Source organism: Lactuca sativa, chromosome 5 (genome assembly GCF_002870075.4).
Source record: "Lactuca sativa cultivar Salinas chromosome 5, Lsat_Salinas_v11, whole genome shotgun sequence".
In the NCBI taxonomy this organism is placed as follows: Eukaryota; Viridiplantae; Streptophyta; class Magnoliopsida; order Asterales; family Asteraceae; genus Lactuca; species Lactuca sativa.
In genome coordinates this window covers 130,674,661-130,746,749 of record NC_056627.2, presented here as the reverse complement: position 1 = coordinate 130,746,749, position 72,089 = coordinate 130,674,661, and the positions used below count along the sequence as shown (strand labels likewise).

The 72,089-nt window shown below is 40.8% G+C and overlaps 2 protein-coding genes across 2 annotated transcripts; one reads left to right on the top strand and one right to left on the bottom strand.

The window, feature by feature from the left end:
* Positions 1 to 36,072: 36,072 nt before the first annotated feature.
* On the top strand, positions 36,073 to 39,405 carry LOC111906145 (E3 ubiquitin-protein ligase MIEL1). Its single transcript, XM_023901906.3, has 12 exons — positions 36,073 to 36,231; positions 36,320 to 36,407; positions 36,614 to 36,670; positions 36,753 to 36,785; positions 36,865 to 36,942; positions 37,026 to 37,069; positions 37,161 to 37,201; positions 38,072 to 38,154; positions 38,236 to 38,327; positions 38,397 to 38,466; positions 38,811 to 38,852; positions 38,992 to 39,405. The coding sequence occupies exons 1-12, from the start codon at positions 36,182 to 36,184 to the stop codon at positions 39,118 to 39,120; spliced, it is 807 nt and encodes a 268-aa protein (XP_023757674.1). The 5' UTR covers positions 36,073 to 36,181; the 3' UTR covers positions 39,121 to 39,405.
* Positions 39,406 to 39,708: 303 nt separating this feature from the next.
* Positions 39,709 to 41,368, bottom strand: LOC111906049 (uncharacterized). The gene is made up of 4 exons (XM_023901820.3): positions 41,108 to 41,368; positions 40,783 to 40,971; positions 40,293 to 40,541; positions 39,709 to 40,177 (listed from the first exon to the last, which is right to left on the bottom strand). Exons 1-4 carry the CDS (start codon positions 41,174 to 41,176, stop codon positions 39,908 to 39,910), a joined length of 777 nt encoding a protein of 258 aa, XP_023757588.1. The 5' UTR covers positions 41,177 to 41,368; the 3' UTR covers positions 39,709 to 39,907.
* Between the last annotated feature and the right edge of the window lie 30,721 nt (positions 41,369 to 72,089).

Sequence of the window (72,089 nt, the reverse complement as noted above, 5' to 3'; positions counted from 1 at the left end):
GTATTTTTTAGTCTTAATTTTGGGATGAAATTCCGTTTAACGGGGGGATGATCTGACAACCCGTAATTTCTTTCTTGTAAAAGTCAAACTTGGTCAACTAAAGTCAAACATATCAATCAACGGTCAAACATATTTCCATTATTATCTTAATATAGTTAGGGTAATAAATTTATAAGTGTGAATAAACCTAGAATTCTTAGATGTTGTGTGTTTCGTAGGGAATGCATTTAGCACCGAGAACCTTTGCATGGGCCGCAAACGAGCCTTTGACCGTAAACCACCCTCGGACTGCAAACCCTTCGCGGTCGTGAACCGAAGCCGTGAACACTTCGGGCTATGAACTCACACCTATATATATATATATATATATATATATATATATATATATATATATATATATATATATATATATATATATGTGTGTGTGTGTGTGTGTGTGTGTGTGTGTGTGAGTTTGACTGATTTCTATCATCACTTCTACTCTTCTGACCGTAAACACTCCAATTCTCTCCCAAGAGCTTCAACTGTAAACCCTCTTTTCTCTCATCTATCTTCTAAGTATCCTTAATTCACCTTTAGATCTTGTTGTGGATCATCGGAAGTTCATCCTTTCAGTAATCAAGTGTTTTTCATTTCTTATTTTTCGGCCGTGAACACTTCAAATCTTCAAGTGCCGTGAACCGTGTATGGCTGTGAACCCTTCAAAGCTTGGCCATGAGCTCCAAGCCATTGCTTGATTTCAGTTCTAACACTTCTTTTGTAAGTGTTCCTTACATCATAGGTTGTTTCTTTTGCACCTTAGAGGTTATATTCACTAATTGTGTACATATATGTTGTGTGAATTGCATTTTAGGACTTGTTTTGTCTCGGGATGTAACTCGGGGAAACTTTTCATCCTATATCAAACATTCAATTGAGTCACCCATGAAAGGTGAGTTCATGCCCCTACAAATTATAGTTTTAAATGCTTTTAGGGGGAGAATACAAGTAGAAAACAATATAATTGTGCTATTCGTTTACATGTGGAAACAAACAAACCAAAAGGATTTCTTATAAATATTGTTAAAACCATTTTAAAAACTCTTTTAAACTATTTTATATTTCTGTTTTTATCAAAATCATCTTCGGGTACATATTTATGTATATGTATTCCTTAACAGACTTAGGACTATTGCTAAATACCTTAACTTTTCCTTGTTTGGTTGTGGGCTTAGGGTAGGATCACTAGTCCGACTGTCGGTTAAATCATAGTTATACTTGATAAATATATGCCTGAATATTAAATCTCATTATTTTCAAGGATTATGCTTAACTTAGTTGTACACATTAGACAAATTGAGTCTTTTCAGTAAGATTTCAAGTAAACATACTAGTAAACTATAATAGGTATAGTTTAGAGGATCAGTACATACTATTACTAGAACAGAGAAACAATATATGCATCAGTACATCCATACTATTACTATTCATTGTACTATTCATTTACAAGAACAAGAAGGAAACTTACATACTATAACAAGAACAAGATAACTAAAATGTGAGCCACTAATTCATTATATAGCTATACACTTGCTATGTCACGTTTTGTAACCAGAGTAGCCTGGAGGGAGAGCGTGAGTTTATGTATAGATCTATACGGGATTGACAATCCCGCACCTCACTGCTAGCTACAGTGGGACCTGCAGGTCTTCGGGTGACAAATGTCATATCAATTTCGACGTCTGAAGAACGTCGTGTTATATACCAATCTATCGAGCATGGTTACAACCAAATCACATTTAACCTTAGTTATCCAATTGGTTTTCTAGGTAGTTAATACATCAGTAGTGTCTTTTATACAACTACTACTGTGAGTCTTCATTTTTCCGTTACATTCATAGAGTGATATTCTCACATGAGAAATGCATACTATTTTCGAGTAAAGATAGTTTTACAAATATGAAAAGCATACATTTATACTATTTCTAGTACAAACATACATTTTACTCTACTTTCAAAGAAAACAGGGCATACAAACAGTTGGGTCTTGGTAGAAAACTACTTTTCATTTAAAGGCAGGAAATATAGGATTTTCAGGGAAACATACAAACATTTTTACTAAGCAAACACAAACATTTCATGAAACAAGAACAAACTTTTGATACTAAAATACTTATGCACTCATCAACTTAAATGTTGATACTCTCATTCAAAATAACTTGTATTCTCCGGAAACCAGTAGACAGGTACGCGAACAGGTTTTTAGAGAAGACGGAGCATGTTCAGACTCGTCTTTTGATTTTTTATACGTTTTTGGTGTCATACTGCCTTATAAAGAACACACGTGTATTAACTATTCTATTAATGCAATGGATTTTGTTGCTTGTTTTACTATTTTACATTGTTATGATATTGTACATGACGTCCTCCACCCCCGAATATTTCCGACATCTTGGTTTGGGGCTGTGACACATTAATCCACTAATCTATCTTTTCTAGGAGGCTTCCTAACACTCCTTGGATCATAAAAATTGATGCTTTAAGGTCTTGTATGTCCAATACAAGACATGAGCTCAAGCTAGGACATTCATTAAGAAAAAGGAGATAAATTCTCATGCATGAACTTAAACGTCCTCCAAAATTTAGATCCATAACATACATGCACCAAGGGAACCTAAGGACTCATAAAATTGCCAACTATATGGAGTCTTAGCACTCTAATTCTTAAAGCATGGATACATATGAATGAAACCTTAGATCTAGCAACAAGGGAACATAAATCTTAGATCTTGGTTACTCATAATCGTCCAGATGTGTAGCTACAGGCTGCAAATGGAACTTCCAAGCTGAAAGTATGCTTCAATGGTGATCTCTTCTTCTTTAAACCACCAAAACTCCACCAAAAGCTCAAGAATCACAATGAGAGGCTATGGTTAGGGTGTTACTGAGCTTAGGGATGAAGGAGGCTATTTTGGAACCCTAAAATGAGGTTTAAATACGAAGTAAACCCTAAAAGATCATGGGCTTGGGCTGCAATGCATCTCATGTCGTGAGCTCTTATTACTCATGTCGTGAGCTCAAAAAAATTTAGCATCTTCATTTAATCACTCCTCATGTCGTAACCCTTCTATGGTTACATATTGAGTCTTGGTTTTACCCCAAAACCATGCCTTTGACTCCTTGAAGCCCTAAATCGATTAGATCTAGAAACTAGGTGTTATAATTCTCCTTCACTTAGATTCTATTTTGTCCTCGAAATCACTTCTCACTCCCATTCTAGAAGTAACCCTTTAAGGTTCTTTAAACCCAAATCCTCTAACACAGTCTGATATCGCGTGAAAGCCAAGACCCACACCGATAACATTCAAGATCCAAAGCCAGGCTCATAAGCAAATTTTAGCATAACTCTAGTGGTCTGAGGAAAAAATACTGTAATACTTCATCAAGATCGATTACCTCCTGACACCTCTATAGACCTTAAAATAAATAAGCAATCTGACGATAAACAATTCCCATAACCTCAATAATCCACAAGAGAAGAATTCACTTTTCAATCCAGGACTTTTAGGCCCGAAATCAGGGATAACCTTCATGTAATTAAACCATCCCATTGATACTTATCCTACCTAAGACTTCCAACCTAACCCGATCAAGGTCCCCCGACCTTGCATTGCTCGTCAATATTCGAATTATGAACTTCATCCCACATCATAGCTGCCAACCCCACACACTGATGTATTAGTGAGAAATCCTTACAAAACCCTACAGATAAGGCTAAACTATCATTTCCATCAATTATGGTGACTGAAATTCACATATTTGATCGGTTCTAAATCTACTCAACCAACTGCCGCTATACTAAGTCGGCATGAAAATGCACCAACATGAGGAAACCCAACGATCACATACAAAACTAGACCATGCTCCTACTTGGCTCCGGCAGCCCCGCTTAGCTATCTATTGACAATACTCAGGGTCATACCTAATCTAATAATCGACAACAACACTTGGGTTTAACAAAACTTAACCAATCCAACCAGGTTTTTAGGCCATGACTCAGACCTCCAAGCCCCAATCAAACAAGAACAGACAATGAACATCTCATTACATCCCTCAATCTAGGCTCCTAACACCTTTGAGTCTAAATCAAAAGCACGTCCTACATATGGTGTCACAACTAAAACTAATATGACTTGAAGGAAAATCCAACAGTTGACGATGATCTTGACGCAAAACCAGAAGATTCAGTACTTGCATGGAAGTCTTAAACTTGGAGAAGTTCGGCTGAGAATCGAACCTTGGCACACAGTCTTCATGCTACGAGGCTCCACTCTTCCCCACTTGAGATCTGCTAGAGTCTGACCACTTAACAATCCTTTAGTACCCAGACTAACTTGAACTCCACCACTTGATCCCAACCACTAATACCCTGACACATAGGAGTATCTGAATCCTCACAACATTCATTAAATTCAATGCGCACACAACCGAGGACAAATATGATTAATCCATTCATAACAAGAATCCCAACACAGAAATAATATGATACTTGTTACTAATTACCAATTTTTTAGAAAAATTACAGATTCATTAACTGATTAACTAGATTTATTTTATCTTAGATTAGGTGATCAAGCTAAAAAGAACTAAAATCAAATATTCAATTAAGCACAAAACTAAAAAATCTAGATAGAAGCACAAACCAAAAGCCAAGTGTAATGATTGATTACATGAAAAGTACTGGTCTTTGCAAAACTGAAATCTAGGGTTTAGTTGTACATGGCTAAAATCCGATCTAGAACAATAAATACAAACGTTAAAAAGCTAAATCTTACTAAACTAAATGTATGAGATGATCCCAACCTTCAGATCATCATAAATTGATGAAAACAGAGAGAAGTTGCCTAAAAAATTGTATGAAAAAGGTTTTTCATCGTCTGGGAATGTCTAGGGTTTAAACTGACTAGCAACAAAAAAACGCGAAAAAGTGAATAACACGATCATGTTTTTGGGAAAAATACGATCGATTTGATAGCGTTTTTTCTCCGAAATCCTGAATTCTCCGTTTAATGAAGTACGATGTTGTATTGGACATATTTGACGAAAACCAATCGTGTTCTATGGAGAAACATGATCGTGTAAACTATACGAAATCCTGAAACTTTATTTTTGTTCTAGAAAAGTTGCAAAGATGAAGCACAATTGTAACAACCATAAATTTTACGCCAAATTTAAACTTTTTCAATCATAAATAAAAAACCACATAGCATTGTTTACAAAATCTTTTCAAATCATTTTCCATCAGAGTGTTCCAAAAATCATAACATAAGGATGAGGAGCGATACGGTCACGCCTTTGCCTTTCCATGATCTCCTGAAGTACCTGAAACAAAAAACTAAAAACTATAAGCCCGAGGGCTTAGTGAGCTACCCCCAAAATACTAATACCACACTGACAATACCATAACAGTTATAATCAATCAATCAACATGCATACTAGGCCATCGGCCTGACTGGACCGCCCTACCGGGCCTACAGTCTATCTGAATCTATCCCGAGCCTTCGGTATGACTGGTCCGCCACGTGGGCCTACAGTCTCCCCGAACCGCTCATAGGGTATATTGGCCTTCAGCACAAAGCAGGACCGCCTCAACCCAGCCACAAGCAAATAATCATGTGCGCATACTATCATATACAGACATATACAAACATCAAACATATTTGTCTCATTGATCATCAATCACAGAATTCTCCTGTAACTAGAGTACTAACCTAGCAGGTCACTAACACACTAATCCCTACGGATCATAAGAGCATAACATACTGTCTACCTCGATTCCGATCTAACAGATCATAACCACATGCAACGTACCATAACAATAACAACTAAAGGGGCCGGCCTTAGTGCCGTAGACCCTATCAATATAGTGAGGATAACTCACCTTGCAGATGTCGACTCGAAAGACAAACTCCAACTCTCGGTTCACTTGACACAGGCCCCACCACCTATCGTTATAGCACAACATACTCATAAGTCCTTAACATTATAAGGTACTCCATAACCCACTAGTCAACCCCTAGTCAAAGTCAAAGTACTCAGTCAAGGTCAACAGTTCATGGTGACCTTAACTCGCCGAGTACCCTTGGTTACTCGCCGAGTTCTCTGAAGTACATTCCAACTCGCCGAGTCATCGGAGTGACTCGTCGAGTTCCTTTGATTCTCGATCAAAATTCAGGTCACCCGTCGAGTTCCCTCCTTGCAACTCGACGGATACACACTCATACATATCCTAGAGAAAACTCATCTGAATGGTCGAGTTGTTCTTCAACTCGTCGAGTCTTATGGCGATCTTCATTGGACTCGCCGAGTTGTTCATCAACTCTTCGAGTTCACGGCCATCTTCATGTGACTCGCAAAGTTAACCTTGCGACTTGCCGAGTCCATTCAGTCCTTTTTCCATACATACTTGATTTGAGCCATGTAACGGCTCTAACTCATAGATCCAAGCTTCTAGCGCATGCTTATCACGTAAAGTTGCAAACTTTACATGCATGCATGACCATAAAGGCTCTAAATGTCTATTCTAAGTTCTTAATGGAACTTCATGCTCAAGAAGGACCTTAATCACAACCAAGACTGTGACTTTATGCTTCTAGAATCCAAGGAGGGTCCAGATCTGAAGTTACAACTTCAGATCTAGCCCATAGCTCATCATACCAACTTGAAAATCCATAAAAAGCCCTAGAAACTCAACAAAAGGGAAGAAAGGAAGTAAAAATGGCACTTTGATACCTCCAAAGGATGTTAGATGAGGTAAATCCTGCTTCCCACTCCTTCCTTGCTTCAATTTCCTTTGCACTCTTAGCTTTCTTCCTCCAAGATCCTCTTTTCCAAGCTTCAACACCACACCAAGGCACACACACACGAATTAGGGTTTTAAGGGGGCTCTCAAAGACTGTAAAGAGGCCAAAGGAGGCTAAGGCTCCTTTAAATAGAGGTGAAAACCCCGGGATTTAGGGTTTCCATTGCCAGCTCCTACTCGCCGAGTCCCAACATGGACTCGTCGAGTAGGTCACTTAACACACGATCCCACCCCGCTGCTACTCGACGAGTAGGTCAACCAACTCGTCGGGTAGAGTTGGACCCAATAAATCCTATTTAAGGAATACCTGAGAATCTGGGCGTTACAACTCTCCCCCACTTGAACTAGACTTCGTCCTTGAAGTCTGCTGGAATAAACAATGTTGGGTAATGCTCGCGTATCTCCGCCTCCGGCTCCCATGTCCACTCGGATCCCTTCCGATGTTCCCACTGTACCTTTACTAAAGGTATTCCCTTGTTCTGCAGAATCTTCTTCTTCCTTTCCAAAATAGCGATAGGCCTCGCTACATAGTTCAGGCGCTCATCGACCTGAATATCATCCAACGATACCACTGCCTCCTGGTCCATAATGCATTGTCGCAATTGCGAAACATGAAATGTGTTGTGGATCCGACTAAGCTCCTCCGGAAGCTCTAGCCTATAAGCCACCCTGCCAACCCTGGAAACAATCCTGAACGGCCCAATGTAACGGGGGACCCAATTTCCCCCTCTTCCTGAAGCGGATCACACCCTTCCAGGGTGAGACCTTCAGGAGGACCATGTCACCCACTTGAAATTCCAGCTCAGATCGGCGTCGGTCGGCATAACTTTTCTGCCGACTCTGAGTGGTCTGCAGTCGCTGCCTAATTTGATGTATCATCTCGGTAGTTTGCAGAACTACCTCTGTCCGACCCATCACTCTGTGCCCAACCTCGCCCCAGCAGACTGGGGTCCTACACTTCCGCACATACAATAACTCGAAAGTCGGGGCGCCAATACTGGAATGATAGTTGTTGTTGTAGGCGAACTCTGCAAGCGGTAGGTGAGAATCCCAACTCCCACCGAAATCAATAATGCATGCCCTCAACATATCCTCGAGGGTGTGAATGGTCCGCTCACTTTGCCCATCAGTCTGCGGATGGAACGCTGTACTAAAATACAGTCGTGTACCCAGTTCCTCATGGAACTTCTGCCAAAAACGGGAAGTGAACCTGACATCTCGATTGGAAACGATAGAAACCGGAACCCCATGACGAGAGACAACCTCTCTGACGTACAGGTCAACCAACTTCTCTGCCGACGAACTCTCTCTTATGGCTAGGGAATGGGCACTCTTGGTCAATCGATCCATGATGACCCATATAGCATCGAACCCCCTTGCCGTCTTTGGAAACTTCGTGATGAAATCCATCGCGATCTGTTCCCATTTCCACATGGGAATCTCCAGAGGCTGCAACTTACCATGCGACCTCTGATGCTCGGCCTTGACCATACTATAGGTCAAGCACCTCTCAAAAAACCAAGCGATATCTCGCTTCATGCCAGGCCACCAATAACTCGAACTCAAATCACGGTACATCTTGGTGGATCTCGAGTGAATCAAAAAACAAGACTTATGAGGCTCCTCCATCACTGTCTGTCGGACCCCTCCGGACATCGGAACCCAAACCCGGCCGTAACAGGTCAACAACCCACGACTATCCTGAACAAACCGGGCGCTTTCACCCTTAATCCTCTCCAACTTCCAGTTCTCTGGCCTCATGCCCTGAATCTGAGCATCCCTGATGAAACCCACCAGTGGGGAATCCACCGCTATCCTCATACACCTGGCTGGGGTCGAGGACCCAGCTGACTTGCGGCACAGAGCATCCGCAACCACATTCGCTTTACCAGGATGGTAAAGGATCTCGCAATCATAGTCCTCGACCACATCCATCCACCTGCGCTGCCTCATGTTCAGGTTCGGCTGATCCATGATGTGTCTCAAACTCTTGTGATCTGTGTATATAGTGCAACGGACCCCGTACAGATAGTGCCTCCAAATCTTGAGAGCGAAAACCACTACTCCCAACTCAAGATCATGTGTGGGGTACCTCATCTCATGCGACTTCAGCTGCCACGATGCGTAGGCTACCACCCGTCCTCTCTGCATGAGGACTACCCCCAAGCCGGTGATGGATGCATCACAAAATACCACAAAATCCTCCACTCCCTCGGGGAGTGTCAACACCGGCGCCTCGCATAAGCGTTGCCGTAGGGTCTCAAACCCCCTCTGCTGCTCAAGGCCCCACCGGAAATCCACCCCCTTCCTCGTTAGACGAGTGAGTGGTACGACAATCTTGGAGAAATCACGAATGAATCTCCGATAATACCCTGCTAAACCCAAGAAACTCCTGATGTATGAGGGAGATTTCAAAGTCTCCCACTGCATTACCGCCTCCACCTTGGCCGGATCGACCAAAATCCCCTCCCGGTTAACGAGATGTCTGAGGAACTGGACCTCTCGTAACCAAAACTCGCATTTCGAGAACTTGGCATACAACCGTTCTCGCCTTAGAACCCCCAAAAGCTCCCTAAGATGCTCCTCATGCTGCTCTCGAGTCTTGGAATACACCAAAATATCATCTATGAACATGATGACCGAGCGATCGAGCATCGGTCTGCAGACTCAATTCATCAGATCCATGAACACCGTTGGCGCATTGGTGAGCCCAAACGGCATCACCACGAACTCGTAATGACCATAACGAGTCCGAAATGCGGTCTTCTCCACGTCCTTCTCCCTCACCCTAACCTGGAGATATCCTGATCTCAAATAAATCTTGGAAAACCAAGACGCACCCTGTAGCTGATCAAAAAGATCATCTATCCTCGGGAGTGGATAACAGTTCTTCACCCTTAACTTGTTCAGCTCCCTATAGTCAATGCACATCCTGTACGAACCGTCCTTCTTCCTAACGAATAGGATCGGTGTTCCCTAGGGTGAACTACTCGGACAAATAAACTGCTTGCCCAGCAGCTCCTGTAACTGAGATGACAGCTCATGCATCTCAAGTTGTGCCAGTCGGTACGACGCCTTGGCGATAGGAGCCACACTTGGCACTAAGTCGATCCTGAACTCAACCTGCCTCTCCGGAGGCACTCCGGGTAACTCCTCCGGAAAAACATTAGCAAATTCCCTCACCACCGGGACCTCAGAAACTGAGATCTGCTCTCTAACCCGCGTATTTACCACATACGCCAAATAACCGGCACACCCGTGCTGAATATACTGTCGAGCCTTGGCTACCGAACAAAACCCTGATCCCAACCTGGTGCCCTTACCATATACTACAAGTTCTCCCCCACTTAGGGTTCGAACCACCACCCGCTGTCCCTCACAGTCGATCATGGCGCCAAAACGGCTAAGCCAATCCATCCCTATAATCATGCATACATCCCCCATGGGGATAGGAATCAAATCTATCGGGAAGGACACCCTGAAAATCTCTAACTCGCATCCCCGGTAGACCGAATAAGAAGAAACCTTATGCTCGTTGGCGATCGAAACTCGCAACGGACACTTAAGATCATTTATCGGCACACTAAACCCTCTAGAGAAGATCTGAGATACAAACGACCGACTCAGCCCCGAGTTAAATAATACCAAAGCGGGCAAAGAATTCAATAAAAACGTATCTAATCACAGGTACAATCAATAAACATAACACAAATACAATAAGTGAGACAGAGAATAGAAACGTACCAGCAACCACATCTGGTGCTGACTTGGCCTCCTCGGTTGTGAGCTGGAAGGCGCGACCCTGAGCCTTCGAAGGCTCCACCTTGACTGGCCTCCCATCTCCAATCCTCGCAGCAGCTGGCGCGGAACCCTGCGCCGGCTTGGCGGCGAGCTGCGGACAGTTGGACTTCACATGACCAACCTGATGAAAATGGTAACAAATCCTTATATCTGTGGGAGGGGCGGACTGACGACAGTCCCTGGCATAGTGCCCCTCCTTGCCACATTTGTGGCACCCACCTCATGCTCTACAAACTCCCGAATGAACCCTGCCACACTTTCCACAAGTGCGGCTCTGCTGACCCCCAGACTGTGTATCAGCGGTCTTAGACCACTTAGGCGTCGGCTGAGACTATGTCAGTTCCTGACGCTGTTCCTTCAGCTGTAGCTCTATCTCCAACTCACGCCGCCTCACAGCTTCCTGAAGGTCCAGGAGGGTATCACATCGCTGTGTAGACATGAACTGTCAAATATCAGTCTTGAGCATACTCAAATAACAAGTCATCTGAGACGGATCTGAAGCAAACTCCGGGCAAAACATAGCCCTCTCCGTGAACATACTGGTAATCTCCATCACAGACTCCTCATCTTGTCTCAAGGTCAGAAACTCCTGCGCAAGCCGCTCCCGCTCAACACGTGGAACGTAGCGGGTGCGGAACATATCTCTGAACTACTCCCAAGTAACAGCAGCCCGCTGATCATCAGTATACGACCCAATCGTCAGCCTCCACCAGTCCTTTGCCCCAAGCCTCAGCAGGTTCAGGGCACATCTGTCTTTTTGGTCAGCAGGACATGAGCACGTGAAGAAACAGCCCTCCATGTCAGATAACCACCTCATAGCCCTAATCGCATCCTGTGTACCATCAAACGTCGGGGGATTCATATTATCGAAGTCCCGATACGGGAAAGCCCTACCGACTCCTCCTCCAACACCTGCCGCAGTTACATCCGAAGTGGCAGCAGCGGCAGCTGTCTCTGCTAGAGCTGCATATCGCTCATCAAAATACTCAACCATCACGGTCTTAATCGATCGAAACATCTCTGGCAGCTGTGCTCAGAATGCAGCAACAATCTAGTCGTGCATGATCTCCCGAATCCTGGTATCCAACTCCTCTGTCCCTATCTGAACCACGGGGTCAGGTGCTACCGGCACCTCCAACCCTCCGTCTCTCGACCCTGATCCTGATTCGGATCCCGAAGCAACACGTCTCGTCACCACCATACCGAAATATATACAATTCATCAGATAAATAACATAATGTCGGGAGACCAAAACCCAAAAACCCTTGGGGTTGTGATTTCCTTGCTACACATATAGGTCCTATGCTTTCACTAGTACGGGCCCATATTACCTTCCACACCTACCCATATTTGTCTCAAGTATCACCACAATGCCCTAACAATATCATTTACATAGGAAATGTGTTTAACCCTCATTTCTAGGGGAATACCAAATACCTCGCATCTAGACTCACCACTTATCACGACTCACACATCCATGAAACTTCCATCATCCCCTACAGTGCTAATGCATGCTAGCTGAACATAACGATGGACCCAATAGACTTTCGAATATCCGATCCTACCCGAAGGCCGAATCAACATTCTCAGGCTATACGGTCTTTATTATGCACAACCGTGATGCATACATTAAACATCTACAGTTATGATGTCAATTCCACATACAAGAAACCCTAGGCTAATAGGCATCATGCAATCAGACAAATCTATCATGTGATTCCTGAAGATCCCTAGCCTAGCACTAGCATGTTGTTCTAACATATCAGAATATCTAATAACTACATGGTATTTTGGGGTTTACTTACAGGCTCTGGCTGATCGTACCCTCTGCATCCTCCATCCTTTATTTTGAAAACCATTTTAAAACTTATTTCCCGAAAATCTCCTTGATTTGAGACTGGATTCACACGAGTGTTCCTCAAATTCACTCAAACCAAGGCTCTGATACCAACTTGTAACAACCATAAATTTTACGCCAAATTTAAACTTTTTCAATCATAAATAAAAAACTACATAGCATTGTTTACAAAATGTTTTCAAATCATTTTCCATCAGAGTGTCCCAAAAATTATAACATAAGGATGAGGAGCAATACGGTCACACCTTCGCCTTTCCATGATCTCCAGAAGTACCTGAAACAATAAAATGAAAACTGTAAGCCCGAGGGCTTAGTGAGCTACCCCCAAAATACCAATACCACACTAACAATACCATAACAGTAATAATCAATCAATCAACATGCATACTGGGTCATCTGCCTGACTGGACCACCCTACCGGGCCTATAGTTTGTCTGAATCTATCCCGAGCCTTCGGTATGACTGATCCGCTACGTGGGCCTACAGTCTCCCCGGACCGCTCATAGGGTATATTGGCCTTCAGCACAAAGCAGGACCGCCTCAACCCAGCCACAAGCAAATAACCATGTGCGCATACTATCATATACAGGTGTATACAAACATCAAACATATCTGTCACACTGATCATCAATCATAGAATTCTCCTGTAACTAGAGTACCCACCTAGTAGGTCACTAACACACCAATCCCTACGGATCATGTAATGCCCGTAGATCAGGGCTAGTCAATTTAGAGACGATAAGCGTCAAAAATCACTTTTTGGGAAAGATTATTTAGAAGGAGTAATCTTAACTAAGATGTAGTTTATGTTACGAGGTTTCCGAATATACAAAGAACGTCCAAAATCCGAGTAATAACGAAGACGTTATGACCTGTCCAAGTTTCGCGACAGAACTGATACGACACAGCGCAGCGTAAATAGTGAACTTACATTAGAGCGATATTTATCCAAAACAATCTAAATGAGAATTGAATATCTCATCGATAGTAGTGCAACGACGGAAAGACGGACGAAAACGGACGTCAAACGAAGGAGTTATGAGTTTATAACGGAGTTTTCCTGTCCCGGCCTACTGAAAATAATATATAAGTAATATAATTATAATATATTAAAAATAAAGTCAAAATTAGCCAATGGAATCTAAACGAGAGTTGTAGAGCATAATCTCACCTTCGCGTCGAAATAAAAAACGTCGAAAACGGAGTTCGTATGCAAAAGTTATGAGTTTCTGAAGTTCGGGGCGCGAAACCCCAAAACTTTCAGATACCACGACATGGCAAGCAGTGCCATGATGTGGCCAGTCTTCTGACACCTCCGGGAGTCCCCTAGATGCAACTTGCATTGACGCATGCAGTGACGACCAAGCCCACGACATGGAAAAAGGTGCCACGATGTGGCAAGGGCCAATTTTGCCCTATAAATAGATTTGAAGGGCCAGCCGAGTTTGGTTGCTCATTCTCTCATCTCTCACCCATATTACCTTGATTTACGTGTAAAGAAGTACCCCCGAAGCCCCGATATCATCCCGAGACCCGAAGCGAGTCCCGAAGCCCGAAGATCCCAAGAAGTGAAATTCCCGAGCCGAAGCTCTGCCCGCGAGGAGCCCGGTTTTTGTGAAGATCTTCCAGATCTACCGAAGAATACTACTTCTGCAAGTCGTAGTGCTATCTGATCATCTTCAGATCGAGTGAGTGTATACTCCCTTTCACAAATACGTTTTTAATACAAGTATATTTTGAATGTATTAAGTATATGTTTTGTGTGAGTGTGTAGTTACTTTCTTCTAACTCATAGATAGGAGTTATTCTCTATGAGATATGTGTTATGTGTATGTGTCTCATATATTATTTGGAATGTGTATTGGATGAACATGCTATACAGGTTTTAAACTATGTATAAAAGTGTATATTTATATCTACGAAAATGTTGGGTAGAACATGGGTAGATGGGATAGTTGGTGACTATGGAGTTAGCACATATTGTATAAACCTTGGTGACTATGGAGTTAGCGCCTACTGTTAAGTAAACCTTGGTGACTATGGAGTTAGCGCCTATTGTATAAACCTTGGTGACTATGGAGTTAGCGCCTATTGGATAAACCTTGGTGACTATGGAGTTAGCGCCTATTGTTTAAGCCTTAGTGACTATGGAGTTAGCGCCTATTCTATAAACCTTGGTGATATGGAGTTAGCGCCTATTGAGTAAACCCTGGCAACGATGTGACTTCGTGCCTATACCTCAGGTCAATCCTTAAGAATGAAGGATAGATGATTCTTAAGGTAGATCCTTAAGATAAATGGAGATAATGGGGATGGGTAATTGGGTTGATTGTTTGATGATTAAATATAATAAATATATTATTGTGGGTTGAAAACCCTATATGCTCACCAGGCTCCCAAGCCTGACCCACTCAGTTTTCTTTGCATTACAGGTAATGGCACAAGAGTATAAGTTGGTGGAATTGACGAGAGATTTTGGATTATAGATCAGTAGTTATAAATAACTATTGTAAGGTCTATTTTATACTTTTTATTCTTTTGGTCTGTATCGGAACATGACATCCTGAGATTTTGTTATTTAATGAAAATACATTTCTTTAAAGAAATGCTTTGATAAATTCTTATCACATTTTGTTTTGGGAACAAATTCCGCAACCGTTTTCTTTAAACGATTACTCTGATTTATAAAACAAAGCATAAACAAATTGGTCTTTTCTGGCCGTGAAATTGGGGATGTCACAGATCATAAGAGCATAACATACTGTCTACCTCGATTCCGATCTAACAGATCATAACCACATGCAACATACCATAACAATAACAACTAAAGGGGCCGGCCTTGGTGCCGTAGACCCTATCAATATATTGAGGATAACTCACCTTGCAGATGTCGACTCGAAAGGCAAACTCCAACTCTCGGTTCACTTGACACGAGCCCCACCTCCTATCGTCATATCACAACATACTCATAAGTCCATAACATTATAAGGTACTCCATAACCCACTGGTCAACCCCTAGTCAAAGTCAAAGTCCTCAGTCAAGGTCAACAGTCCATGTTGACCTTAACTCGTCGAGTACCCTTGGCTACTCGCCGAGTTCTATGAAGTACATTCCGACTCGCCGAGTCATCGGAGTGACTCGTCGATTTCCTTTGATTCTCGATCAAACTTAAGGTCACCCGTCAAGTTCCCTCCTTGCAACTCGACGGATACACACTCATATATATCCTAGAGAAAACTCATCCGACTGGCGGAGTTGTTCTTCAACTCGTCGAGTCTTATGGCGATCTTCATCAGACTCGCTGATAAAACTCTCCCCCACTTAAACTAAACTTCATCCTTGAAGTTTGCTATGGCCAACCGCCTGCGATCTGCTTCCAATACCCACCAATTATCCCAACACCAGCTGCCTACCTTCACTGGTCTTCCACCCGGTCATTCTGACTAACATAATCCTTGAGGATAAAAACCTCGGGTCAACCCTGACCCTGAACAATTTAGAAACACAACTTACTCAACCGACAATCCTTCTGGTACTCTCTGAGTACTACACTTGAACTCATAGGGGTTCACCCCCTTCTTTCCTTACGCGATTCCCTTGCCTTCCCAAGGGGATGCTCCATAACCAACTATTTCCTCTGTCACTGTGAAGATCCTATCTTCACCAATCCATTATTCCCGCTACTTCCAGTACAGGTCATTATCGCCAGTATCCACTGGACATTTCTTTCTACTATAATTTGGTGTCGAGCACTCCACAATCAATTAACTGAATCCCACCATGGTTTGCTTACCTGCACTGCTATTGGCTGAAAACTCTGCTATTCCATATTTACCTTCCGGATGCACTGAGACCACCCTGGTCCTTACCAATCTACCAATATCTGGATTACCGGCTCCCACCGGTCGCTAGACCCAACACAACTCCTAGTCGCTCCCAGCAACTTCGAAGAAACTTCGACCACCTATAATTGCTCAATCTATTCTGCCATTCAGGCACTACAATCTTGGGATCCCTGATCCCCTATCTTGACGCTAAGGTCCCTACCAGGTCCCACCTATGCTGATAAAACTCACGAGCCTCGCCCACGGGTCCCACCCGCCTCTAACCTTCTAGTCCTACTTGTCTAACCACTCTCGCTCGGTCCTCGCCCATGGGTCTCACCTAACCATATTACTGAGCAACCCTGCTCTCAGGTCTCACCTATAATGATAATCTCAGACGGGCCTCGCCCACGGGTCTCACCCAACTATATCCCAGAGCGGCCTCTCCCAAGGTCTCACCTCTGTAAGGCTACACAGACAAACTCCCTATCATTCTCATCCACTGCCCATTCCTGATCCCTAACTGATCACTAGGAGATAAGGTCCTCGCCCCAACTCCGCCAACGAAGCTACTATGGAATGCTACGGCTTACCTGCAGTCTTACATCACCTTCCATCCCTAACTGCTAGTGAATGCTACAGTTACCCCGTAGTCTTACAACACTTTCGACCACTGACTGCTAATACGAAGGCAACCCATGCTATCAATTCTCAAGATCTTCATTCCGACTCTCTCGAGTCCTACAGGTGATCCACCAACCTGAATTCCCAACCACGCTTTAACCATCACCAATACACGCACTAGCTGAGGGGGGGGGGGGGGGGTTCTTAAACTCCCAACCCTAAACTCCTCGATCCATCAAACGCTGAACTACTTATTTTCCTTCTCGGAGGTCGCGCACTCATTCTGGGTCTGTGTGCTCCTACCTTTGCACACTCGGAGGATTCTCCCCCACTTCGATCCTGCTTACCCCTTGCTGCTCAATACTCAAAAGAAATCGCAATCCTTGCTACCATTCCATAATCAAGCTGCTGAGGATCCCAAGCTTACCATAGCTAGGGATCTAACCAATCCATCTCTAAAACTATACCACTCCGAACTAGCGAGACATACCAAGTCCCTCCCAAGCATGCTACAGTTACTGCATCCTATGCAACCTTCTCCAATAGGACACATCCCCTAACTACCATACAAATATCCGAGGTATGCAGATGGCATATAACATAATCACAAGCAAGCCACACCATAATACTATACTCATACCAAAATGGATGCAGAACCATAACAATATAATCATGCACAAATAAAGGAACTGAAAACGGAGTTCACATACATGCAACGTCCGGCGTTGCTCGCGACTCCAAGGTAGCCATCTGAAAAGCGCTGCCTCCTACCGCAGGAGCCTCTGCATGGCCCTGACGACCGTCTGTGATCCTCAAAGTTGCAGGGGCAGGTGCCATCACCCGTCCTGTTGAAAACAAAATGGGGCACTGGGCCTTCTTGTGGCTCCACTAATTGCAATGAAAACATATCAAGTCTGATCCCTGTGTGGCGGTAACAGTACAATCCCCGCTGAAATGACCAGTCTGACCGCACTTGAAGCAACCAGACTCACCACCGCTACCACTCCTGCACGCGCCCCCGTGTGCCCTGCCACACTTCCTGCACCGGCTGTAGTCCTGATAATCCCTCGATCTCAAATCCTATCCCTTGGGCCTTTTGCCCGAACCCGCGGCTACCTGAACCTCATCCGACTTCCTTTTCCGGATCTGCTCCAAATCAATTTCCCTCTCTCTAGCCCGAGAAATCATATCTTCCAGCGTCTTACAGCTAGATCTGCTCACGAACTCCCTGATGTCGTCCCTCAACATCTCATGGTATCGGGCCTTCTTCATCTCCTCATCCGTGACATACTGCGGTACAAGAAGAGCCCTCTCCCTGAACTTGGCGGTGATCTCCGCCACAGTCTCAGTGGTCTGCGTCAAATCCTGAAACTCCCGTGCCAACTGCTACACCTCAATAATTGGCGAAAACTCCGCCCTGAACCTGGCCGAGAAATCACTCCAAGTCATCGCGTACAACGCGACATCATCCCCCAAAGCATGACCAACCTCTTCCCACCAATCCCTCGCTCTGTCCTTCAGAAGACATGAAGCGAGTCTGACCTTGTCCCCCTCGGGACACCGGTCGTACGGAATGCGTTGGCAACATCAGCCAACCATCTGCTGCTAGCGATGGGGTCCCTAGCCCCATGATAATATGGTGCCCCACAAGCCCTGAACTCTCGAAATGTCAAGGTACGTGCTCCCATCAAATCCATCATCTCGGTACGGAAGGCTCCCAGCCTCTCATCCAAGATCTCCAGTATACCCTCCTTGACCGTGCCAAAGATCACAGGAGTCTGGTCTAGAATACTACGCGTAACCTCAGCTGATATCAACTCCCTCATTCGCTCCTCAAGCTGCTCGGCTCCTGAACCCGAGCCTGATCCCTCTCCAGCGCCTGATCCGCCCGCTGGTCTCTCTCTCAACGTCACCATGCTGAAAACATCATACATCCACTATCAGAATACTCATCATTGCTGCGAGACCAAACACACACCCTACCAGGTTCCCGGTCTTGTCTCGGCCTTTCCCAAATCGAGTACGGATCCTCTGCTTTCAGTAGTACGGGCCCATACTACCTTCCACATCTATCCGTACTTTCCTCGGGAATTGCTTCGACTCCACCAGGTCCCTTATCCACTACTACTGCTCCCAGCACTATCTCATCCTAGGCTTGCCCTAGGGAAACCTCTGACTCAGCTCAAACCAGTCTTCAGCTGCTGAAGGTCTCCTTGTGATGCCAATTAGCCATTACCTGAATACCATCACATGTGACGAGGCTCAGATAATCCTTCGAGTAAAAGACTCGCCCCTACAACAGTTGGACTCAGATAAGAGCTGCGCAATAGGGCCAAATCCAGTACTTTGAGATTATTCAACCCTAATCACATGCGACGTGACGTATTCACCTAATGGCTAACTCCCATCACTCAGGATCCCACAATGCACAAAGCAAGCAGCATTCAGACAAGGGGAAATCTAACCATAACATACACAAGCAATCATATCCACATAGCAAGAATCTAAACTAGCATGCAACACACACTCATAGACTCACACAAACTCATAAACTCAGACATAACCTAAACAGGCTATCCTACTGCTGTCTAATCAGCACTATAATGCAACTCAAAAGCACATATAACAGGCACAAAAGGCATCATCCCTAGATCCTTAGTCCTAATCTAGCATGCTGTTCTATTAACTGATAATCATAACATAAACTTGTATGGGTATTTTGGGGTACTTACTTGAGCTCGGCTAATTGCATGCACCACACCCTTTTTCTCTTTTCAAAGTTCTTTTCTTTCTGAATTATTTTTGCTTTTCTAAAACTGTTTTCTTTCCCAAAACTCTCTTTTTTTACAAAACTGTATTTTCATTTTGAAAACTTTTATCCGACCACTTAGTTTGAGTTCATGCACACCCGAGAGTACGCCTGAATCCCTCAAACCAAGGCTCTGACACCAACTTGTAACGTCCCAAATTTCAAGACAAAAAATTTCTTTTAATAAACCATTACTTAAAGTGAAATCATCGATTCAAAACACAATCAGAGTATTAGTTTCCAAAACACATGTTCGTTATCAGCATAAAACATTCCCAGGCTATCTAGTCTATGGTGTGTGCCATGCGATCACCCCGAGCTCTTCCCTCCGCTACCGGAAGTACCTGAAACCAAAACTGAAAATCGTAAGCACGAAGCTTAGTGAGTTCCCCACCCTACCACATACCATGCATAACCACATACTATACATAATGGGCCACACACGCTATCCTAGGCCTTGCCCCTACCTCGGGCCTCGCCCGCTACAATGACCCCGCCGTTCCAGGCCCCACCTGGCTTCGAGCCCCGCTCGGAAATAGATCTGTTTCACTCAGGCCTTGCCTATCACAGGGCCTCTCTCGCTAACATATAATAGCACATAAACATATCACAACACATAAGCTAAACACATACTAACGGATCCTGTCCAAAGGCCTCGCCTATCCTGGGCCTCGCCCTTATCCTGCTACTGATGAGTCATGGAACCCCGTCCATGCTCCTACTGATAGTGAGATACGGGCCCAGCCCACACTCACTCTTTACCTAACTTGGGCCTCGCCCCTGATCTGCTGCTAATGAAATGTGGAACACCATCCACACTCTGCTATAGGTGAGATACGGGACCTCGCCCACACTCACCTCCCTACCAGGCACATACAAGTATCACACAGACAACAAGTATAAACTATCACATAAACCATTCCTTGGGCACCCGCCCGCTATCATTGGACCTCGTCCTGAATATCATACTATCATACTGTGCCTAGGGCTAACCCCCGGGTCTTCTACTCATACTACATGGGCCGACATTATGGCCGTAGACCCATTCACACAAAAAGGGAAACTCACCTGTACTGGCTGAACGCACTGATGATCCCACTAGTTGCTGCCCGACAACTCTCTGAACTCCTGCTCCACTAGCTCCCCGAGCTATCACTATCAATGCAACACTTAGTCTGACTGAGCCCCGAAAGACAACCAAGTCAACTCTGGTCAAAGTCAAAGTCCTGGTCAAAGTCAACCTCCCAGGTCAACCCTACTCGCCGATTTCATAAGTTCAGAGTCCTTCTAATCGCGACTCGACTCGCCGAGTCAGTCCATGACTCGCCGAGTCTACCGATTTCCGAGTCCTGATTTGTCTGACTCACCGAGTCTCCACTCGACTCACTGATTCGAATCTCAACTCGAAGGGTTTTGGGGTTTCGCGACCTGACTCGCCGAGTCCAAGAACAGACTCGCCGAGTCCAAGACAACCTTCATCAGACTCGCCGAGTTGTTCTTCAAACTCGCCGAGTTCCTGCCCAACTTCATCCGACTCGACGAGTTGTTCATACCACTCGTCGAGTTCCTCCTCATCTTCATGCTACTCGCCGAGTCCACTCAAAGGACTCGTCGAGTCCATTTAGATCTTCATACATGTAGAGGACTTTTGAGTCATGCATGGACCCCAAACTGTAGATCTACCCTTCCCAAGCCTATTATTCACGTAAAGTTGCAAACTTTACGTGTAGAGAAGGAGATCTAGGCAAAACACACCATAAACTAGGGTTTAAGACAAAGTGGCTCCATAATCAACTCATGGGCAGATACTTTATGCTTCTCAGGACCAAAATATGCTTAGATCTGAAGTAGCAACTCCAGATCCGGCTTCTAACTCGAATGGATGACTAACTATGGCTTAAAAAGCCCCAAATCTCACAACCATAGAAGATCTAAAGGAAGGAAACGACTTAATACCTTCAATACCTCAGAAAGGCTCCCCAAACTTCAGATCTAAGGTGAATCCTTGAAGCTTCAACGATTCCCCTCTTTCTTCTTCCTTCAAATCACCCAAAAAATGGCTTGGAAGCTTGAATGCACAACAATGGAGACTTAGGGTTCGATGTTCTGGGTGAGGCAGTAAAGGAACCCCAGGGGAGAGAATGAGACGTTTAAATAGGCTCCAAGTACCGAATTTAGGGTTTTCGTCGTACAGACTATGTCACACCCCCAAACCAAGGATGGCGGAAACGTCCGGGGGTGGAGGACTTCATGTAGAGTATCACAACAACGAGTATAATAGTGCTCAAAGTAAATACAACCATCATAAATATAATTGAAAAAGTTACACCAAAGTATATGTTTACATGATTCAAATCAATTACATTATAATACAAAATGAACTGTTCGACGATTTATCATCCCATCCTCAAAACGTGGTTGATTTCCTGTTTCACTGAATTCCTGAGAATACAAGTAGTTTTTGAAAAGTGTCAACACAAAGGTTGGTGAGTTCATAAGCTTTTGACAGTAAGAGTTTGAAAATCGATCTTTGTAAAGAGATGTATGTTACCAAGAAAAATCCAATATTTTCTTTATAAAAGTTATGTAATGTAGTCTTATAACCGAAGACCAAATGTATAAGTAACCTCTCTTACTAATAGAAAATGATATGTGTTTAAATTGACATAAACGCGCTTTAATTAAATGAAATTCCCGTAAATTCTTATGTTTGTTAATACTTTATGTATATGTAGTCCTAAATCTCAGGACCGAGAAAATAACAAGTATTGTCCATACTTAAAGTTATAAATGTGGTTTCAAATGATGTGTAGTCATAAATACCAAAACCGAAAGTATACAGTAATATCTGTACTTATTGAGATAAAAAGTGATTTTAAAATCGACATAAAACCCATTTAAGTTTTATAAAAATCCTGTACACTTTATGTATTGTTATATCCCTATGTGAGTCGCTAGAATCATACTATGACTAAATGAACCTGCCACGACGTTTCTCAGGCATCGTAAAACTGAAATGACATTTGTCACCCGTAGACCTGCAGGTCCCACTGTAGCTAGCAGCAAGGTGTGGGGTGTCAAACCCAATATAGATCTATACACAACTATCACGTTCTCCCTCCAGGAGACTCTGATTATAACTAACAGGAATTTATATCCCACACTCGGACGTACGGAAAGAGATTGTCTCACAATTTAGGTTAACAAGTTTACGAGTTGTGTGCGTGAGTGTAAAACCTTTCTGTATGAAATGTACCCTTTTTGTACGTGTGTGTTATGTGATGTATCATAAACTATACCTATTATAGTTTTATCCAAAATGTTTGTAATTTATAAGAACTCTTTTATGAAAAAGCGTTAGTGTTATGAAATCTATTAAACTATGCTTATTATAGCTTATATACGTGTTCTAAATGAATGAATAATCTTATCATGAATGACTTATTTTCAGTTTATGATGATAAAATTTACAAAGAAACACATTCAATACTTAGAATTTATTATTATACACTTTGCTCAACATAATACAAAGTGTTATGAAAATTATATGATGTTAACTAAATTAGACCTTCCTGCACTGTTTTAGAAAAGCCATAGAAAAATCATACGAAGTCAAAAACTAAATCCGTAACTTCTGAGAGTTCCCAAAATGTGTCTAGTTTACTCATAATTTTTATCATGATTTTTAATGATCTTTAAATTGGGTGAAAAGGTCCATAATCACAGACTGGTCCGGATTGGTGTCTGAAATGATAGGCAGTTTTGTAAAATTCACCATAAATTGTAGAAAAATCGTGTGGAGATGTGCAAGTAGTCATTTTAAAGCTAAGAACTTGAACTACTTGCACCTAAAACAGTTTTGAAAACAAAAATGTTTAAGTCGTCCAAAACAGTCCGTGAATGGAGTGTACGTTTCTGATGAAGGCTGTTAGAAAAGTTTAGTTATGTTCCTGGTATTTTAACTTGTATTCCCCCCCTAAAAACTTGAGAAAACATGAAAATGTAGGGGTATGAACTCACCTTGAGTGATTTAAGTAGATAAGTGTTGAAGAAGAGAAGTGTTCAACCCAAGAACACTTGAAGAATCCCTTGAAGATTCGAAGCTCTAACACAAATTTAATGGAGTTTGTGTAAGATATCCATGATTTGAGTGGAAATAATTGAGATAATCATAAAGAGAATGGATTATGCTTACCAAATGTGGAGGAAAAACTCAAAATCAGCCCTTGAATCTCGAATTTCTAGAGAGAGAAAGTAAGAGAGGAAAGAGTTTGATCTTCTTGTGAAATGAGAGCAAATGAGAGAAGTGAGGAGAGAGGATGAATATTCAGCTCTCAAAAACATGGGAAAGAGTGATGATTGAGTGGAAAGGACATTGATGTGACCTAGGTAAGGTGGGGAGGTGTGGCTGGTCATAGAGTGGGTGTGGGAGTGGTTGCTTGTGTCATAAGGTAAAGCAAAGTCAACATTCCACCTCTTTGTACTTTACCCACTTGCTTTTATTATTTAAATAAAGATTTTTATGAAAATATGATTAAATTGTGAATATTTAGGATTTATTATGTTAAAATATGATTTTGGGTGAAAATCTCGCGTTAAAATAATTAAAAACGGGCCTTAAACGTAAAACTACGCGAAAACCGGGAGAAAATGAGTTCCCAGCGAGACCTCTCGGTCCTAGGCCGAGGTTCGGTCCCTAGGCCGAGACTCGGTCCATGCTGAGGATTGTAGCCGGAAACGAACAGAGGGAAACGAAGGGGCGAGGAGGCGAGAGGAGGCGAGGAAGCGAGAGGCGAAGGCGAGGGTTCGGTCCGGAGATAAAAGGCGAGAAGTCAGACCCGAAATGAACCGAATGAACAGTAGTGAACAGTACCTTCGGGTTCGGTTCTTCCTTTTAAGCGAGGTTCGGTTCCTTGCTCTCGGGTTCGGTTCCTCCTGGGCGAGGTTCGGCCCTGAGAGGACCTTCGGCTCAGGAGGGTTCGGTTCCTAAGAGGGGTTTCGGTTCCTAAGAGGGGTTTCGGTTCCTTAAGTCCGTTTTTCGCGTAGACTTCCGTTTTTGGGTTGTTTCCGCCAAATTCGAGGGTCGGGATGCCCCGAGTGATTATAGAGAGTTGGGAGAGATTTCGAGAGATTCCACATACTCAGAGAGATTTGGGAGAGATTTGACATACTTGGAGAGATTTCACATACAAAGAGATATTTGGGAGAGATTCCACATTCTTAGAGAGATTTGGGAGAGATTTGACATTCTTGGAGAGATTTCTCATTCAGAGAGAGATTTGGGAGAGATTTCACATTCTTAGAGAGATTTGGGAGAGATTTGACATTCTTGGAGAGATTTCTCATTCAGAGAGAGATTTGGGAGAGATTTCACATACTTAGAGAGATTTGGGAGAGATTTGACATTCTTGGAGAGATTTCTCATTCAGAGAGAGATTTGGGAGAGATTTCACATACTTAGAGAGATTTGGGAGAGATTTGAGATACTTGGAGAGATTTCACATACAAAGAGATATTTGGGAGAGATTTCACATTCTTAGAGAGATTTGGGAGAGATTTGACATACTTGGAGAGATTTCACATACAAAAAGAGATTTGGGAGAGATTCCACATTCTTAGAGAGATTTGGGAGAGATTTCACATACTTGGAGAGATTTCTCATACAAAGAGAGTTTTGGGAGAGGTTTCACATACTCAGAGAGATTTCAAATAGAGATAGATAGATTGAAAACGATTGAGAGAGGTTTCGAGTGTGGCATTTGTGAGTGTCCGGCTTCGCAATGCAAGGTCCGTAAACATTGTTAAGCCTTGTTTAAAGATCTTACACACTCCCGATGAGTATGCAACATTGTTTTATCGGTTTGGCTAGCCACGTACCACAAATTTTTTTTTTTTTTGGTTAAGGAGATCTAGATGTTCGCACTTTTTGATTTATGATCTCTCATTAGAATAGAGAGTTGTGTAGAAATTTCATAATGTAAATTCTAGTACCCAAGGGAAAATTGAGTCAAACGGTTTGACTTGTTGACTTTAGTTGACTTTGACTTGATCGAAATTTGACAGTTGTCACATCATTCCCCCGTTAGAGGTAATTTCGTCCCGAAATTTGAATTTAGACAAGGAGTAGGCATGAACAATCGAGCCCAGAAGTGAGGATACTTCCTAATCGACTGACTCACACGCTCCCGTGTGACTCTAGGTCCTTGGTTAGTATTCCAGCGAACTTTCACTAATGGGAAGTGGTGTTGTTTCGTCCGCTTGACCTCTCGGTCCATGGTCACTATGGTTCTTCCACGAAGGTAAGGCTCTTGTGGAACTCAATCTCGTCGAGGGGAATTGCAAGAGTCTCGTCGGATAGATACTTCCGTAAGTTCGGGAACGTGTCGTGTAGAATGTACTTTACCAAGCTCGTGGGAGTAGATTTAAGTAGCGAGTTATAGGGCAGATTCTGATAGAATCTCGAAAGGCATAATTATCTGGGGCATTGGCTTTCCATGTTTTCCGAAGCGTACTAAGCCTACCCAGAGTGAGGTTTCCAGAGGAATTTGGTCTCTTATTCTGGAGTTCTAAAGGTTTCTTCCTTTTGCTTCTCTTCCCAATCAAGGGTTGCTCCCTTCATGGTCAAAGTCGTAAGGGGGTTCTGTAATTTACGAGAAGTTCCAAAGGAACTAAGACGGTAGGTCAGCGAGACCCGGAATTTTGGCGTATTCCTGCTGACGCCTTTTGTGTTGACTGTTTCTCAACGGTTTTGATCAATTGAAAGAGTCCTTAAGGATTTCCACCTTGATAATGATGTTAGGAATTTGAGTCCTTAATTCTAAAACTCGTATCTAGACAACTTCGGGTAAAGCTTCTCTGATCGTATTGCTTTCGCGGTTTGTTGCAGCTGCTCTCCTTGGTTTCCTTCTTACTACGAGGGTAGATAAGCAAGTCATTTACAATGACAATGACTAACGGATCCTAGTATGAATGGCATAACCTATGAATACTGCGAGCGGGTTGGTCCCATCCGAGGGGTATCGCTACGAACTTGTAGCGTCCACATTGAATTTGGAGGGTTGTCCTCAGTCATCCTTCTCCAATGCTCGCGACTGGTGATATTTAGATCTCAGGTCCAATTTCGTGAAGGGTACTTCGTTCCTCACGGTTGGTCAGCCTATTCGTCTATGTGAGGTAGATAGTAAAGGTTTCTATTGGAGATATTTTCGGGCCTCTGAAGTTGATGGAACCACGAGCAATTTTCCTCTCTATTTAAAGAATAAGACCGGAGTTTTTTTTTTTTCAGGGTGAGAAGCTTGGTTCTGCAATTTCATTGTTGAGTAGTTCGACAGGTTTGACCTGACAGTTTTTGTAGCTCGGTAGGAAGCATGTGGGTTTGGTTTGCGCGACTAGGCCTTTTCGGATGGTAGGACATTTACTCGCCCCTCTGGGCAATATTGGCTTGAAGCTCATGGCTGGACTCGTACCACATTCGTCCCAAGCTTCCGTGCTTGAACCTTGTCTGCTACATGCGTGACATTCCCAAAGGTCTCCTGTAAATACTTGTGATAAGGTTTCGGGAAGTATAACACTCCTCTGATGCGTGTTTTGGGGTTCCATAGCAAAAGATGATCCGTAGGTTCATGCGGGACGTTTATGAGAGACGAAGGTTTCGATGTTTGGGGGGGGGGGGGGGGTTAGGTGAAAGGTCCTTTTGTAGACGTTAAATCGGGAAGTTGAGGGCTATATCAATGAAAATTGGATGATGACAGCAATATCTTTTCAGATAACATGTGTTAAGCTGTATTCGCAAGAAGAGATCACTAGAGTTATAGAGTATCTTGTGTTTCTTTTTAGGGTGATCCATTTTGTTTGATGTTATTATTACTGTAGTTGATTTATACCACAACGTCTAGCACTGGTAATGGGTGTGTTTCGATAATCAGTAATGATACTTGGCACTGTGATCCCTGACAGGTATCCCTATGATCGAACGGTATATGAACCTCGTATGTGATCTGATGTTGGTGAAATCGTCGAGTGGGTGGCCCCACTCAATTCTTACTACTAGACACGTAATAGGAGTCAGGATGAAATTATTTGTTTCAAGACTCCAGTATTTTGATTATAATTAACCCCGATGTATGCACAAAGTCATCACATCTTACATGTAATGATCCTAAGATCATATATGAATGACTTTGGTTTGAATTGAACGAGAGAGTATTTTAACTACTTTTAGGAAGACGGTGACTTTATCAAGCATACCAAATTCATTACAAATATATGGTACTTAAACGTTTTTGCCGTTGGGAAACATTACAAAAGTCCTAATATGGTTCCTTATTACCCTTGCTGGTTCGTTTGTTATGCTCCTCCGCTTTCCCTGTCATTCCTCTCAGTTGGACAGTTTCTCTTGAAGTGTCCCACTTCGCCACATAGGAAGCACACTGGAATTACTTTGGTAATGGGTGTTGAAGTGATGTACTGAGTCAGGGTCCTATAGAAACGGGTGGTGTGCCCTTTCCTGTTGCAGTTTTTACAGTGCATTTCTCGACAAGCCCCATGGTGATGGAAACCACACTTGACACACTTTGGGAGTGATCCCTCATATGGTCTGGCCGGCGTATGGGTGGCAGACCCTGTGGCCAGTGTCGAGGCATGTGTCGTGACTGCTGTTGTAATGGTGGGGGTGGCCATAGGTTGTTGTCTTTTAGTGGATCTTTGAGATTGGTGGCACTCTTTCATGTTCCAAAACTTTCTCTTCTTGCTCGTAGGTTTGTGGCCCGAGGTATTTTCGCTGGCAGGCACCTGTTGGTGCTCCTGATTGTTACCACAATCTGTATTGTCAGTACCGCTTCCACTCCTGCTGGCGTTGTTAGCGTCAAATTGCGCCATGACGGCTGTCACGGCTGCGTGACTGCAGCCTGAAAAGTAGCAGCGTCTATCTGCAGAGTTGGTGCCTTACTAGTTGGTTGGTTGCCTCTTGGTGAAGACATAACTCTGTTTCACGATGAAAAACGTCTTTGTTAGTGGAAATGATTATCTTAAGTGCATCCTAACGATTTATATTTACGCATATAAATTTTTGCACATTACTGTACTATTCCTAGTGTTTCCGCTAACATTCTTGAAATGGAGTTACAGCAGTGGGTAGGGGTAGGTTTCATATGGGCGTTAAGCTTTACTCATCTTAGATTCATGTGTGTCCAAACACGCTTGGCTGAGGAGTTTTGATGGGACCCGGTGTATTAGTGTTGGTATGATCGCACCCATAAGTCTATGAAGAAGGAACTTCTCAACAAAATGTTTAAGGGTGAGATGATAATGAGTTTTTAGAATGGCTATACGTCGCGAGTTTCTAACTAAGTTTTATCTTATATCGGTTTGTAACGTCATTCGGTCGTTAAGGGCGTTCTGAAAACAATTCATAACGGGAGTCTTTATATGGTAAACCCATGATTTTTTTTTAGTAGTTTTGTATCCAAGTGAACCCTTATACTTGACCCAAGCTAGGTCCTTATTATGACCAATTGATGTATGCTTAGTTATATAATTAAGGCTAAGTAGACCTTCGAGTCTGTTAGGTATGTCCTAAGCCCATCTTGTTAATATGACTGTAGTAATTTGGGTTTTGGTGAAATTTTTTGACCTAGATGTAGGTTTACCTCACATCTGTGCATGGAAAAGTTTTGATATCAACTAGATCCCTCGTTTAGTATGACCGCTTAAATCCCAGTGTCGTGCTTACGCCTAGAATAGAGTAGCACCAACGCATACTCACGAATCTAATTTACAAGGTCTTGTGAGAGGTATGAACTCTACTTACGACGATTTGTCCCTTGCGATGCATGAGGCAAAGTCGATGCACCTTGCAAATCGATGCTTGGCTGCAATCCTCCTCTCCTTGAATGTTATGTGTCCACCCCGTTACTCTCTTACCTCTGCCTGAGTGGTGATAAGGTCCTAAATAGAGAGTTGGTCTCCGAAATAGTAGTCTCTTTCCGAGTCTCGGGTACGTGAGACAGTAGGGCCTGTAGTAGCGTGCAGTTTCCGAACTCGGGTTATAGTCTACCTGCTTTAATCCCCGATGTTCGCGATCTGCCAGGTCTTCGCCGGGAGGGCTCTGTCAGTCGGTCCCCCGTGGTTGAGGTCATAGCACCCTCGTTGATCTCCACATGGTGGTTGTTGTCATTGTTGTCGACATTCAACCCTCGATCACGATTGCCCAACGGGGCACAGGTTCGATGTAGTCGAAACCGTTCGCGGAAACCCTTGCTATGCATGGAGGATTGATTACCTCTGGTTCCGCTTTTGATTCTCCTCATAACCATTCACCCCTTCTCAGGTTCGGATTGGGAAAGTAGGGGTCTTCCAGTAAGTAGGATCTTGCTATGTTGTACTTGCGAGAATAAGAGTGGAAGAGATAATTACTAGGCGTCTAACTCTATAATTAATTACTTATAGGGGTGATCCTTATTAGTTACTTCCATAATGACATAGTCCACATCCAAACAAGGAAAAGGAAGTAAGGCAATGACCACAAATTCTAAGTCTATGATTTCTAAGTTATATAATATCTTAGGGTATCCACTTAGGGACTATAGATCTATTATTAAGGATCTATTTAGTTTTAATATAAGTAATTATAATAACGCAAAATACCCCTATGGTATTTCATTGTGGTAGTGTTGGTAAGTTTTTAGACTTGTTGCCATATCACAACCATTCTTGGGCATGTGCTAATCACTCCTCGGACTAGCATAGTTGATCAGGCTATGCCACTCCCAAGACTGACCATACATCCCCGAGCTTACCTGTGATATCCAACAATCATTACTTTTGTTTTGTTCTAGAATGATGCTGACCTTAGTATGTATGCATGCCTGTATACTTTTAATAAGAAACTACTTATTTCTAAAACTGTAGTTGTTTTGAAAACTTTAAATCAGAGACTCTAGTCCCAATGCATTTATAGTTTGTATATCTTATGTGGTTCGATATACTGAGTTCACTATAAACAATGCTCTGATACCAATCTGTCACACCCCCAAACCAAGGATGGCGGAAACGTCCGGGGGTGGAGGACTTCATGTAGAGTATCACAACAACGAGTATAATAGTGCTCAAAGTAAATACAACCATCATAAATATAATTGAAAAAGTTACACCAAAGTATATGTTTACATGATTCAAATCAATTACATTATGATACAAAATGAACTGTTCGACGATTTATCATCCCATCCTCAAAACGTGGTTGATTTCCTGTTTCACTGAATTCCTGAGAATACAAGTAGTTTTTGAAAAGTGTCAACACAAAGGTTGGTGAGTTCATAAGCTTTTGACAGTAAGAGTTTGAAAATCGATCTTTGTAAAGAGATGTATGTTACCAAGAAAAATCCAATATTTTCTTTATAAAAGTTATGTAATGTAGTCTTATAACCGAAGACCAAATGTATAAGTAACCTCTCTTACTAATAGAAAATGACATGTGTTTAAATTGACATAAACGCGCTTTAATTAAATGAAATTCCCGTAAATTCTTATGTTTGTTAATACTTTATGTATATGTAGTCCTAAATCTCAGGACCGAGAAAATAACAAGTATTGTCCATACTTAAAGTTATAAATGTGGTTTCAAATGATGTGTAGTCATAAATACCAAAACCGAAAGTATACAGTAATATCTGTACTTATTGAGATAAAAAGTGATTTTAAAATCGACATAAAACCCATTTAAGTTTTATAAAAATCCTGTACACTTCATGTATTGTTATATCCCTATGTGAGTCGCTAGAATCATACTATGACTAAATGAACCTGCCACGACGTTTCTCAGGCATCGTAAAACTGAAATGGCATTTGTCACCCGTAGACCTGCAGGTCCCACTGTAGCTAGCAGCAAGGTGTGGGGTGTCAAACCCAATATAGATCTATACACAACTATCACGTTCTCCCTCCAGGAGACTCTGATTATAACTAACAGGAATTTATATCCCACACTCGGACGTACGGAAAGAGATTGTCTCACAATTTAGGTTAACAAGTTTACGAGTTGTGTGCGTGAGTGTAAAACCTTTCTGTATGAAATGTACCCTTTTTGTACGTGTGTGTTATGTGATGTATCATAAACTATACCTATTATGGTTTTATCCAAAATGTTTGTAATTTATAAGAACTCTTTTATGAAAAAGCGTTAGTGTTATGAAATCTATTAAACTATGTTTATTATAGCTTATATACGTGTTCTAAATGAATGAATAATCTTATCATGAATGACTTATTTTCAGTTTATGATGATAAAATTTACAAAGAAACACATTCAATACTTAGAATTTATTATTATACACTTTGCTCAACATAATACAAAGTGTTATGAAAATTATATGATGTTAACTAAATTAGACCTTCCTGCACTGTTTTAGAAAAGCCATAGAAAAATCATACGAAGTCAAAAACTAAATCCGTAACTTCTGAGAGTTCCCAAAATGTGTCTAGTTTACTCATAATTTTTATCATGATTTTTAATGATCTTTAAATTGGGTGAAAAGGTCCATAATCACAGACTGGTCCGGATTGGTGTCTGAAATGATAGGCAGTTTCGTAAAATTCACCATAAATTGTAGAAAAATCGTATGGAGATGTGCAAGTAGTCATTTTAAAGCTAAGAACTTGAACTACTTGCACCTAAAACAGTTTTGAAAACAAAAATGTTTAAGTCGTCCAAAACAGTCCGTGAATGGAGTTGAACGTTTCTGATGAAGGCTGTTAGAAAAGTTTAGTTATGTTCCTGGTATTTTAACTTGTATTCCCCCCTAAAAACTTGAGAAAACATGAAAATGTAGGGGTATGAACTCACCTTGAGTGATTTCAGTAGATAAGTGTTGAAGAAGAGAAGTGTTCAACCCAAGAACACTTAAAGAATCCCTTGAAGATTCGAAGCTCTAACACAAATTTAATGGAGTTTGTGTAAGATATCCATGATTTGAGTGGAAATAATTGAGATAATCATAAAGAGAATGGATTATGCTTACCAAATGTGGAGGAAAAACTCAAGATCAGCCCTTGAATCTCGAATTTCTAGAGAGAGAAAGTGAGAGAGGAAAGAGTTTGATCTTCTTGTGAAATGAGAGCAAATGAGAGAAGTGAGGAGAGAGGATGAATATTCAGCTCTCAAAAACGTGGGAAAGAGTGATGATTGAGTGGAAAGGACATTGATGTGACCTAGGTAAGGTGGGGAGGTGTGGCTGGTCATAGAGTGGGTGTGGGAGTGGTTGCTTGTGTCATAAGGTAAAACAAAGTCAACACTCTACCTCTTTGTACTTTACTCACTTGCTTTTATTATTTAAATAAAGATTTTTATGAAAATATGATTAAATTGTGAATATTTAGGGTTTATTATGTTAAAATATGATTTTTGGTGAAAATCCCGTGTTAAAATAATTAAAAACGGGCCTTAAACGTAAAACTACGCGAAAACCGAGAGAAAATGAGTTCCCAGCGAGACCTCTCGGTCCTAGGCCGAGGTTCGGTCCCTAGGCCGAGACTCGGTCCATGCTAAGGATTGTAGCCGGAAACGAACAGAGGGAAACGAAGGGGCGAGGAGGCGAGAGGAGGCGAGGAAGCGAGAGGCGAAGGCGAGGGTTCGGTCCGGAGATAAAAGGCGAGAAGTCAGACCCGAAATGAACCGAATGAACAGTAGTGAACAGTACCTTCGGGTTCGGTTCTTCCTTTTAAGCGAGGTTCGGTTCCTTGCTCTCGGGTTCGGTTCCTTGCTCTCGGGTTCGGTTCCTCCTGGGCGAGGTTCGGCCCTGAGAGGACCTTCGGCTCAGGAGGGTTCGGTTCCTAAGAGGGGTTTCGGTTCCTGAGAAGGGTTTCGGTTCCTTAAGTCCGTTTTTCGCGTAGACTTCCGTTTTCGGGCTGTTTTCGCCAAATTCGAGGGTCGGGATGCCCCGAGTGATTATAGAGAGTGGGGAGAGATTTCGAGAGAGATTTGAGAGAGATTCCACATACTCAGAGAGATTTGGGAGAGATTGGACATACTTGGAGAGATTTCACATACAAAGAGATATTTGGGAGAGATTCCACATTCTTAGAGAGATTTGGGAGAGATTTGACATTCTTGGAGAGATTTCTCATTCAGAGAGAGATTCTGGAGAGATTTCACATTCTTAGAGAGATTTGGGAGAGATTTGACATTCTTGGAGAGATTTCTCATTCAGAGAGAGATTTGGGAGAGATTTCACATACTTAGAGAGATTTGGGAGAGATTTGACATTCTTGGAGAGATTTCTCATTCAGAGAGAGATTTAGGAGAGATTTCACATACTTAGAGAGATTTGGGAGAGATTTGACATACTTGGAGAGATTTCACATACAAAGAGATATTTGGGAGAGATTTTACATTCTTAGAGAGATTTGGGAGAGATTTGACATACTTGGAGAGATTTCACATACAAAGAGAGATTTGGGAGAGATTCCACATTCTTAGAGAGATTTGGGAGAGATTTCACATACTTGGAGAGATTTCTCATATAAAGAGAGTTTTGGGAGAGGTTTCACATACTCAGAGAGATTTCAAATAGAGATAGATAGATTGAAAACGATTGAGAGAGGTTTCGAGTGTGGCATTTGTGAGTGTCCGGCTTCGTAATGCAAGGTCCGTAAACATTGTTAAGCCTTGTTTAAAGATCTTACACACTCCCGATGAGTATGCAACATTGTTTTATCGGTTTGGCTAGCCACGTACCACAATTTTTTTTTGGTTAAGGAGATCTAGATGTTCGCACTTTTTGATTTATGATCTCTCATTAGAATAGAGAGTTGTGTAGAAATTTCATAATGTAAATTCTAGTACCCAAGGGAAAATTAAGTCAAACGGTTTGACTTGTTGACTTTAGTTGACTTTAACTTGATCGAAATTTGACAGTTGTCACAGACTAGACTCGCCGAGTCCCCTTGGCCGACTCGCCGAGTCGGTTACTTACTCCTCGACCCGGATCCCACTCGGACTCGCCGAGTTCCTCCTTGGACTCGCCGAGTCGTCCCTTAAAAATAGGGTTTTCTTTCCTTTCTTGGCCTTCCAGACTTTGGGTGTTACAGTAACTGATGCCAAATTGGGGCATTCCTATTTCACAAATTGAGCACTTTAAGGCCATTGGTAGCTTGATGTTAAAGTCCATATAAATTTGTAATCATGATATATCCAAATCCTTTCTAATATGACATTGAGAGTTCAATTCGATATGGAAGATTCATACTTATAATGTGAAACTTATGCGACTGTGAAGTGTAGTCATACTTTAAGAGGTTGCAGACTTATTGTTATAATAATGAGAGGATTAGGATATAAAAATTTTATAACTGTCTCATGTTGTATTTTGTAAGACGAGTTTATAAATTTGTATGTATTTTATCTTTAGGTATTCAAACGGATCTTAAAACACCCTGATTCTTGAATATTTGAAATGTGTAAGACACTAAAATGAAAATTCAATCGATTCGAGGTTTATTCAGATTATTTACACTAACATAGGAGATGATTGTTCAGGTTGTTAAGTGTAATTGGAATTAATACAAATGTAAAATGAAATTATTAATTATATTATAATACAAGTTAGAAGGTGTGAAGTGCACATTTTATATAAGATTAATTGGATTCCATAACAACAAATGACGAGGATCAATATTGGCTCCTTACTAGGTCCTAGGTAGCAAGGTCCGTACCCTGATGGTGGTCCTGCTGACCTGTCAACGTACAAGGTACAAGGGGCGGCACCCCAAACCTTTTGTTATTTTGAATTTAATTGTACCGGGAAAAACAAGATTTAATGACCATTTTATGGTAAATTTATGGTTAGTCACTTTTAAAAACCATGAATACCCATTTCATATCTACAATTAACCACCTTTTTTTTTTTTTTTTTAATGTACGGCCTTTCCAAAGAAAGGCAAAGAACGATTTCTGGTGAATCAGGTTTTGGCTTTTATTTATGTCTATTTGTATATACCGGCTCCCCAAACATTTTTGCAGCTCTATTTTTTGCAGATAAACAGACGCTATGTAATAAAACTTTCGATCAACCAAATAAACTTGGAACTTAAATATGGTTGGATAGGTGAATTATGAGGTCAAATGTTTGGGGTTTGGCTGACATGAATCTGACCACTCAACCGTCGATCTCGTGATGACATCCGATTGGCCCATTATTCGGCGGCCGTGGGATCACTGACCTTATCCACTCTTCCCTACGCTTCCACCTTTAATCTATTTTCTTTAAAATAATATATAATACTAGTTGCCACCATTATGGGCAATGCATGCATCAAAATATAATATATATTCTCCTCGATGCTTGTGTCCAAAGATCATATAACACCCCCATTCTTTCCGAATTAGGAAACTTTTACTGCATCTCCATCTCCATCTCCCTCAACCTCCATGGCAGGCCCCAACGACGAACGCTTGGATTTTGGGAAGATGGGTTACGGGTATTTAATCATACTTTATTCATGTATTTTTGTAATCTGCTGTGTAAGTATAGTCTGTAAGTTCTCATGAATTTGCCATTTGTGTTAGATGCAAGCATTATCGAAGAAGATGTATGATTCGAGCTCCTTGTTGTAACGAGATATTCGACTGTCGTCATTGTCACAACGAGGCTACGGTACGATTACTCGATTACTTCGTTTTTCATGCGATTTCTGTTGTATTCTTCGATTTAAGTGTTTAGATCTCACGAATGTTTGTTAGGGTTTCGAAGAAGAGGAACTTTAGGGTTTATAGTAGCTTGTTGCAGATCTAATCGTATGGATTTGAATCGATTCAATCTCCGTTCTGATTGTATTCTGATTTTCTCTGTTTATCCCTCAGAATATGTTGAAAAATCCCTACGATCGCCATGAACTTATTCGATCCGATGTGAAACAAGTACGCTCCTTTCTCCTTCATCATCAGAGTTGCGAATATAATAAACCCTACAATCGACTGAAAAATTTCATGTTTGTTGCAGGTGATTTGTTCAGTTTGCGACACAGAGCAGCCTGTATGTTCCATTGATTCGATCTACAAAACTACAACAATTCCTTTCTTCAATCACTAAATCGTTTCTTTCATTTCCACAGGTTGCTCGTTCCTGCACAAATTGTGGCGTCAATATGGGGGAATACTTTTGTGAATTGTGCAAATTCTACGATGATGATGTATGAAATTCCAAACGATTTGTATATCTAAATCTTGCAAGTATGTTTTCGTTTTACTGTTGATAATCATCATCATATTGCAGATTGACAAGGGTTTGTTCCACTGTGACGATTGTGGCATTTGCAGGTTAGTTATGATTGTATTTCAACGTTTTTGTTCATCAGATTGTTCATTGCTCCATGAGTCATTTGATTTATATAGTTCTTTTCGTGTTCAGAGTTGGTGGACGTGAGAACTTCTTCCATTGCAAAAAATGTGGTATGCCATAGAGGGGTGATTTTGTAATTTGAATCTTGCTCAATGTTAACGGACCGGACTCACGGCGTTTTTGAGTCGAACCGGATTTTGTCAACCAGTTTGGACCGGATTTGGACTGGTTTGAATGGACCCCTTTTTTGGACTTACTTCGAGTCTTTCAGCTTCAACTACACTTGTTTTTTTTATCAAATCAACAACCGGAAAATATAACACAGTTATAACAATTAACAAAAAGTCAAAAACATTTTGTGGACTTTAAATATTTGTAGGTATCACCAATTTTCATTTATGTTATTTTTATTATTCTTTTGTATAAACCTTTGAGATTAAATTAATATAACTACACATTGTATATTTATAGTACAAAATAAATATATGTTTGGTCACGTAACAACTAATTTATTTTTTAAGACTTTTAGTTTGTTATGTCTGACAAACAAAAAAAATAATTTCTAAACAGACTTTGAAAAAAGTTATCCCCACTATCGTTTTGACAAGCTTAATTTTTTGAAAAAAAAATCTTTTAAATATATTCTTTATTAAAAAAAAAAAGAAAAAAAACTCAATCTTAAACAGCTCATTTTATATATCATTTTATATTTTTCGGTTAGTTTATCCGTCAGTTTTATCAAACTTTATTTTTCATCAGCTTATAGTTTTTCAAGTATTGGTCAGCTTTTAGTCAGTAAATAATAGCTTTTATAATTTAAGTAAAATAGATATCTATATATTTATTAATATTTGATCTTATATTTGGAAAACTTAATACAACAATGATAAATATAAACAAATTCATATAATCACATTTATATGTATTCTCTAGTTGCAAAGTTATTTGTTTTTGATATTTCATGACCATTGCTTTCCTAGGAACTTGCTATTCTATTGGTTTACGTGATAACCATTTATGTGTCGAAAATTCTATGCGACATCATTGTCCCATATGTTATGAGGTTTGTTTCTTTTTCTCCTTCTTTACCTTTAGTTAAAAGTTTGCATAATTTAATATTTAATTGCTATGACTACATTTACAGTATTTATTCGACTCGATGAAAGACACTGCAGTTATGAAATGTGGACACACAATGCATCGTGATTGTTACAACGAGATGATAAAACGAGATAAGTAAGTATTTTTGTTACTATTAATTATAAAATAAACTTTTTGTTGTAACTTTTTTAAATTTTAAAACAGATTCTGCTGTCCAATATGCGCCAAATCCATTATGGACATGTCTGCAACATGGAAGATGATTGATGAAGAGGTTGGTCTATCAAATTGACTCTCATGAGGTTTCATTATTTGGGAGTAAATTACAAGTTTGGTCCCTGTATTATACAAACTTTTGCGGTTTTGATCCAAAAAAATTTTGTTGCAAATTTCTCTTGTTGTTTCATTTTGTTACCGATTTGGTCTATAACCAATGCAAATTGATCATTTTTCCCATTAATGTAATAATAAAATGTAAGTAATAAATGGTTAAAGTTAATAAAAAAACTAGATAAGGGGCCAAATAGACATATTGTTTCAAATATAATCAATTCTTCAAAATCTTCTTATTCTTTTTCTTATTTGATCATATTTGACATTTATACATTCATTTCGCAGATCGAAGCTACTCTAATGCCTGATGATTACAGACACAAGAAGGTACTATCACATCCTTTGTGACTTTGCACTACTTTTGTTACAACAAATGAGCCAACTTTTTTGGATGATAATGATTATGAGGGCATTCACGTCTTTTGCATACGATGTGAAATTATCTAATAAAGACCGAATTTTTCAGGTTTGGATACTATGTAACGACTGCAATGACACTACGGAAGTTTTCTTTCACATAATTGGACAGAAATGCCGCCATTGCAGATCGTATAATACACGGACGATTGCGCCCCCTGTTTTACCACAAGAATGACCGAAACGCCCCTTGTTTGTCTCGTATTATAAAATAGGTTGATTTATATACCTCTATATATTCTATATTCGCTATACTTGCGGAAAAAAAAATTATAATTTAAAATTGCTGGATAGATGGTTTTGGAGTGCAAGAGAAGCACTGTTTTCAGCCAATTCTTCCTCCACCTGTGTGGATTGAAGTAGCCCTTGCTAAGCAACTTGGGTTGTATAATAGATTAATAGTAAACATGTTCGCTTTTGTTTGTTTTTTCTTTATAATGTCAACTTTTTTAAGTCGGATCTATATTATGAATATGAAAATCTCAAAGGAACTTAAAAAAAAACTATTGATTTTGGTGTTCTGTTTTAATTTTCACTAGCATTGTTATGTCAAAATGACTGGTTTTGTATGCTTGTTAATGTTTATATTGACTAGCTTATAAACTATAAAGACTGTAAAACTAAATTCTTAATTTAAGTGTAAACCAGATTTAATGTTTTCATGACCAAACCCATTTATCCAATTCTAGTATTTTTATATTTTTCTCATTGAAAAAAAGAAGGCGAAATTACACATTCATTACAAATAGAACCCGTTACACCAAAGTTGGTTAAACATTTTGTGCTTTTAAAGCTTGAAGATCAAATTACATATCATTAACCTGAATATATAGATTAAATTCAGGAGAATCAATGCACACGTTGCCATTTATTTACACTATTCGACATATATATCAACAACTATACACACAATGCATTATATATTTTTATATATATACACACACAAGACACATAGCAACCTTCCTCTAGCTTGATGTTTGGCATGACCAAGGCGAGGAAACCGGTTTAGCAGCCGAAATCTGAACACGTATGACCTCATGAATAGCACCCCGATAAAGCACATCAAGAACTTGTTGTTCTTTCATCATTGCAAGATCTCTTAAAGAAGCCCTTCGTGAAATCGACTCATCACGAAGCCTAAATCCATACAACCACCTCCCAAGCTTCCACCATTGAACACATATTTGTCGATCACAAATCTTTGAGCTATTTAAAGCTTCCATCACATCATCCGCCTACAAATCGTATCATCAACCTCATTTATTCAACATATTCCCATAATTTCGTTAAAAATATAATAACATAAATTTGGTGATGTTTCTGTAAAGGGATTGGATATTGTAAGCTTACCGGAACTCCAAGCCATGCAATAGAGTAGTGCAAACCAGCCAAATTAAGCAAAACATGAAGATTTTCTTTGAAAAAGAACAACACCACATCTCTGAACCCAAATTGCATTGAATTCATGTTTTGCATTGCAACCAAATAATGATTAACCTCAACGGATTCTGATGAAATGCATTGGTCCAAAAAGGCAATAACAGCATCGGCTTTACTAGCCATTTCATGATGTTTATTAACATAAAACCCCCTCCATCCCTACACTCGCACATAAAAACTCTTCACGTTAACAAATAAAATTTGCTTAATGTAGCATCATACATTTCTTTCATTTGCAAATACGAGTTTGCATTTTAAGAACTGATTAAGCCACCAATTTCTTAAAAGACTTTTCGTTTAATTGTTACTGTATTAGAGCATAATCAACCCTCAATAAACCATTCAAGTATATTTCAAGTCAGACAAGCGACTATCTATGGAAATGAAAATAAGGATAGACCTTCAAATTGGAGTCCAAATGCTGTTGTTGAAGTTGATGGGGATTGAATTCAGGAACAGAAGAAGATTGTTCTTTATCGAAACCGAGGGCTGGCCATCGGTCTCTGCATAGACCCGCCCATATATGATCGGACCCGCAAAGCTCCCGCCAAAACCGAGAGCAACTACCCAACGAACACAAATCCAATTCCTTCAGACCCCAAATTGAATTCATAGAAATTTCCCAAAATCAGAACGCAATTCTTAATTCGTAATTTCTCAAAGATTAAAAAATCGGACAAATAGGGCTATGAAAGGAAGGAGATTAGCGAAAGAAATCAACAGACCTGAAGCAAGGAAGCGATTTTGAAGGCGATATCGCTTGGAACCCAGTTCTGTATGGATCGATTGTTCATATCTTTTGTTAGTGATTTTGGTTTCTTTAGGGTAGATTGTTGAGAGGAAGAATCAAAAGAAATAACATTTGGGAGTGGGGATGATCATGTGCGATGCCGTCATCACATAAATTTCTGCTGCGATTGCGTGGAGGTGTGTAAAGCAAGAGAAATGCACGTAGCAAGTTAATCTATCCCCCTTTTATTTTGGTATGAAAAATGTGCAAATGTCAACCATTTAACGTATTTAGTAATCAAATTTGATTCTATAAGCCTTTCGGGCAAAATCCATAAAAGATATAAGTTAAAATAAAATTTTGATTTTGACTCTATGGTAATTTTTTACAATTAAATTATTAAAATCAAGAATTTATCAAGGAAAATCTAAGAGATGCAGATTAGAACGCAAATTAATAGCAACGAGATTTTATGACACTATATGTATAGATGCTAATTCTGTTATGTTGTTTTACACCAAAAGTTTGCCCACAAATGGTATCCAACCCTCCAACAAGTCCTAATTACTATGTTATAATAAAAACAAATTGCATAAAAGATACTAAGTTTTTTGAAAAATTTGATTTTGACACTGTGTTTTTTTTTCTTTCAATAAATCACTATATTTTATTTTCTTTTTCAATTTTGACATCCAGAAAATGATGTCAGTGCCACATCATCAAAGACTGACACATCACTATGCAACATCAGTTGGAAAATATAGTGTTAAAATAACTTTTTTTTAAACTTAGTGACTTAATTGTAAAAAAATAATGTTGACCTAATAAAGACAATCTTCCGAGTACACAACTAAAGAATACATCAAAGCAATGAAGAAGGAAACACATACTTGTGTATTCTGATTAACTTGAAAGAAAACGGATCACAAGAGGAAGCCATAAAAGGAAAAAACTGAAAAAAGAAACTGCTACTACACTACCACTATCTAGAAAACAAGAAACTACAATTTGACAACTACCCACTCTCTAGACTAATTCAACAAGGAGAAAATACTAGACAAATTAAAATAAACATAAACTAAAAAACAATGATAGTGGCAAGCACGTGAGCTGCTTACTTGAATCTAGATGTTGCTCATTTAATATTCCCTCTCAACATCAACTTCTACCATACCCATCATGTTGTTGAATTCAATAAACTTTTCACTTGCTAGACTCTTGGTTAGGATATCTGCAACCTGCTTAGTTGTCTTCACATATTGCAAATCTATTTCGCCCATTAAGACCTTCTCTCTAATGAAGTGGTAGTGAACTTCACTATGCTTGGTGCGAGCATGAAAGGTAGGATTCTCAGCTAGTTTGATGGAGGACATATTGTCACATAAAAGTGGAAGGATGTAATCAACTTCATGGTTTAGATTCTTCAACAATTGAACAAGCCAGGTACACTCTTGAGTTGCTATGGCGGCAGCTCTATATTCCGCTTCCGTTGTGGACAAAGACACGGTGGGTTGACGCTTGCTACTCCATGATATGATGCTGGAACCAAACATGAATACATAGCCAATTGTTGACTTTCTTGTATTAAAGTACCGACATAATCAGCATCACAAAAACCCATCAATTTGCAATCAGGTTCCCTCTTGAACTGAACACCATAGTTTAGGGTAGCTTTGATGTATCTTAATACTTTGCGTGCAGCTCCAAGATGAGGCTTTCTCGGATTCTGCATAAATCGGCTTAAAACACCAACTGCAAATGATATATCTTGTCGCGTGAAGGTGAGATAAATGAAGCTTCCCACCATATTTTTGTGTAGTGTTGCATCTTCTATCTTACTTCCTGACTGTGTATACAGTTTAGCATTAGTATCCATGGGTTTCACTGTTGCTCTACATTCCAACATTCTAAACCTCTTCAAAAAATCAATACAGTACTTTCGCTGATGCAAAACTATGCCTTCATCATCATAACTTAGTTCGAGTCCTAGAAAGTGTCTTAGTTTTCCCAGGTCCTTCATATGGAAACGAGTGCTCAAATTCTCTTTGAGTTGACTGATCATATCTTCCAAGTCACCTGTAATTATCAAGTCATCTACATAAACAAGAACCAATGCAACTTTGCTTCCAACCTTCTTCACAAATAAGCTAGCATCTGCTGGAGTACTTATATACCCATTGTGTTCAAGGAGTTCAACCATTTTTCCAAAACATGCCCTTGGAGACTCTTTTAGCCCATACAAGGCTTTCTTAAGTTTACACACATAACTTGGATGACTTTTACTTTCAAAACCATGGGGTTGATCCATATGAATCACATGGTCTAAGTCTCCATACAGAAAAGCGTTGCTCACGTCCATTTGCCATAGATTCCATATTTTACTTGCCGCCAAAGATAGCAAAATCCTAATTGTAGTTAACTTAGCCACTAGGCTAAACGTGTCCTCATAATCCAACTCGTATTACTGTGAGAAACCACGGGCTACCAGACGTGCCTTATACCTACCTATTGACCCATCTGCATTACGTTTTATCTTAAATACCACTTGCATGAAACTGGCTTCACATCATCTGGCTTTGGAACTAAATCACACGTTTGGTTCCTAATTAGGGCATTGAATTCTTCCCTCATTGCCAAAACCCACTCTTGTTTGGTTGTAGTTTGATCATACGTGTCTGGTTAAGTTTCTACTTCTTCAACTATTGCAGCATTGGCATAACGAGGATTTGGTTTCCTGATTATTGATGATCTTCTGGGATTTTGAGTTTCGTTGTTTTTATCATCATTAAAAATTCCATTCGACTGTTCCAAAGATTGACCTTGAGTATGAACCTCATCATTATCAATCACTATATCACTCCCTTCCACATTTAGTCTCACGTTTGATGACTCTATCTCTTCCTTAAGAAGTTTAGAATCAGGAAGAACCTCATGCTTTTCTAACCACCATGAGGAGTTCTCATCAAAAACCACATTACTTGAAACATAGCACCTTCCAGAGTTAGGATCACAACACGTCCAACCCTTTCTCTCTTGATCATACCCCACAAATAAGCATCAAACAACTTTCTTTTCCATTTTACTTCGCGAGTGGTTGAGTATGAACACATAACATACACAACCAAATAAACGTAAGTGAATCACATTAGGCTTGATCTCCAAGTGCTTTTCAAACGGCGATACATAATCAAGATTTTGTTGTGGAATCCTATTAATCACATAGACAATTGTTTTCATTGATTCTTCCGAGGATTGCCCTGTAACATTTTTATCATGCATTATACTTTTATAAATCTCACCTAAGTGTCTATTCTTTCTCTCAAATACCCCATTTTGTTGTGGGGTATTTGGACAAGTCAGTTGTCGTTTGATCTTATTTGTTTTCAAGTACTCACTAAATTTTGTTGTGAGATACTCCCCTCTGTTATTAGACCGGATACAACTGATTTTGTGTTTTGTTTCTCTTTCAACTTCCACTTTAAATTCCTTGAACTTGACAAATGTTTTAGACTTTTTATCCATGAAATACACCCAAACATACCTTGAGAAATCATCTATGAAGGTTAACATGTACCTCATACCTTTGACAGAAGGTTTCTTGACTGATCCAAACACATCGGAGTGTACAAGTTCTAATGGTGCTCGAGACTTGTACTCTGATCCACCAAATGGTTTTTGATGAGCTTTACCAAATTGACATCCGACACATACAACATCTTTTCTGACTTCGAGTTTTAGAAGGCCCTTAACCATCTGTTTCTTCATCCTAAGTTCAAGCTTATCATAACTCACATGGCTCAACCTCATATGCCACAAGTCTGCATTTTGATTTCCTTTTGTTTTCTCTACATAAGCTGTTTCTGCTGACATTACATAGATATAATCTGATCTTCTACCTTTCAAAATGGGTTTTTAGGGGGTCTCAAATTCTTTAAAAATCTTCACATTATCCGGTCCAAATAACATATAATGGCCAGTGGAAGCCAACTATGAGACTGAAAGAAGGTTCTTCTTCATACCTAGGACATGGTACACATTCTCGAGTGTTAGATGTTTGTTGTTATCTTCTAGACAGAACACTACTTCTCCAACATGTGCAATTGGAAGTTTGGAATTATCAGCAATTACAACCACTTTGCTGCCACCGTTTCTTACTGAACCTTGAAGCTTCTCATGTTCCCCTGTCATATGATTAGAATAGCCTGAATCGACAATCCATTCATCAAAACAGTTTTGATTGTTCTCGGTGGTTGCTGTCAAGGTTGTAGAACTCGCTACTCGGTACCTGCTCGGCCGACTGGGGAGTAGCGAGTACTCGGGGAGTACTCGGATTTGTTAATTCATGTAGAAATATTTTTTGGAAAATTATATATGTCAAAATCATAAGTTAAAATCATAATTTGAGTGAAATATATAACCAAAATTAGATACATGTGAATACATAAAAACTGAAATACACATAATTGTCTCACTACGTGGAAAATTACTGAAAATTTATGATATATGTAGTAATAATCACATGTTTGTGTCAAATAATAATCATTAAGTGCAGTATACATATTAATCTTGAAATTCTTGATTTTTTTCTCTTTTTATGACAATTTTGACCCTTTGACTGAGTTTGACCGATTTTGACCGAGTTGGCCGAGTTTGACTGAGTTTGTCTGATTTTTGACCGATTTTTGGCCGATTTTGACTAAATCCGAGTTTTTTGGCCGAGTTGACATTACTCGCCTCGGTGGAGGGCCGATTCCGAGTACTCGGCTGAGTAGGCCGAGTTTTGCAACACTGGTTGCTGTAAGTGCTAGTGCATCATCAACATCTTCAACTTGTGCATACATCGCTTCTGCGTCCCACACCACTTCCTCCTATGATGTTGCATCATTCTCTTATTCCACTTTCTTAAATCTACAATTACATGTCACATGGCCTTTTTGACCACAGTTGTAACACTTTTAAGGAATTGCTTATTGTGATGGTGGTTCTTTAATCTTTCTTTAGATGACTCTCCCTTTTCATGCTTGTAAGTCATCTTTTCTTTTTCTTGATTCTTATTTCGGTCTGTATCTTTTCTGTACCAGTGATTTCCTGAAGATCTTTGTTTTCCTTTACCTTTCTCTGCATACAAAGCTTCTCCATCATCCTTGATAGTTACCCCTCCCATCTGTTTTGTTAAAGCCTCCTGTCCAGCTGTGACATCCCCATTTTCATGGCCAGAAAAGACCGATTTTGTGTATGCTTTATAAAAATCAGAGTACATCTTTTAATAAAAATGTTGCGGAATTTGTTCCCAGTAAAACTTGATAAATACGTTATCAAAGCATTTCCGAAGAAAAGTATTTTTATTCATTTTAAAACATTTAGGATGTCATCGTCAATACATAAACATAAGCATAAACAGAACTTACATTCATTATCACTAGTGATTTATATCTCCTTAATCTCTCAGTGTAATGGGACTTCATATCAACACCTGTGATATAAATAAACCGGGCGGGTCAGGTTGGGAAACCTGGTGAGTACATAGCGTTTTCAACCCACAATAATATAATTATTATGTTTAAACATCAAACAATCAACCCAATTACCCATCCCCATTATCTTCTTTACTCTTAAGGATTTACCCTAAGAATCAGCTATTCCTCATTCATTTATTCCTAAGGATCATCCGAAGGAATCGACACGAAGTCCATCGTTGCCACGGTTTACACAATAGGCACTAATTCTGGATAGTCGCCATGGACTAGGCACCAAGTCTGCATGGTCACCAGGGTTTAGGCATCAAGTCTGCTTGATCGCCAAGGTTTAGGCACTAAGTTTGCATAGTCACCGGGGTTTAGGCATCAAGTCTGCATGATCACCAAGGTTTAGGCACTAAGTTTGCATAGTCACCAGGGTTTAAGCATTGAGTCTGCATGATCACCAAGGTTTAGAGTACACCGGGTGAACACATCGTTCACAACACCTACATGTTGCGAGCCTGCTAGTGTTCCACTAGGCTGTGTAGAATAGTTTGTGGTTGTCATCCATACTCTACTAGATGACGGGGACAACATTTGGGAACAAGGCATCTCACATCGTCCACCTCTCACCCTTACCTCATGGTCTATATCACCTCTCAACTCATCATCCAAATCATATTTCATCTACCCATGTTTTACCAAACATATTACGTAGATATAAATACATATAGAATTTAAATCATATAAAACTTGTATAAAATCGTTCATCCAGCATAAATAGCAATTATACAGATAATATGCACACATAGCATGCAGTTTATATAAAATACTTCATATCTATGTGTAAGATGAAAGGGACCATGCACTCACCTGTAAGGTGGTGGGTCAGCACTCGGACAACACTTCGTTACTCTTAAAACAATTATCCCTTGACGAAACCTAGTATCATTACCACTAGAGTTTAGTCTAACGTTTGATGAGACTAATTAATAGTCTAGCTATTATTACTATTATATAAGTGTTAAACAATACTTATATAACCCATAATAATAGCCCAAATACTCCTTATAAGGTCCTAATAACATTACTATATTGAAACATAAGCTATACTAAAGATAGGGTAGGCATAGCTCACTTACAACGGGTTTTCTCAAAAAACGGGATCTACCGGAGCAGAGTTTCTGAGCCGAGGGCTCTTCCTTTCGGAGCCGTCAGGCGCTCCGGGGCTTCCGCCTCGTGCTAGGGAGTTACCCTAGGCTTTGGGGGGCTAGGGAGGATCACAGAGAGAGAGAGAGAGAGAGAGAGAGAGAGAGAGAAGGGTTTGAAGGTGTGAGGAAATGGAATGACCCGACACTTCTATTTATAGGGTGAAATCTTGATGTACTCGCTGAGTTAGGCCATTGACTCGCCGAGTCAGTGCCACTTGTCAGCTTTCTGGTGGCAAAACGTGCGTGGCCTACATTGTGCCACATCACCCCTTTTGCAGCAGCACCCTGCCAACTTCTAAACCCCGTAACTTTCGCATACGAGCTCCATTTTCGACGTTCTTTATATCCACGCGTAGGTAAAAACTATATCTACAATTTTCGTTTTGACTCCGCTGGCTAATTCTTGATCGATCTTAAATTTAACAGTAGGAGGAGATTAGACTGTTAAATGACTGTGAATAATTCGTAACTCCTTCATACGGACTCCGTTTTAGTCTGTCTTTTTATCGTTGAGTTCCTATGAATGAGATGTTCAACTCTCATTTAGATCTTGTACGCCAAAAACCGCTCGAACTAAAATTCGAGTTTCGGGCCGTGCACTGTTGTGCCAAATTTTAGAAAATTTATAACTTCCTCATACGAAGTCAGATTTGGGCGTTGTTTTTTGTATGTTCTCGGTTTAAAGTATACTACAAATTTTGTTTAGATCACTAAGTCTTAAAATTCCTTTATCAAAAATTCACTATTTACGTCTCCTGGTGCCGTGCCGGTTTTGCCGAAAAACTTCGACGGGCCATAACTTCTTCGTTATAACTCGGATTTCGGCGCTCTTTATTTGTACGGAACCCTTGAGACGTATTCTACAACTTGGTTAATATTATTTATTCTAAATAATATTTTATTTAAAAGTCATTTTCAACCCCTATTATCTTTAAATTGACTAGCCTGGATATGCGGGCGTTACAATTATCTCCTCCTTAGGATGATTACATCCCGGAATCATGAAGGAAACATGGAAATATGATGATTCCATATGTTATATCTTCATCCTAGGTAATAATCGTAACTTCCTTGTTTCTTTGAATGAGTATCTAACTATTGGACTCATTAACTACAGGCAGTGCTCTATCTTGCACTTGCTCCCTATCTCACGTTAGACTCCAAATTATGACCTTCAAGTCACAATCTCAATCCTCACTAGGTACGAACTTAAGATAAGTTCTTTTATTACTACAATGGAATGACGTGTCATATTCTAACGACCTATCATCGTATGTTGCAATGCTTAGACTCAGGTCTCTTAGAGTCTTCCAGAACAGACTATACTTTCCTTCATGTTCTAATCTCATCTTAAAAGGTAGCATTTCTCGCTACAAGCAACTATCACGATACCTCTACCGATCATTTTTATTATCTTTTATTTCAATCTTCCGGTTTAAGTCAGATGCTACATCAAACTCGGTTCTCTGAACCACATTACATACTCATCGTAGTCGGACTCAATTTGATATGACCACTAGGGTTGGAATAAAAATCATCGTCTTAATCATTACCAAAACAATGGTAACGACATACTCGAATAAAATGAAATCAATTTCTAGCTTCTTGGCAACCTTGTGACTTTCCCTGATCCAAGTGTGAGTCTTGTGCTTCCGGTAGTATAAGCCTTTACTACCATTCACACCTACTCATACTCGTCCCAAGTATTGTCTCACAGTTTTCCAAGTCACCATACAAGAAAATCACACAACTGCTTAACACATCAGATAGTAAAACAAAGGTTTTATATTATTCCTTGAAATGATTACATGGGTTTTCAAGTTCACCTTAGACTATGCCTCTAATAGGCTACACCTTACGATACTATCCACATGGCTACTGCATCACTCATTCTTCAGATATCAAGTCCTCACTCCTGATTCCTTGCATCTTTGTCAAGGATCATCTAGAATTTTCTTGCATTTGGCTTTGGCGGCACAATTGGCTTTGTAGCCCCTTTCTTCTTTGGGCAGTCTTGCTTGAAGTGCCCTTCCTCGTTACATCTGTAACATACCTTTTTGTTGAATGTATACTCGTTGGCATAATGCCCATGTTTCCTACACTTGAAACAAGTCACCTCTTCACCGTATTTTCCAGAGTGTTTCTTTTTGCACTTCTCACACCACTTAGCTTCACCTCCTCCTCCTCCTCCTTCAGACTTCGAAAATTTCCTTTCTTTGTTGGATTTTGAAGATCCTTCATACTTCCTTTTCTCGCCAACTTTAGCTCTCTCCAGACCCTTATCCTTAATCTGGGTCCCAACATTCGTAGCTGCCCAGATGGCGACTTTCAAAGTGGTTGTTTGCTTGACCAGTGGACCAAAGTTTGATGGTAATCCCTGGGCAAACTTGTTGACCTTAAAAAGCTCAGTTGGAACTAGGTAAGGAACAAGCTTCATCTTCTCCGTAAAACTTTCAGCATACTCGGTGACACTCATCCTTCCCTTCTTCAGATTCTGGAATTCATTGTTGATCTCCAGAAGATCTTGCTCAGAGCAATACTGCATCTTTAATTGCACCAGGAAATCTTCCCAAGACATCTTGCTTGCTTCTCCCTTGGGCATCGTGTTAGCTAGTAGCTTCCACCAGCTCAGTACTCCAGACTTTAACAGAGGGACCACAAGGGCGGTCTTCTGTTTGTTGCTACACTCGCAACTCTCAAACATTGTCTCCATCTCGGAGATCCACTCCATAACTTCCATCAGTGTTGGGCTTCCAGAAAGACTTGGTGGTTTGGATGACATGAAATCCTTGTACTTGCATCCTCGTCCATCATTTCCTCCATCTTGGATATTCCTTCTAACCATTGGTTGTTCAGCTTTACCAACGGTCCTACTGTAGTTTCCTTCCTCTGACTGTCCATCATTCAGCTCGGGTAGTTCAATAGGCATCATAAGTTCCTCTCGATTTTGTTGAAGTAAACGCCTTGTTTCCTCCATTTGACGATCCAACATCATTTGGATCATTGCTTGTACCCCGACCATTGTGATTGGCTTAGGTGCAGTTACTACAACAGGTATTTGTTCAATCACTAGGGGTTGTTGATTCCTATTTCCATTCGTGTTCCTGACTCCACTTCGGGTTCTTGCCATTTCGATCTATACACCAAATCAGACGGTCGGTGTGTAATGATGAGAATTAAGATAGGAAAGATTTTATCTATGATTGATGTATAAATCCCCTTATCTCTCTGAAAAGTTATATGCCAGTTCTAATACTGTAATTAAACGTTTAGAAACCTGAACACATAAAGTTTCCAGATCCGATCGGCAATAGACCATAGACCCGATCATATAATGCATATCATAAATCCTTTAGCACATAAAAGCATGTTAGGCATCTTTCCCTAAATAAGCTATTGATTGTGTCTTTTCAAGTGTATTACCTAAATTTATTAGACACACTCCTCATGATCATTGCTTAGAATTCTAAGTTTAAGTCTAGAAATAAATCTTTATTCCTAGTTTGCTTAAACTAATGATCTGATACCAACTGTGACATCCCCATTTTCACGGCCAGAAAAGATCGATTTTGTTTATGCTTTATAAAAATCAGAGTACCTCTTTTAATAAAAATGTTGCGGAATTTGTTCCCAGTAAAACACGATAAATACGTTATCAAAGCATTTCTGAAGAAAAGTATTTTTATTCATTTTAAAACATTTGGGATGTCATCGTCAATACAGAAACATAAGCATAAAGAGAACTTACATTCATTATCACTAGTGACTTATATCTCCTTAATCTCTCAGTGTAATGTGACTTCATATCCACACCTGTGATATAAATAAACTGAGTGGGTTAGGTTGGGGAACTAGGTGAGTACATAGGGTTTTCAACCCACAATAAATAATTATTATGTTTAAACATCAAACAGTCAACCTAATTACCCATCCCCACTATCTTCTTTACTCTTAAGGATCTACCCTAAGAATCAGCTATTCCTCGTTCATTTATTCCTAAGGATCATCCTAAGGAATCAGCACGAAGTCCATCGTTGCCACGGTTTACACAATAGGCACTAATTTTGCAGAGTCGCCAGGGATTAGGCACCAAGTATGCATGGTCACCACGGTTTAGGCATCAAGTCTGCATGATCGCTAAGGTTTAGGCACTAAGTCTGCATAGTCACCAGGGTTTAGGCATCAAGTCTGCATGATCACCAAGGTTTAGAGCACATTGGGTGAACACATCGTTCACAACACCTACAAGTTGTGAGCTTGCTAGTGTTCCACTGGACTATCTAGAATAGTCTATGGTTGTCATCCATACTCTGCTAGATGACAGGGCTAGCATTTGGGAACAAGACTTCTCACATCGTCCACCTCTTATCCTTACCTCATGGTCTATATCACTTCTGAACTCATCATCCAAATCATATTTCATCTACCCATGTTTTACCCAACATAGTATGTAGATATAAATACATATAAAGTTTAAATCATATAAAACTTGTATAAAATCGTTCATCCAGCATAGATAGCAATTATACAGATAATATGCACACATAGCATGTAGTTTATATAAAATACTTCATATCTATGTGTAAGATGAAAGGGACCATGCACTCACCTGGTAAGGCGGTGGATCGACACTCGGACAACACTTCGTTACTCTTAAAACAATTATCGCTTGACGAAACCTAGTATCATTACCACTAGAGTTTAGTCTAATGTTTGACGAGACTAATTAATAGTCTAGCTATTATTACTATTATATAAGTGTTAAACAATACTTATATAACCCATAATAATAGCCTAAATACTCTTCATAAGGTCCTATTAAAATTACTATATTGAAACATAAGCTATACTAAAGATAGGGTAGGCATAGCTCACTTACAGCAGGCTTTCTCAAAAATCGGGCTCTGTCGGAGCAGAGTTTCTGAGCCGAGGGCTCTTCTTTTCGGAGCCATCAGGCGCTCCGGGGCTTCCGCCTCGTGCTAGGGAGTTACCCTAGGCTTTGGGGGGTTAGGGAGGCTTAGAGAGAGAGGTTTTAGAGAGAAAAAGAAGGGTTTGAAGGTGTGAGGAAATGGAATGACCCGAAACTTCTATTTATAGGGTGAAATCATGATGGACTCAACGATTCAGGCCATTGACTCGCCGATTCAGTGCCACTTGTCAACTTTCTGGTGGCAAAACGTGTGTGGCCTACATTGTGCCACGTCACCCCTTTTGCAGCAGCACCCTGCCGACTTCTAAACCCCATAACTTTCACATACGAGCTCCATTTTTGACTTTCTTTATATCCACGCGTAGGTAAAAACAGGATCTACAACTTTCATTTTAACTCTGTCGGCTAATTCTCGACCGATCTTAAATTTAACAGTAGGAGGAGATTAGACTGTTAAATGACCGTGAACAATTCGTAACTCCTTCATACGGACTCCGTTTTCGTTTGTCTTTTTATTGTTGAGTTCCTATGAATGAGATTTTCAACTCTCATTTAGGTCTTGTAGGCCAAAAAGCGCTTGAACTAAAATTCGAGTTTCGGGTCGTGCACTACTAAGCCAAATCTTAGAAAATTCATAACTTCTTCACACGAAGTCAGATTTGGGCATTCTTTTTTTTGTATGTTCTCGGTTTAAAGTACACTAAAAATTTTTTTAGATCACTAAGGCCAAAAAGTAGTTTATCAAAAATTCACTATTTACGTCTCCCGGTGCTGTGCTCGTTTTGCCGAAAAACTTTGACGGGCCATAACTTCTTCGTTATAACTCGGATTTCGGCACTCTTCATATGTACGGAACCCTTGAGACATATTATACAACTTGGTTAAGATTATTTATTCTAAATAATCTTTTGTTACAAAGTCGTTTTCGACCCCTATTATCTCTAAATTGACTAGCCCGGATTTGCGGGCGTTACACCAGCCAAGAGATTTTCGAATTCAACAAGGGAAGGTTGAGTTGCCCAACCTTGAATCGCTGCTATGAAAGTTCTGAATTCCGGTTTTAGCCCATGTATGATTATTCTTTTCATCATTGCTTCACCGATTTGAGAGTCTAGATCAAGTTCCACAATTTCTCTGCATGTAGCTTTAACCTTGTGAAAGTATTGTGGGATTGTCATATCTTTCCGGGAAACAGATAGGATTTCATTCTCAAGAAGTTGCAACTTCGTATCATTCTTCTTTGAGAACAAGGCTGATAAGATATCCCATGCTTCTTTTGGGTTTGACGCATCTCTGATGTGCTCAAGTACATCTTCTTCAATGGTTGTTTTTAAAACAAACATAGCTTTGCCAGCCTTGATCTTCCACTTACGTAAGATCCCATTATTGTCTTCCGCCTCAAGTTGCTTAGTTTCAATCCCATTCACGACTTCCCACATGTCTTGCCCTTGCATGTAGGACGTGATGCAAGTAGACCATGTGTTATAGTCCTGATTGTTAAGTTTCTTTACACCACCAATGACCTGAAGTTCAGCCGTTGATACACAGGCTCTGATACCACTTTGTTGACCTGATAAAGACAATCTTCCTAGTACACAACTAAGGAATACATCAAAGCAATGAAGAAGAAACACACAGTTACACACACTTGTGTATTCTGATTAACTTGAACAAGAACAGATTACAAGAGGAAGCCATAAAAGGCAAAAACTGAAAAAGGAAACTGCTACTACACTACCACTATCTAGAAAACAGGAAACAACAATTTGACAACTTCCCACTATGTAGACCAATTCAACAAGGAGAAAATACTAGACAAATTAAAATAAACATAAACTAAAAAACAAGGATAGTGGCAGGCACGTAAGCTGCTTCCTTGAATCTAGATGTTGCTCATATAATAAATAATACAGTGTTAATCAAATTTGATGTAAACTTAATGTCTTTTATGCATTTTTCCTATTGATTTTATTATTATTATGATTACATTATCAATTTTATTTAGATATTTAATCATTTTTCTCTTATAGCTTATATATACTTTATCACTATACTTATATTGATGGTATTAGGTGTAACGCACGTAGATCTGGACTAATTAATTTAGAGATAATAGGGTCGAAAACGACTTTTCGAAAAAAGACTATTTAGAATAAATAATCTTAACCAAGTTGCAGTATATGTTACAAGGTTTGCTTACATACAAAGAGCGCCGAAATCCGAGTTATTACGAAGAAGTCATGACCCGTCGAAGTTTCGCGATGGAACCGACACGGCACCGGGAAGTGTAAATAGTGAATTTACGATAGAGTGAATTTTAGCCTTAGCGATCTAAACAAAAGGCGTAGAAAATTTTAAACCGAGAGTATCCATAAAAAGAACGCCCAAATCTGAATTCGTATGAGGAAGTTACGATTTTTCTAAGATTTGGCATAGCGGTGCATGGCCGGAAACTCGAATTTTAGTTTGAGCGGTTTTTGGCTTACGTGACCTAAATGAGAGTTGAATATCTCATTAATAGGAACTCAACGGTAAAAAGACAGACGGAAACGGAGTCCGTAGGAGTTACAAAATCTTCACGGTCATTTAATAGTCTAATCTCTTCCTACTGTTAAATTTAAGATCGGTCGAGAATTAGCCGACGGAGTAAAGAGGAAAGTTGTAGATTTATTTTTACCTACGCGTGGATATAAATAATGTCAAAAACAGAGCTCGTATGCGAAAGTTATGGACGAAACTTAGTCTCTACTTTTCAAGCGCGGCGAATTCGATACAGTTTTGTAAATCCGAGATAGAATGAGAACTAGCCAACGAGGTCTAAATAAAAGTTGTAGTACTCGTAAATACCAACGCTTGGATATAAATAACATCGGAAACGGAGCTCGTATGCGAAAAATATGGACGAAGCTTAGTCGCTACTCTTCGTGCGCAATAAATACGATACAGTTTTGGTAAATCTGAGATAGAAGGAGAATAGCCGACGGGGTCTAAATGAAAGTTGTAGTACTCGTAAATACCAATGCGTGGATATAAACAACGTAGCAAACGGAGCTCGCACGCGAAAGATACGGACGAAGCTTGGAGACTACTTTACTATAAAATTCTTATAAATAAGAGATGAACTCTTCATAATTTCTTCACACCATAAGCCTTTCTTTCTCTCTCTAACTTCTCTCTAACCTCCCTAAACCCCTCCTAAGTCTAGGGAACCTCCCTAGCACAAGAAAGAAGCCCCGGAGCGCCCGACGGCTCCGAGAAAAAAAACTTTCGGCTCAGAAACGCTGCTCCAGTGAAGCCCGGTTTTTATTAAAAACCCGCTGTAAGTGAGCTACGCCTACGCTATTTTTAATATAGCTTCTAATTAATTATAGTAACATTATTAGGACCTTAAAATAATTATTTGAGATATTATTATGAGTTATATAAGAGTGTTGTTTAACGCTTATATAATAATAATAATAGCTAGACTATTAATTAGTCGCGATTAACGTTAGACTAAACCCTAGTGGTATTGATACTAGGTTTTGTCGAAAGAAATTGTTTTAAGAGTAACGAAGCGCTGTCTGAGTTCGGAATCACCACATTACCAAGTGAGTGCATGGTCCCTTTCATCTTACACATAGATATGAAGTATTTTATGTAAATTACGTGCTATGTGTGCATATTATCTGAATACTTGTTGTCTATGATGGATGAATGATTTTATACATGTTTTAAATGATTTAAATATATATTTATTTTATATTTACAAATATGTTGGGATAAAACATGGGTAGATGAAATAGTTGGTGTGTGATGAAATAAAATGATGAGAGATAGGTGATGATAGGAAGGTGATGGATAGGTGATGATGAATCGGTGATGTAGGATGAAAGATACTATAACCTTGTCCATCAATTTGGAGATGTAGTCATCTACTAGAGTATAGATGGCGACCACAGACTATTCTAGACAACCCGTGAAACACCAACAGACTTATAACCTGTAGGTGATGAATTACGAGTCCAGGTGATGTTGTGACTGTATATTCATGTGATGATACTCTAACCCTTACTATGAATTACGAGTTCAGGCGATGTTGTAACTACGTATTCATGCGATGATGCCCTAACCCTTGTTGGGCACATATTGAGGGAGTAATCCCTGAATCAATACTGTCTATGCGATGTAGGCGATGATCCTTAGGGAGAGTCCTTAGGAACAAACATATAAGGAAATGCGATGTAAGGAGATGAAAGGTAAATATGATGTAGGAGACGATCCTTAGGATAAATCCTTAGGGAAGGTACTTAAGAATAAAGAAAATAATGGGGATGAGTAATTGGGTTAATTATTGATGATTAAACATAATAATTATATTATTGTGGGTTGAAAACCCTGTGTACTCACCAGGTTTCCCAACCTGACCCACTCAGTTTACTTGTATCACAGGTGATGAGGTGAAGTTACATTACACTGAGAGATTAAGGAGATATAGATCACTAGTGTAAATGAATGTAAGTTCTGTTTATGCTTATGTTTCTGTATTGACGATGACATCCCAAATGTTTTAAAATGAATAAAAATACATTTATTCGGAAATGATTTGATAATGAAATTATCATGTTTTTCTGGGAACAAATTCCGCAACATTTTTATTAAAAGAGATACTCTAATTTTTATAAAGCATAAACAAAATCGGTCTTTTTTGGCCGTGAAAATGAGGATGTCACAGTTGGTATCAGAGCATTAGTTTAAGCAAACTAGGAATTTGTAGGAAATTTCTAGACTTAAACTTAGAATGCTAAGCGATGATTGTGAGTTGAGTGTCTCCTTTATTTTAGACACAAGCACTAGTTTATTTTAGGAAAGATGGCTAAAATGTTTTATGTGCTAAATGTTTTATGTTATAGCTATAAAGATGCCTTATATGCTATTATTTGTTCGGATCTATGGTCTGTTGCCGAGCGGATCTGGAAATTTTATGTGTTCAGATTTCTAAACGTTTGATTATGGTATTAGAACTGACATATAACTTTTCAGTGTGACAAGGAGATCTATACGTCTATCGTAAATAAAATCTTTCCTATCTTAAAATTGTCGCCTCGGTACACCAAACGTTTGCTTGGGTGTACAAAACCTCATAGTGAAGACAAACTAGGAAATATCTGAGGAAGATGACAACCTGAGCCTAAGAATGTGATGGGTCATGCATCGGTCGTTGCGCCTGCACCCGAACCTATCACAATGACAGGAGTTCAGGAAGTGATGCGAACCATGATAGACTGAGAAAATAGAGGAAATGAGATGGATTATGATAGTGAATGATACATATCGGAAGACATCATAAGGGAGGTATCTTGCCTTTAGAATACGTCTGATAAAATAGAAGTACGTCTAGAGAAATACGGTACATATGAATGTGCACATTTGATTGGCGGGATGATAGAACGATTGGTGTAATTCCTAAAGTTTTCCTGCCATCTGGAATTTCCATCACCAACTGAGTTGAAGCAGAATTGATGATTGAAGATACGCATGGAAGAAGTCCTAGTAGAGTCTAGGGAAAATTTTATGATTATTTGGACACACTCGTATGTGTTAAATTGTTTTGTGATTTTAGGACTTGGGGACTATGAGACAATACTTGGGACGAGTATGAGTAAGTGTGAAAGGTAGTAGATGCATATACTACCAGAAGCACAGGACTCACGCTTGGATCAGGGAAAGTTACAAGGTTACCAAGAAGCTAATAATTGACTCCGTTTTATTCAAGCATGTCGTTACCATCGTTTCGGTAATGACTAAGAAGATTGTTGTTATTTCGACCCTAGTGGTCATATCAAATTGAGTCTGACTACGATGAGTGTGTTACGTGGTTCAGAGAACCAAGTTCGATGTAAAATCTGACTTAAGCCATAGGATTGAAGTAAAAGATAATCGAAGTGATCGTTAGAGGTATCGCGACGTTTGGTTGTAGCTAGAAATGCTACCTTTTTAAGATGTGATTAGAACATGAAGGAAGGTATAGTCTGTTCTGGAATTTGACTCTAAAAGACCTGAGTCCAAGCAATGCATCATATGATGAGAGGTCATTAGAACATGATCCATCGGTCTATTATGATAATCTAAGGAAGAAACTTATCTCAAGTTTGTTAAAGAAGGAGTCTCCAATAAAGATCGAGATCGCGATAGGAAGATCATGACTGAAAGTCTAACATGAGATAGAGAGCGGGTCCAAGATCAGGCACCGCCTGCAGTCAGGAAGTCTTAGAGTTAGATACTCGTTCGAAGAAACTTCAAAGTTATGGTTATTACTTAGGATGAAGAGATAACGTATGGATTCATCATGTGAGCCCTATTTCGTTGATGATTCTGGGACGTAATCATCCTAAGGGGGAGATAATTGTAACGCCCGTAGATCCGGGCTAGTCAATTTAGAGATAATAGGGGTCGAAAATGACTTTTCGAAAAAAGATTATTTAGAATAAATAATCTTAACCAAGTTGTAGTATATGTTACAAGGTTTCCATACATATAAAGAGCGGCGGAATCCGAGTTATAACGAAGAAGTTATGACCCGTCGAAGTTTCGCGACGGAACCGACACGACACCGGGAAGTGTAAATAGTGAATTTACGGTAGAGCGACTTTTAGCCTTAGCGATCTAAAAAAAAGTCATAGAAAATGTTAAACCAAGAGTGTCCATAAAAAGAACGCCCAAATCTGACTTCGTATGAGGAAGTTATGATTTTTCTAAGATTTGGCATAGCGGTGCATGGCCCGAAACTCGGATTTTAGTTCGAGCGGTTTTTGGCTTACGCGACCTAAATGAGAGTTGAATATCTCATTAATAGGAACTCAACGGTAAAAAGACAGACGAAAACGGAGTCCGTATGAAGGAGTTACGAATTCTTCACGGTCATTTAACAGTCTAATCTCTTCCTACTGTTAAATTTAAGATCGGTCGAGAATTAGCCGACGGAGTAAAAAGGAAAGTTGTAGATTTATTTTTACCTACGCATGGATATAAATAACGTCAAAAACGGAGCTCGTGTGCGAAAGTTATGGACGAAACTTAGTCTCTACTTTTCAAGCGCGGCGAATTCGATATAGTTTTGTAAATCCGAGATAGAATGAGAATTAGCCAACGAGGTCTAAATGAAAGTTGTAGTACTCATAAATACCAACGCTTGGATATAAATAACGTCGAAAACGGAGCTCATATGCGAAAAATATGGACGAAGCTTCGTCGCTACTCTTCGTGCGCAATAAATACGATACAGTTTTTGTAAATCTAAGATAGAAGGAGAAATAGCCGACGGGGTGTAAATGAAAGTTGTAGTATTCGTAAATACCAATGCGTGGATATAAAGAATGTAGCAAACGGAGGTCGTACGCGAAAGATACGGACGAAGCTTGGAGACTACTTTACTATAAAATTCATAAAAATAAGAGATGAACTCTTCATAATTTCTTCAAACCATAAACCTTTCTTTCTCTCTCTAACTTCTCTTTAACCTCCCTAAACCCCTCCTAAGTCTAGGGAACCTCCCTAGCACAAGAAAGAAGCCCCGGAGCGCCCGACGGCTCCGAGAAGAAAAACTTTCGGCTCAGAAACGCTGCTCCAGCGAAGCCCGGTTTTTAATAAAAACCCGCTGTAAGTGAGCTACGCCTATGCTATTTTTAATATAGCTTCTAATTAATTATAGTAACATTATTAGGACCTTAAAATAATTATTTGGGATATTATTATGAGTTATATAAGAGTGCTGTTTAACGCTTATATAATAATAATAATAATAATAATAATAATAATAATAATAATAATAATAATAATAATAATAGCTAGACTATTAATTAGTCGCGGTTAACGTTAGACTAAACCCTAGTGGTATTGATACTAGATTTTGTCGAAGGAAATTGTTTTAAGAGTAACGAAGCGCTGTCTGAGTTCGGAATCACCATTTTACCAAGTGAGTGCATTGTCACTTTCATCTTACACATAGATATGAAGTATTTTATATAAATTACGTGCTATGTGTGCATATTATCTCAATACTTGTTGTTTATGATGGATGAATGATTTTTGTAACACCCAAGATTTTGAAAGCCAAGAAAGTAAAAGAAACCCTAAATTTAGGAGGGACTCGGCGAGTCCGAGCGGGATCCGAGTCGAGGATTAAGTGACCAACTCGGCGAGTCGGCCAAGGCGACTCGACGAGTAGGTTCTGTGCGAGGAAAACCCTAAATCCGGGGCTTGGAGCCTATTTAAACGCCTCATTCATCTTCCTAGGGCTCCTTTACTACCTCTCCAACCCAGAACGCCGTACCCTAAGCCTCCATTGTGCTCATTCATGCTTTTGGCCATTTTTGAGTGATTTAAAGGAAGAAGAAGAAGTGGGAATCTTTGAAGCATCAAGGAGTGGCATTGGATCCGAAGTTTGGGGATCATTTCAGAGCATTTGAAGGTATTAAGTCGTTCCTCTCCTTTAGATCTTCCGTTTTTGGGCTTTTAAGCCATGTCTAAGTTTAATCTCGAGCTTGAGGTCCAGATCTGAGGTTGCTACCTCAGATCCATGCTTGTTTTGGTTTAGAATCCAGTAAAGTATCAGTCATTAAGTGGATTATGGGGCCCCTTGGTCTCAAACCCTAGTTCATGGTGTATTTTGCTTAGATCACCATCTTCACACGTAAAGTTTGCAACTTTACGTGGGGGATATGCTTGGGAAGAGTAGATCTACTATTTGGAGTCCCTGCATGACTTGAAAGTCCTCTGCATGTTGTGGAACCGAATAGAATCGGCGAGTCCTTCGAGTGGACTCGACGTGTAGCTTGAAGATAAAGACGAACTCTACGAGTGGGATGAACAGCTCGTCGAGTCGGATGAAGATAGGCATGAACTCGGCGAGTTGGATGAACAACTCGGCGAGTTGGATGAAGATAGCTTTGTGCTCGACGAGTCTGTTCTTAGACTCGACGAGTCAGTTCGCGTAGTCCCAAACCCTTCGAGTTAAGACTCGAGTCAGGGAGTCGAGCAAGGACTCAGTGAGTTGGTCAGGACAGGATTCAGGAATCTGTAGACTCGGCGAGTCAGGGGCTGACTCGGCGAGTCAAGTCGCGATTGGAAGGACTTGAGCATAAGAACTCGGCGAGTCAGTGAGTGGACTCAGCGAGTAGGGTTGATCTGGAAGGTTGACTTTGACCAGGACTTTGACTTTTTCAAGGGTTGACTTGGTTGACCTTTGAAGGTCAATTAGACTAAGTAATGTGTTGGCATTGATAGCTCGGGGAGCTAGTGGAGCAGCAGTTCGGAGTCAGTGGTCGGGTAGCGGTCAAAGGGATTAACATGAGCAGTTCAACAGTATCAGGTGAGTTTCCCTTTGTATGAATGGGTCTACGGCCACAATGCCGACCCATGTAGTTATGAGTAGAAGACCCGGGGGTTAGCCGTAGGCACAGTATGCTAGTATGATATTCGGACGAGGTCCGATGATAGAGGGCGGGTGCCCAAGGAGTGGTTTATGTGATAGTTTATACTTGTTGTCTGTGTGATACTGGTATGTGCCTGGTAGGGAGGTGAGTGGGGGCGAGGTCCCGTATCTCACCAATAGCAGAGTGTGGATGGTGTTCCACATCTCGGTAGCAGCAGACCAGGGGCGGGGCCCAAGTTAGGAAAGGAGTGAGGACGGGTGGGGCCCGTATCTCACTATCAGCAGGAGTACGGACGAGGTTCCATGACTCATCAGTAGCAGGACACGGGCGGGGCCCGGGGATAGGCGAGGCCTTAGAGCAAGAGCTGTTAGTGTATGTTTAGCTTGTGTGATGTTATGTGATATATGTATGTGTTATTATATGCTATTGGGCGGGGCCCTGTGACAGGCGAGGCCTAAGTAAACAGATCTGTATCCGAGCGGGGCTCGAAGCCAGGTGGGGCCTGGAGCGGCGGGGCCGTTGTAGCGGCGAGGCCCGAAGTAGGGGACGAGGTCCCGGATAGCGGGCGTGGCCCAGTATATGCAGTATGTGGTTATGCTTGGTATGTGGTAAGGTGGGGAACTCACTAAGCTTCGTGCTTACGGTTTTCAGTTTTGGTTTACAGGTACTTCCGGTAGTGGAGGGAGGAGCTCGGGGTGATCGCATGGCACACACCATAGAGTAGTCAGCCTGGGAATGTTTACTCTGATCATGAACATGTGTTTTGAAAACTTATACTCAATTTATGTTTTGGAATGATGGCTTTGTTTTAAAGTGTGGCAGGGTGCACGGGGGCGCGTGCAGGAGTGGTAGCGGCGGTGATTCTGGCTGTTTCAAGTGCGGTCGGACTGGTCATTTTAGCAGGGATTGCACCGTTACCGCCACACAGGGATCAGATTTGATATGCTTTCATTGCAACCAGCGGGGCCACAAGAAGGCCCAGTGACCCAGTTTGTCTTCGGCAGGACGGGTGATGCCACCAGCCCCTGCAAATTTGAGGATCACGGATGGCCTTCAGGGCCGGGTAGAGGCACCTACAGCAGGGAGCAGGGCTTTTCAGATGACGACCTTGGAGACGCGAGCGACGCCGGACGTTGCAGGTATGCAATTTCCATTTCCAGTTCTTTTATTTGTGCATGATTATGTTGTTATGATTCTGCATCATCATCAGTATGAGTATTTTATTTATGTGCGGTTGGTTATGGTCGAGTTATATGCCATCTGCATACCTTGGATAATTGTATGGTAGTTAGGGGATGTGCTCTATTGGAGAAGGTTACGTAGGATGCAGTAGCTGTAGCATGCTTGGGAGGGACTTAGTATGTCTCGTTAGATCAGGATCGTGTAGTGTCAGAGATGGATTGGTTAGACCCCTAGCTATGGTAAGCTTGGGTTCCTCAGCAGATTGATTATGGAATGGTAGCAAGGATTGGGTTTTCTCTTTGAGCATTGAGCAACAAGGGGTAAGCAGGATCGAAGTGGGGGAGAATCCTCCGAGTAAGCCAGGGTAGGAGCACGCACACCCAGAAGGAGTGTGCGACCTCCGAGGAGGAAAGGATTAGTTCAGCTTTTGATGGTTTGAGGATTTCAGGGTTGGGAGTTTGAGAAACTCCCCATCAGCTAGTGCGTATGATGATAATGGTTAGTTTATGGTTGGGAATTCGGGTGGTGGATCACCCGTAGGACTCGAGGGAGTCAGAATGAGGGTCTTGAGAGCTAATGGCACATGGGTGCCTTCGTGTTGACAGTCAGTGGTAGGAAGTGATGTGAGACTACGGGGTAGCCGTAGCATTCACTAGCAGTTAGTGGTGAAAGTGTTGTGAGATTACGAGGCAGCCGTAGCATTCATTAGCAGTCAGCAATGGATGGTGATGTAAGCCTATGGTAAGCCGTAGCATTCCTTAGTAGTTCGTTAGCGGAATTGGGGCGAGGTCCTTATCTCCTAGTGATCAGATGGGAATCAGGATGGATAATGGATGAGGATGATAGGGAGTTGCCTGTATAGCCCTAGCAAGGGGAGACCTTGGGAGAGGCCGCTCCAGGATATTGTTGGGTGAGACCCGTGGGCGAGGCCCATATGAGGTTAGCAGTGTAGATAGGACCTGGGAGCAGGGTTGCTCAGTAGTACGATTGGGTGGGACCCGTGGGCGAGGCCCGAGCGAGGGTGAATAGACTAGTGGGACTAGAAGGATAGAGGCGGGTGGGACCCGTGGGCGAGGCCCGTGAGTTTTAGCAGCGCAGGTGGGACCTGGTAAGGACCTTAGTGTCAAGTTAGGGGATCGGGGATCCCAGGTTAGTAGTGCCTGAGTGGCAGAATTGTTTGAGCAGTTATAGGTAGTCGAGGTTTCCCTGGAAGTCGCTGAGAGCGACTAGCGTTGGTGTTGGGACCAGCTACCGGTGGGAGCCGGTAATCTAGATATTGATAGGTTGGTAGGGACCAGAGTGGCCTCAGTTCAACCGGAAGGCAGATGAGGAATGGCAGAAATATCCAGTCAGTAGTAGTGCGGGAAGGCGGGTTATGTTGGAATTCAGTTAGTTGAGTCGAGGGGTGCTCGACACCAAGTTATGACAAGAGAGGAATGTCAGTGGTTAGTGGCGGTAAAGACCCGTACTGGATTTAGCGGAAATAAGGGATTGGTGAAGATAGGATCTTCACAGCGGCTGAGGAGATAGTGGTTTTTGGAGCATCGCCTTGAGAAGGCAAGGGAATTGCGTGAGGAAAGAAGGGGTGAACCCCTATAGGTTCAGTGCAGTACTCGGTGAGTACCCGTCGGATTATCGGCTAAGTAAGCTGTGTTTCCAGAATGTTCAGGGTCAGGGTTGACCCGTGATGGTTATCCGCAAGGGTTAATGCTAGTCAGAATGATCAGGAGGAAGACCAGCGAAGGAAGGCACCTAGTGTTGGGATAATTGGCTGGGTGTTGCAGGCAGACCGCAGGCGGTGGGCCATAGTAAACTTCGAGGACGAAGTTTATTTTAAGTGGGGGAGAGTTGTAACACCCAATATTTTGAAAGCCAAGAAAGTAAAAGAAACCCTATATTTAGGAGGGACTCAGTGAGTCCAAGGAGGAACTCGGCAAGTCCGAGCGGGATCCGAGTCGAGGATTAAGTGACCAACTCGGCGAGTCGGCCAAGGCGACTCGGCGAGTAGGGTCTGTGCGAGGAAAACCCTAAATCCGGGGCTTGGAGCCTATTTAAACGTCTCATTCATCTTCCTAGGGCTCCTTTACTACCTCTCCAACCCAGAACGCCGCACCCTAAGCCTCCATTGTGCTCATTCATGCTTTTGGCCATTTTTGAGTGATTTAAAGGAAGAAGAAGAAGTGGGAATCTTTGAAGCATCAAGGAGTGGCATTGGATCCGAAGTTTGGGGATCATTTCAGAGCATTTGAAGGTATTAAGTCGTTCCTCTCCTTTAGATCTTCTTTGGTTATGAGTTTTTGGGCTTTTAAGCCATGTCTAAGTTTAATCTCGAGCTTGAGGTCCAGATCTGAGGTTGCTACCTCAGATCCATGCTTGTTTTGGTTTAGAATCCAGTAAAGTATCAGTCATTGAGTGGATTATGGGGCCCCTTGGTCTCAAACCCTAGTTCATGGTGTATTTTGCTTAGATCACCATCTTCACACGTAAAGTTTGCAACTTTACGTGGGGGATAGGCTTGGGAAGAGTAGATCTATTGTTTGGAGTCCCTGCATGACTCGAAAGTCCTCTGCATGTTGTGGAACCGAATAGACTTGGCGAGTCCTTCGAGTGGACTCGACGAATAGCTTGAAGATAAGTAGGAACTCGACGAGTGGGATGAACAGCTCGTCGAGTCGGATGAAGATAGGCATGAACTCGGCGAGTTGGATGAACAACTCGGCGAGTTGGATGAAGATTGCTTTGTGCTCGGCGAGTCTGTTCTTAGACTCGGCGAGTCAGTTCACGTAGTCCCAAACCCTTCGAGTTAAGACTCGAGTCAGCGAGTCGAGCAAGGACTCAGTGAGTTGGTCAGGACAGGATTCAGGAATCTGTAGACTCGGCGAGTCAGGGGCTGACTCGGCGAGTCAAGTCGCGATTGGAAGGACTTGAGCATAAGAACTCGGCGAGTCAGTGAGTGGACTCGGCGAGTAGGGTTGACCTGAGAGGTTGACTTTGACCAGGACTTTGACTTTGTAAAGGGTTGACTTGGTTGACCTTTGAAGGTCAATTAGACTAAGTAATGTATTGGCATTGATAGCTCGGGGAGCTAGTGGAGCAGCAGTTCGGAGTCAGTGGTCGGGTAGCGGTCAAAGGGATTAACATCAGCAGTTTAGCAGTATCAGGTGAGTTTCCCTTTGTATGAATGGGTCTACGGCCACAATGCTGGCCCTTGTAGTTATGAGTAGAAGACCCGGGGGTTAGACCTAGGCACAGTATGCTAGTATGATATTCGGACGAGGTCCGATGATAGAGGGCGGGTGCCCAAGGAGTGGTTTATGTGATAGTTTATACTTGTTGTCTGTGTGATACTGGTATGTGCCTGGTAGGGAGGTGAGTGGGGGCGAGGTCCCGTATCTCACCAATAGCAGAGTGTGGATGGTGTTCCACATCTCGGTAGCAGCAGACCAGGGGCGGGGCCCAAGTTAGGAAAGGAGTGAGGACGGGTGGGGCCCGTATTTCACTATCAGCAGGAGTACGGACGAGGTTCCATGACTCATCAGTAGCAGGACACGGGCGGGGCCCGGGGATAGGCGAGGCCTTAGAGCAAGAGCTGTTAGTGTATGTTTAGCTTGTGTGATGTTATGTGATATATGTATGTGTTATTATATGCTATTGGGTGGGGCCCTGTGACAGGCGAGGCCTAAGTAAACAGATCTGTATCCGAGCGGGGCTCGAAGCCAGGTGGGGCCTGGAGCGGCGGGGCCGTTGTAGCGGGCGAGGCCCGAAGTAGGGGACGAGGTCCCGGATAGCGGGCGTGGCCCAGTATATGCAGTATGTCATTATGCATGGTATGTGGTAAGGTGGGGAACTCACTAAGCTTCATGCTTACGGTTTTCAGTTTTGGTTTACAGGTACTTCCGGTAGCGGAGGGAGGAGCTCGGGGTGATCGCATGGCATACACCATAGAGTAGTCAGCCTGGGAATGTTTACTTTGATCATGAACATGTGTTTTGAAAACTTATACTCAATTTATGTTTTGGAATGATGGCTTTGTTTTAAAGTAAGGTTTTATTAAAAGAAATTTTTGGGTCGTTACAATTTTATACATGTTTTAAATGATATAAATATATATTTATTTTATATATACAAGTATGTTGGGATAAAACATGGGTAGATGAAATAGTTGGTGTGTGATGAAATAAAATGATGAGAGATAGGTGATGATAGGAAGGTGATAGATAGGTGATGATGAATTAGTGATGTAGGATGAAAGATACTATAACCTTGTCCGTCAATTTGGAGATGTAGTCATCTACTAGAGTATAGATGGCGACCACAGACTATTCTACACAACCAGTGAAACACCAGCAGACTTATAACCTGTAGGTGATGAATTACGAGTCCAGGTGATGTTGTGACTGTATATTCATGTGATGGTACTCTAACCCTTACTATGAATTACGAGTTCAAGCGATGTTGTAACTACGTATTCATGCGATGATGCCCTAAACCTTGTTGGGCTCGTATTGAGGGAGTAATCCCTGAATCAATACTGTCTATGCGATGTAGGCGATGATCCTTAGGTAGAGTCCTTAGGAACAAACATATAAGGAAATCCGATGTAAGGACATGAAAGGTAAATATGATGTACGTCACACCCCCGAACCAGACGGCGGAAACGTACGAGGGCTGTTGTGACTCAATTGAATACCATCACAATGAATATACATGAAACATAACATCATTAATCACCATGCATTGAAATAGTACAACTGGTAGTGTTTACATTTAGTACATTCTTTGATACTAGTTAAACAAACAACAAGACATCACTGAGTACATTTTTCCCTTCGATTTACCTGTTACCTGAGAATACAAGTATTTTGAAAAACGTCAACATATGAAATGTTGGTGAGTTCATAAATAATGTTGAAATATAATGTTTTGTATTGTTTGAAAACCACCAGAAAATCCGATATTTTCTGAAAAGAGTATCGTATAAAAAGTGTGAAGATCCGTAAGTATGCTTGTTTGTTTCTATAAATAAAAAAAAATTGTTAGACTTGGTATGTATCTTGTAGGTGTATGAATTGAAAACCCTAGGGAAACTCGATGTTTTCCTAATACTTTGAATTACGCATTTTATATTTTGTTATACCATTGTGACGTGTGTGTTCGATAATTCCAGGTGACATTGGATTAATTATGGATTGTGAATTGTTATAAACACGCATTAATGAAAACGACTAGTTTACAACTATACAAACGATCCCTTAGGCGTCGTCCGTACTATTCACTTAATCCAACCACCCTAACTTCTCATAGCCCCACAACCGAGGAGAAAAGCGGATGCGAAGCCCCCGCTATTTCCATAAGTTATTCAAGGCTATCGTGAATGCGAAAGGCCCTTCGCCCGACTCACATTTGTGAATTCTCGTCGACTTTGCTAGCAGTACCAAAAGACCCTTGGGGCCCAACAGCACAAAAGCCATTGAAAGTCCTTTTACATGGAATTAGGTCATGTAAGACCCAACAACATGTAAGCGAGTTTCCTTCGGGCCTAAAGATCATGTCATTGGGCTAGCTAGGCCCATCAAGCACGATTTGAAACTTTCGGGCCCAAAGATGGTGTATCGACGTCTGGTGAATTCCCACGTGTGTATTGACTTCCCGTAATTTCAGCATGTGTATTGTAGTATCATCGTGTATAGATTTTTGATTCATTATTGATTCGAGACCGAATCAATTCGTTTTGTAACGATTTTTGGTGTTGAAGGTGTATTATGTTTCGTCGGTAGTCGTGGTACTAGTATTTCATCATAACGGTTTTATTGTTTAAAACGTTAGAATTTTACTTTTTGCAGCCCCTTTCTTTTGGATAAATTTACACTTTTGACCCTTTGTATAAAAAAATTTCCATTTTAGTCCTTAAACTATTTTTCTTAACACTTTAGTATCAAAACTTGTTGAAAAGGTACGTTTCAGCTCAAATTTCCTTGAAAAATAGTTTTAGTCCCTCAGAATGAAGTTTTCTCGGCTGAAACCTCTATTTTCGCCATTTTTACACTTTTGGCCCAAAATAGAAATTTTTTGCATCTTTGGTCCCTTTTAAATATGAAAGGTATTTTTAACCCTTGAAATGGACTTGGAGCACTAGTAGTCCCATGTTTTACAGAAAGTACAGTTTCAGCCCCTCTAATTTGAAAATCTCGCAATTTGGGCTTTATTGGGCCGAAAAGTTCATTTTTGGCCCATTATGCTTAAAAATTTACATTTTAATCCTTCAAAAGTGTAAATTTCCAGAAAATACATTTTTGAAACTGTTTTGACTCCTCTCAACCATCAGAATTTGCAATTTGTCATTTTGGGCCCTTTGAATTTATATTTTCAACATTTTGAGCCCAAAAATGGGTTTTTAGCCCAAAAATGTTCATATTAACCAACTTGGTTATTTTTCTAGAAATGATTTGTGTGTAATAATATGATGTATACTTGTTTCATACAACCTAATGTAAATCTCGGTTGTAAGGACTTTTTGACTAGATTAAACACCACAATCACATAAGAACATGTATATAAACATAGAAATCACACAAAGCATACATATACTCATAGATCTACACATTTTCTTGTATTCCCCCCCCCCCACAAAACTTATAAAAACCGAAAAATAGGGGGTATGAAGCTCACCCTGAGTTGGATTTCGGTTTTGGAGGAGTTTGGAAGAAGTTTGATGTTGTTTTCGGCTCTAGCAACTTCTTGAGGAGGTTTTCGAACTTAGATGGTTCTAGGGAGTTAGACAATAAATTTACATGAGTTAAGATGAGATGTTTGATATAACAAGGAACTTAGATCATAGATTTAAGTATAAACTTACCTTAGATGATGATTCTTGTGGAAAATCTCTTTGAAAAGCTCTTAAGTCTCGAAAATTAGATGAAGAAAGGTGAGGGCGCTCCTTGAGAGAGTTTGCTACAAAAAAAGTGGATGAAGTGTGTGTGTTTGGGAGCTCTCGGCCGAGAATCAAGAAGAAGAAGAGAGAGAGAGTTGAGATGACTATCCTAGATGCATGTTGGTCCATGCATGGAGGTATGGGATGTATTAATGAGGTGGCAATCTCACAAGTCAACTCTTCATCCCTTTAGTTTGGGCTTGGGCCGAGATTTGGAGAGGAAATTTTTTTTTGGGCTTTATTGCCCCTAAGCCCATATTAGAGTTAGGTTGAGTGATTGTTGGCCCTATAAAATATAAGTGTGATTTTTATACTTTGTTAGGCTAGTTTAGGTTAATTATGGTTCCAATATGGTTCATAATATTTAATTTATTTCATTCTAGGCCCAATATGGCCCCAAATGTTGAAATAATTGAAAGTGGGTCCAATTAGAGCCCATTTAAGGATTCTAAGCCCAAGATAGTCAAATTGGGAGCTTATTGGTCCATTGGGCCCAATAAGGAAGTCCTAGTCCAAAATGGACCTAAACAAGAACTTCTAGGGTTTCCCATTTGCTTGTTGACTATTTGTAATGCTTGTATGGTGTATTTGATTGCAAATTTTGATGTCATAAAGTAAGCATCATACATGCTCTTAAGTTTTTGATTCAAAATTTTACTTATGTGTTGTAGTTACAAGGCACGAAATTTCTAGTTGTGACATCATCCCCCCGTTAGAGGGAATTTCGTCCCGAAATTCTGTTTGAAAGCTAGATTTGAGAATGCTAGAATAGGTGGGGGTACTTTTGCTTCATTTGATCTTCGCGTTCCCATGTGAATTCTGGCCCACGTTTCGCGTTCCACCGTACTTTCACGATCGGGATGCGACTTTGCTTAGTACGCTTCACCTCCCTGTCCATGATTTCAACCGGTTGTTCAACGAACAGGAGATTCTTGTTGATTTCAATCTCGTCAAGGGGAATGACGAGGGTTTCATCCCATAGGCACTTCTTTAGATTAGAGACATGGAACACGGGGTGCACACTGTTTAGCTCTGCGGGTAGTTGCAGTTTATACGCCACTGGACCTATTCAGGCGACGATCTCGAAAGGTCCAATGTATCGTGGGTTCAGTTTTCCCCGTTTTCCGAAACGAATGACTCACTTCCAAGGTGAGACTTTTAACAGTACTCGATCCCCGACCTGAAACTCTAAGGGATTTCGCCGTTTATCGGCGTAGCTCTTTTGTCGGTTGCGCAATGCTTGTAATCGAGCTCTGATTTGAACTATCTTTTCTGTGGTTTCACGAATGATCTCCGGTCCCGTTAGTGCCTTGTCCAATGTGAGTGCCTTTTCTAGCTGGGTGTCGCCCACCTCAGCCCAACATAACGGTGATCTACACTTACGCCCATATAGTGCTTCGAAAGGAGCGACCTTGATGCTCGAATGGTAACTGTTGTTATACGAGAATTCGACTAAAGGTAAGTGGGTATCCCAAGACTTCCCAAAGTCTATCACACATGCCCGAAGCATTTCTTCGATCGTTTGAATGGTTTGTTCGCTTTGACCATCCTTTTGTGGATGATAAGCGGTGCTCATGTCGAGATGAGTTCCCAGTGCTTTCTGGAGTGATTTCCAAAAACGTGAAGTGAACCTACTGTCTATATCCGAGATAATAGATACTGGTACTCCGTGGAGTCTCACGATTTCTCGAATGTATAAACGTGTCAATCTCTCCATCTTGTAGGATTCTTTTATTGGCAGGAAATGGGCAGATTTCGTCAGTCGGTCGACTATTACCCATATGGTGTCTAGTCTATCCGACGTCTTGGGTAGCTTGGTCACGAAATCCATAGAAATCCCCTCCCATTTCC

Coding starts and splice junctions, on each gene's coding strand:
- LOC111906049 (XM_023901820.3), bottom strand. CDS start 41,176: ATGAACAATCGATCCATACAGAACTGGGTTCCAAGCGATATCGCCTTC. Junction 40,972..41,107: donor AAATCGCTTCCTTGCTTCAG/GTCTGTTGATTT, acceptor TGGGGTCTGAAG/GAATTGGATTTGTGTTCGTT. Junction 40,542..40,782: donor ATTTGGACTCCAATTTGAAG/GTCTATCCTTAT, acceptor GTGCGAGTGTAG/GGATGGAGGGGGTTTTATGT.
- LOC111906145 (XM_023901906.3), top strand. CDS start 36,182: ATGGCAGGCCCCAACGACGAACGCTTGGATTTTGGGAAGATGGGTTAC. Junction 36,232..36,319: donor TTTGGGAAGATGGGTTACGG/GTATTTAATCAT, acceptor CATTTGTGTTAG/ATGCAAGCATTATCGAAGAA. Junction 38,328..38,396: donor GAGATGATAAAACGAGATAA/GTAAGTATTTTT, acceptor ATTTTAAAACAG/ATTCTGCTGTCCAATATGCG.